Here is a 72,089-nt window from a genome sequence, read left to right as displayed (position 1 = left end):
GAAAATGTCATTAAAGACACTTGGAAGTACAAATTTTAAAAATAAATAAATTCTGATTCTCGCCAGGTAGGAAGTTTGGAGAAGAAAACATAAGTTTTTAAAAGAAGGGAATGGCAAAAATGTAAGTCCGTTCAACTATATAAACCATAAAGGTACGATGGTATTACACCGTCAGTAAGGATAAGGATGAGAAAGAAAATTAAAAGCTAAAACTAAAAGAACATCAAGTAATTAATTTTTGAGAAGTACAAACTCTTTAGTACCATAAGTACCATAAAATTAAAATTAAAAATTGCATCAGTTCTTACTCAAGGGACAATAAATTTGCAAAAGAAATTGTACCAGTAAAAGTTCGGAGGAAAAAAAGCAACTTAATAAATGGAAAAAACGACAAGTAAACAACTACAAAAGTTGTATGTTCAAACATGACGTCTCAGATAAGTTTGGGAAAAAGCTCAAACAAAAGAAAAATCCACGGAAATTCAAATGGTAAAAGTTCAAGTCGCAAAACGCGAGAAGTTCAAAACATCATTGCAAAAAAAGTGAGTTCAAAAAAAAGAAACACACAAAACATTTTCTTTAAAAAAATATTATTCAACTCAATGATATAAACCATGCAAGTTCGAGGACTATGATATCGTAAACCATTGAAAAGTTACGAGGAAAAGGCGTCCCAAAAAAAAGAGTAAAATTTAGTCTGTGAAAACACGCTCAGCACAAACACATACGGACATCAGTTCAAGAACTTTTTTCGGAACCATTCAAAATTACTTCGTGAAAAATATCTTTTCAATATAAACACACACAGAGATCAGTACGAGTACTCCGCTTTTCCTGACGGGAAAACAACACGAAGGGTCTCACCGTATTTCAAATTAGTCTTCACCAGTTACGAATTTGAGAAAACGTTCAACATGACTAAGTTTCACATTTTCGATAGCTTTGCGTAGACGTTGAACTAAAATCTTTGGCCTCTTTGAAAAGTTTCGCATTTGACAATTCTTTGTGAAATTTTGTTGCACACCTACCGCGAAAGTTTCCCAAAATATGAGCTGCCATTTTATAGCTCGTATGGTGCTCAGTCTCATGTCAAATACAGTAGTAAGTAACTACCGTTAGCCCCTGATCAAATACTACTATAGTCACTCCACCAGCAACAACATACTGCAGGATAATTAATTAGCGACGGAATCTCCTCAGCTCCTATTTGATGTTCCATTTTTGGTTCATGAATTTCGGAATAGTCCTTCCTGTAAATTGCACTTTAAGCACAGAAGATTCAGCTTCAGCTGCTCTTCAGATTCTGCCCTATGTTGCCAACTCTATGGTTCTTGCTAGCAACACTAGCCTGGAACCTCGTCTTGGCATCTTACATGAGATAAATGAACAAATTCAGGCATGCTGTGAGATCGCCAAGATTCTGGTGCAGGCTCTAGTGCATGCCAAACTGGATGACCTTTCCCGTATTGTGCAGAAAAGACAGAGCATATAGACTGATCTTCGAGAGACGACGAGGATGGGCACATGGGCAACATGGCTACAGTTGCCGGCGACTGAGGTGAACCTGGACGGACGGTGGTGGTGGTGGCCGGTCGTTGTCGATGTCCGCTGGCCGGCAGGTCACCTCCTCGTCGTCGGCCGCCCGCCATAAGAATATGGCTACTGGATGTTTTTAGTGCCATCTACCCAATCATCCATGAATTCAACAGATTGCCTGTCTATTCGGCCTGTAGGTAATGTCAGAGAGAGAAATCGCAGTGCAATTACAGTAAGGAAGTAGAGAATGATGAATCCAGCTGCAGCCTAGCAAAGTTACAGAATCATCTAGGCGTCAAAGAACCGCAGAAGTATAGAACTGCGAGGCATGGTGAGAGGAGGTCAAAGCCTGGTGTTGCTCGCTGCTGCAGTTCACCACCACAGACGCCGCTGGCCCCCCATGGATTCTTGTCAAGCTCCGCCACTGACCGCCCCCTCCCACTCCGGCGGGACCAGCCACCGCCCTCTGCCCTTCCCTTCCCAAGATGTAAGGCAAACGAAATCAGTGGAGTGGTCACTCAAAATCCTTTCGACCACATCACAGCTCGGGGCCTTGCCACTAGTACAAAGGGGAAGGAGGAGGAGGGGAGCGGAACACGGCGACTCCACGCCCCACCCCACGACCCGCCTCGCACCTTCTCCCTCCCGGCCGCCACGCGCGTCCCACCTCCCGGCTGCCGCGCGCCTCCCAGCCCCGGCCGCCGCGCGCCTCCCACCTCCCAGCCGCCGCGCGCCTCACCTCCCGTCCGCCGCCGCACCTCGACCTCCCGACCACCGCGCGCGTCCATCCCCGACTGTCGGCACGCCTCCACTCTCTACATGCCGCCATGGACCTCCATCCCCGGTGCGCCGGCGACCTCTCTCCACCACGCGCCGGCCCCCTCTTCCCCACTGCGCCACCGCCCCCCCTTTACCTCACCGGGTCGCACCGCGTCCCCCCTCCTCCGCCTCACCGCGCCGCCCGCGCCCCGGCGCCCATCGCCGCGGCTGGGGTAGGGCCTGGGTTGACAGGAGGGAGGCGGGCGGGTGGAGGGATCGGCCACAAGCATCTCGGTCGACGGCTGGAGTGGCCGGCTGAAAAAATGATCAGTTCAACGAAATGGCAGAATCAGTACAACCGTTCGGATTCATCAGTTCAATAATAGTATGATATATAAGGAAATCCGTCCTACCACCGGTGATAGTTACCCATACATCTTATATACTATCATATGGTATTATATATACTATTTTATCATTATAAATATGTTCATACATTATATATAACATATTTTAAAGTGAGTTATATGAAAAAATTGCAAGTTGACGCTTGATTTTATTATATTTGTAAAATACGTATATATTTGTAGAAAAAAGAGTGTACTCAAAAAAGATGCATAGTACCTAAAAGATAGTATATATACTACCTCAACATTTTTATATACTACATACTACGCGTACATACTCTTCGATTTGATATATACTACATACAATATACAAAACTGAAGTGCTGGTAACTACCACCGGTGGTAGATAAAATTTATCATATATATATATATATATATATATATATATATATATATATATATATATATATATATATTGCAAATTTCAACATATATGGATATTAGGCACCTTCCATATATGCTTATGGACGTAATTGGTAAGTGCCAATAAATGTATGATTTAGGTGCATTAATATCACGCGCTGGGATAAATGGAATTGATTCTCTTCATTTATTTCCTTGTACAAAGAATTGAACTCGTTTGAAGGTATATACATACAACCGTACTACTTTTTGTGGATACGATATATATGCACTTACTAATTTCTTGGGTATGTGTCTTTTTTGCGGGTACTTGAGAATTTGGAACGATGGTCGTTACTCAAATAATTCCGGATGTGCCACAGTCGAGTATATTTATTTTGGGTATATATATTACGTCTATATCATACTTTAATTATCATCCTGGGGTATATCATATTTATTTTAGGTATATTATATTTATATGTGTATACCATCTTGGGGTATATCATATTCATGGTGTATTATATTTATATTGGGTATATCATATAATTTGGGTATATAAATTTCGAAAATGATACCTAGGACAAATTTGGATTACATATATTCCAAATATGATATTGCGGGTATATCATTTTCTTTGGTACATCGTATTTATTATCATCTTGGGGTATTATATTTAATTTGAGTATATAAATTACGAGTATGATGCCTAGGACAAATTCTTACGACGTACATGTCAAATTTATTTTGAGGTATCCGCATACTCATAATATTTCTGGGTATATACATTGTGTCTCGTTAGTAGGTATTTGATACCTCGGGCATGTGTCAATGATTTGGAGTACGTACACCATTTAGGTATATACATAGCAGATCTACATACATTCTCATGATATGTCGAGGTATCTACATACTCATGATATTTCAAGGTATATTCATTACGTCATGTTAATAGGTATTTGAATATGCCGAGGTATATCCATAATTTTTTCTGGTATATTACCTCCGGTATGTGTATATTCTTATTACATATAATACCGTGGGTATATGTATAATTTTCATTAAGTATAATACTTCTGGTATGTCCATATTTTCATTAGATATAATAGCATGCGTATGTGTATATTAGCATGCGTATGTTCATATTTTCATTAGACATAATATTTGGAAATGAATTATTGTTAGGAAATCAACCTAATTATTTGTTGGAAAGCAATCATTGACCGTGAAGGATAGTACTGCATGCAAATGAAAATGGAAAGCTATTATTTCATGAATTATACGCCATGCACTAATAAAAATCACCTGCCATAATGGGCCTAGGTGCCCCAAACAATTTACCTATATATATATATAGAGAGAGAGAGAGAAAATCCATCCTACCACCCGGTGGTAGTTACCCCACATATCTCATATACTACCATGTGGTACTATATATACTATTTTATTATTTTAAATATGTTCATATACTATATCTAAGATATTTCAAAGCAAGTTACATGAAAATATTGTATATGAGCCCATAGTTTTTGTTATATTTGTAAAATACGTACATATTTGTACGTAAAAAAGAGCATACTCAAAACATGATACATACTACCTAAAAATTAGTATATATACTACCTAATCATTGTTATATATATATACTACATACTACACGTACATACTCTCGGTTTCAATAGATACTACATACAACATACAAAACGCAAGTGGTGGTAACTACCACTGCTTGTAGGAAACATTTGTCATATATATATATATATATATATATATATATATATATATATATATGTATATATATATATATGTCACCCCACTTCAAGCCGGTTGGAGGGATTCATGTGTATGCATGTGCGCTCAAACTTAGGTCTGAAATCTCACCATGATCTTCGTACGACTATACGGTAACACAAACCAAGAGAAGACGAATCCACCCTAGTAACCTCTCTCGTTGTCGATCAAAGTGATGGACGTCCACACGGGCCCATGAATATATAGGTCGTCGAAGATAACCAAGCGAGGGGGAGTGTCCAAACACAACGACTGCATGCATGTGCCCCAAACATATGTATGGATGTGTGTGATGCATGCATATGTTTGAATACCCAAAGCACAACATTTTGATGTGGTGCATGTGTCGAAAATCGCACAGTCCCCACACAGAGCGAGGTTCAAGACGCGTTGCATGCTCGACCCCCCCCCACTTCGATCTGGTGGGAGGGATTCATGCGTACACATGCACTTAAAGTATATTATGTGATCTCACGGCATTACCTGTACTGTATAAGACAAACCAATATTTAATCCCTCCTAATCATAAGTCAAATTAACCTCTATCGCCGTCGGTCAAAGTGATTGACCAAGCGGGCACATAGATGGATGAAGCATCTCGCAATAACCCCATGAGTGGGTGCTAGAGGACAACCGCCATCGCTTGCATGTGGGCCAAACATATGTATGGAGATGTGTGGTTGTGATGTTTGAATACCTAATATGCACAACTTTGATGTGGCACCTGCCTCGGAAACCTTAAGGTCCCCACACGGAGCGAGGTTCATGACGCGTAGTATATGCTCATCCCCTTTCCCTCTTCGACGCGTAATATATACTCCTACCACAACCCTAAAATAATCCTCCTTGTTCGTTAAATTTACCTCTCTTGTTCGGTTAAATTAGATGGACGACGACCTCACGGGCCCATGGAGGGATGCGTCGCAGGCGAGTGAGGGACAACCACTATCTGCACGTGGCCCAAAGAGGTGTTGGTGATGTTTGAATACCCAATATGCACTACTTCGATGTGGCACCTGCGTCGGAAACCGAAAAGTCCCCACACGAAACAAGATCATTCATGACGTGTGTGTAGTATGTGTTGGTGAAGGAAATATGCCCTACAGGCAATAATAAAGTATTATTTATTTCCTTGTATCATGATAAATGTTTATTATTCATGCTAGAATTGTATTAACCAGAAACATAATACATGTGTGAATATATAGACAAACAGAGTGTCACTAGTATGCCTCTACTTGACTAGCTCGTTAATCAAAGATGGTTATGTTTCCTAGCCATAGACATAAGTTGTCATTTGATTAACGAGATCACCTCATTAGGAGAATGACGTGATTGACTTGACCCATTCCGTTAGCTTAGCACTCGATCGTTTAGTATGTTGCTATTGCTTTCTTCATGACTTATACATGTTCCTATGACTATGAGATTATGCAACTCCCGTTTACCGGAGGAACACTTTGTGTGCTACCAAACGTCACAACGTAAATGGGTGATTATAAAGGTGCTCTACAGGTGTCTCCAAAGGTACTTGTTGGGTTGGCGTATTTCGAGATTAGGATTTGTCACTCCAATTGTCGGAGAGGTATCTCTGGGCCCACTCGGTAATGCACATCACTATAAGCCTTGCAAGCATTGTGACTAATGAGTTAGTTGCGGGATGATGTGTTACGGAACGAGTAAAGAGACTTGCCGGTAACGAGATTGAACTAGGTATCGAGATACCGACGATCAAATCTCGGGCAAGTAACATACCGGTGACAAAGGGAACAACGTATGTTGTTATGCGGTCTGACCGATAAAGATCTTCGTAGAATATGTGGGAGCCAATATGGGCATCCAGGTCCCGCTATTGGTTATTGACCGGAGACGTGTCTCGGTCATGTCTACATAGTTCTCGAACCCGTAGGGTCCGCACGCTTAACGTTACGATGACAGTTTTATTGAGTTTTGATGTACCGAAGGAGTTCGGAGTCCCGGATGAGATCGGGGATATGACGAGGAGTCTCGAAATGGTCGAGACGTAAAGATCGATATATTGGACGACTATATTCGGACTTCGGAAAGGTTCCGAGTGATTCGGGTATTTTTCGGAGTACCGGAGAGTTACGGGAATTCGTATTGGGCCTTAATGGGCCATACGGGAAAGGAGAGAAAGGCCTCAAAAGGTGGCCGCACCCCTCCCCATGGTCTGGTCCGAATTGGACTAGGGAAGGGGGCGCACCCTTCCTTCTTTCTCCTTCCCCCTTCCCTTCTCCTACTCCCACAAGGAAAGGAGGAGTCCTACTCCCGGTGGGAGTAGGACTCCCCCCTATGGCGCGCCTCTCCCCTTGGCCGGCTGCCTCCCCCTTGCTCCTTTATATACGGGGGCAGGGGGCACCCCAGAGACACAACAATTGATCCTTGAGATCTCTTAGCCGTGTGCGGTGCCCCCTCCACCATATTACACCTCGATAATACCGTTGCGGAGCTTAGGCGAAGCCCTGCGTCGGTGGAACATCATCATCGTCACCACGCCGTCGTGCTGACGAAACTCTCCCTCAACACTCGGCTGGATCGGAGTTCGAGGGACGTCATCGAGCTGAACGTGTGTAGAACTCGGAGGTGCCGTACGTTCGGTACTTGATCGGTCGGATCGTGAAGACGTACGACTACATCAACCGCGTTGTGATAACGCTTCCGCTGTCGGTCTACGAGGGTACGTGGACAACACTCTCCCCTCTCGTTGCTATGCATCACCATGATCTTGCGTGTGCGTAGGAATTTTTTTGAAATTACTACGTTCCCCAACAGTGGCATCCGAGCCTGGTTTTATGCGTTGATGCTATGCACGAGTAGAACACAAGTGAGTTGTGGGCGATATAAGTCATACTGCTTACCAGCATGTCATACTTTGGTTCAGCGGTATTGTGAGATGAAGCGGCCCGGACCGACATTACGCGTACGCTTACGCGAGACTGGTTTCACCGTTGCGAGCACTCGTTGCTTAAAGGTGACTGGCGGGTGTCTGTCTCTCTCACTTTAGTTGAACCGAGTGTGGCTACGCCCGGTCCTTGCGAAGGTTAAAACAGCACCAACTTGACAAACTATCGTTGTGGTTTTGATGCGTAGGTAAGAACGGTTCTTGCTAAGCCCGTAGCAGCCACGTAAAACTTGCAACAACAAAGTAGAGGACGTCTAACTTGTTTTTGCAGGGCATGTTGTGATGTGATATGGTCAAGACATGATGTGATATAATTTGTTGTATGAGATGATCATGTTTTGTAACCGAGTTATCGGCAACTGGCAGGAGCCATATGGTTGTCGTTTATTGTATGCAATGCAATCGCCATGTAATGCTTTACTTTATCACTAAGCGGTAGCGATAGTCGTAGAAGCATAAGATTGACGAGACGACAACGATGCTACGATGGAGATCAAGGTGTCGCGCCGGTGACGATGGTGATCATGACGGTGCTTCGGAGATGGAGATCACAAGCACGGTGCTTCGGAGATGGAGATCACAAGCACAAGATGATGATGGCCATATCATATCACTTATATTGATTGCATGTGATGTTAATCCTTTATGCATCTTATCTTGCTTTGTTTGACGGTAGCATTATAAGATGATCCTTCACTAAATTATCAAAGTATAAGTGTTCTCCCTGAGTATGCACCGTTGCGAAAGTTCTTCGTGCTGAGACACCACGTGATGATCGGGTGTGATAGGCTCTACGTTCAAATACAACGGGTGCAAAACAGTTGCACACGCGGAATACTCAGGTTAAACTTGACGAGCCTAGCATATAACAGATATGGCCTCGGAACACGGAGACCGAAAGGTCGAGCGTGAATCATATAGTAGATATGATCAACATAGTGATGTTCACCATTGAAACTACTCCATCTCACGTGATGATCGGACATGGTTTAGTTGATATGGATCACGTGATCACTTAGAGGATTAGAGGGATGTCTATCTAAGTGGGAGTTCTTAAGTAATATGATTAATTGAACTTAAATTTATCATGAACTTAGTCCTGATAGTATTTTGCAAATTATGTTGTAGATCAATAGCTCGCGTTGTTGCTTCCCTGTGTTTATTTTTGATATGTTCCTAGAGAAAAATTATGTTGAAAGATGTTAGTAGCAAAGATGCGGATTGGATCCGTGATCTGAGGATTATCCTCATTGCTGCACAGAAAAATTATGTCCTTGATGCACCGCTAGGTGACAGACCTATTGCAGGAGCAGATGCAGACGTTATGAACGTTTGGCTAGCTCAATATGATGACTACTTGATAGTTTAGTGCACCATGCTTAACGGCTTAGAATCGGGACTTCAAAGACGTTTTGAACGTCATGGACCATATGAGATGTTCCAGGAGTTGAAGTTAATATTTCAAGCAAATACCCGAGTTGAGAGATATGAAGTCTCCAACAAGTTCTATAGCTAAAAGATGGAGGAGAATCGCTCAACTAGTGAGCATGTGCTCAGATTGTCTGGGTACTACAATCGCTTGAATCAAGTGGGAGTTTATCTTCCAGATAAAATAGTGATTGACAGAATTCTCTAGTCACCATCACCAAGTTAGTAGAACTTCGTGATGAACTATAGTATGCAAGGGATGACGAAAGTAATTCCCGAGCTCTTCGTGATGCTGAAATCGACGAAGGTAGAAATCAAGAAAAACATCAAGTGTTGATGGTTGACGAGACCACTTCAAGTGTTGATGGTTGACGAGACCACTAGTTTCAAGAAAAGGGCAAAGGGAAGAAGGGGAACTTCAAAAAGAACGGCAAGCAAGTTGCTACTCAAGTGAAGAAGCCCAAGTCTGTACCTAAGCCTGAGACTAAGTGCTTCTACTGCAAAGGGACTGGTCACTGGAAGCGGAACTGCCCCAAGTATTTGGTGGATAAGAAGGATGGCAAAGTGAACAAAGGTATATTGGATATACATGTTATTGATGTGTACTTTACTAGTGTTTATAGCAACCCCTCAGTATTTGATACTGGTTCAGTTGCTAAAGAGTAGTAACTCGAAAACGGGAGTTGCAGAATAAACAGAGACTAGTAAAAGGCGAGGTGACGATGTGTGTTGGAAGTAGTTCCAAGATTGATATGATCATCATCGCACACTCCCTATACTTTCGGGATTAGTGTTGAAACTAAATAAGTGTTATTTGGTGTTTGCGTTGAGCATGAATATGATTTGATCATGTTTATTGCAATACATTTATTCATTTAAGTTAGAGAACAATTGTTGTTCTGTTTACATGAATAAAAACCTTTTATGGTCATACACACCAACAAAAATGGTTTGTTGGATCTCGATCGTAGTGATACACATATTCATAATATTGAAGCCAAAAGATGCAAAGTTAATAATGATAGTGAAACTTATTTGTGGCACTGCCGTTTAGGTCATGTTGGTGTAAAGCGCATGAAGAAACTCCATACTGATGGGATTTTGGAATCAATTGATTATGAATCACTTGATGCTTGCGAACCGTGCCTCATGGGCAAGATGACTAAAACGCCGTTCTCCGGAACTATGGAGAGAGCAACAGATTTGTTGGAAATCATACATACAGATGTGTGTGGTCTGATGAATATTGAGGCTCGTGGCGGATATCGTTATTTTCTCACCTTCACAGATGATTTGAGCAGATATGGGTATATCTACTTAATGAAACATAAGTCTGAAACATTTGAAAAGTTCAAAGAATTTCAGAGTGAAGTTGAAAATCATCGTAACAAGAAAATAAAGTTTCTACGATCTGATCGTGGAGGAGAATATTTGAGTTACGAGTTTGGCCTTCAGTTAAAACAATGCGGAATAGTTTCGCAACTCACGCCACCCGGAACACCACAGCGTAATGGTGTGTCCGAACGTCGTAATCGTGCTTTATTAGATATGGTGCGATATATGATGTATCTTACCGATCTACCACTATCGTTTTGGGGTTATGCATTAGAGACAGCTGCATTCACGTTAAATAGGGCACCATCAAAATCCGTTGAGACGACGCCTTATGAACTGAGGTTTAGCAAGAAACCAAAGTTGTCGTTTCTTAAAATTTTGGGGTTGCGATGCTTATGTGAAAAAGTTTCATCCTGATAAGCTCAAACCCAAATCGGAGAAATGTGTCTTCATAGGATACCCAAAGGAGACAGTTGGGTACACCTTCTATCACTGATCCGAAGGCAAGACATTCGTTGCTAAAATGGATCCTTTCTAGAGAAGGAGTTTCTCTCGAAAGAAGTGAGTGGGAGGAAAGTAGAACTTGATGAGGTAACTGTACCTGCTCCCTTATTGGAAAGTAGTTCATCACAGAAATCTGTTCCTGTGACTCCTGCACCAATTAGTGAGGAAGTTAATGATGATGATCATGGAACTTCAGATCAAGTTATTACTGAACCTCGTAGGTCAACCAGAGTAAGATCCGCACCAGAGTGGTACGGTAATCCTGTTCTGGAGGTCATGTTATTTGATCATGACGAACCTACGAACTATGAGGAAGCGATGATGAGCCCAGATTCCGGGAAATGGCTTGAAGCCATGAAATCTGAGATAAGATCCATGTATGAGAACAAAGTATGGACTTTGGTTGACTTGCCCGATGATCGGCGAGCCATTGAGATTAATGGATCTTCAAGAGGAAGACAGACGCTGATAGTAGTGTTACTATCTACAAAGCTAGAATTGTCGCAAAAGGTTTTCGACAAGTTCAAGGTGTTGACTACGATGAGAGAGTTTCTCACTCGTATCTATGCTTAAAGTCTGTCTGAATCATGTTAGCAATTGCCGCATTTTATGAAATCTGGCAAATGGATAAACAAAACTACATTCCTTAATGGATTTATTAAAGAAGAGTTGTATATGATGCAACCAGGAGGTTTTGTCAATCCTAAAAGTGCTAACAAAATATGCAAGCTCCAGCGATCCATCTATGGACTGGTGCAAGCATCTCGGAGTTGGAATATACACTTTGATAAGTTGATCAAAGGATATAGTTTATACAGACTTGCGGTGAAGCCTGTATTTACAAGAAAGTGAGTGGGAGCACTACAGCATTTCTGATAAGTATATGTGAATGACATATTGTTGATCGGAAATAATGTAGAATTATTCTGCAAAGCATAAAGGAGTGTTTGAAAGGAGTTTTTCAAAGAAAGACCTCGGTGAAGCTGCTTACATATTGAGCATCAAGATCTATAGAGATAGATCAAGACGCTTGATAAGTTTTTTCAATGAGTACATACCTTAACAAGATTTTGAAGTAGTTCAAAATAGAACAGTCAAAGAAAGAGTTCTTGCCTGTGTTACAAGGTGTGAAATTGAGTAAGACTCAAAGCCCGACCACGGCAGAAGATAGAAAGAGAATGAAAGTCATTCCCTATGCCTTGGCCATAGGTTCTATAAAGTATGCCATGCTGTGTACCAGATCTATTGTATACCCTACACTGATTTTGGCAAGGGAGTACAATAGTGATCTAGGAGTAGATCACTGGACAGCGGTCAAAATTATCCTTAGTGGAATAAGGATATGTTTCTCGATTATGGAAGTGACAAAAGGTTCGTCGTAAAGGGTTACGTCGATGCAAGTTTTGACACTAAATCTAGATGACTCTAAGTCTCGGTCTAGATACATATTGAAAGTGGGAGCAATTAGCTAGAGTAGCTCCGTGCAGAGCATTGTAGACATAGAAATTTGCAAAATACTTACGGATCTGAATGTGACAGACCCGTTGACTAAAATTATCTCACAATCAAAACATGATCACACCTTAGTACTCTTTGGGTGTTAATCACATAGCGATGTGAACTAGATTATTGACTCTAGTAAACCCTTTGAGTGTTGGTCACATAGAGATGTGAACTATGGGTGTTAATCACATGGTGATGTGAATTATTGATGTTAAATCACATGGCGATGTGAACTAGATTATTGACTCTAGTGCAAGTGGGAGACTGAAGGAAATATGCCCTAGAGGCAATAATAAAGTATTATTATTTCCTTATATCATGATAAATGTTTATTATTCATGCTAGAATTGTATTAACCGGAAACATAATACATGTGTGAATACATAGACAAACAGAGTGTCACTAGTATGCCTCTACTTGACTAGCTCGTTAATCAAAGATGGTTATGTTTCCTAGCCATAGACATAAGTTGTCATTTGATTAACGAGATCACCTCATTAGGAGAATGACGTGATTGACTTGACCCATTCCGTTAGCTTAGCACTCGATCGTTTAGTATGTTGCTATTGCTTTCTTCATGACTTATACATGTTCCTATGACTATGAGATTATGCAACTCCCGTTTACCGGAGGAACACTTTGTGTGCTACCAAACGTCACAACGTAAATGGGTGATTATAAAGGTGCTCTACAGGTGTCTCCAAAGGTACTTGTTGGGTTGGCGTATTTCGAGATTAGGATTTGTCACTCCAATTGTCGGAGAGGTATCTCTGGGCCCACTCGGTAATGCACATCACTATAAGCCTTGCAAGCATTGTGACTAATGAGTTAGTTGCGGGATGATGTGTTACGGAACGAGTAAAGAGACTTGCCGGTAACGAGATTGAACTAGGTATCGAGATACCGACGATCAAATCTCGGGCAAGTAACATACCGGTGACAAAGGGAACAACGTATGTTGTTATGCGGTCTGACCGATAAAGATCTTCGTAGAATATGTGGGAGCCAATATGGGCATCCAGGTCCCGCTATTGGTTATTGACCGGAGACGTGTCTCGGTCATGTCTACATAGTTCTCGAACCCGTAGGGTCCGCACGCTTAACGTTACGATGACAGTTTTATTGAGTTTTGATGTACCGAAGGAGTTCGGAGTCCCGGATGAGATCGGGGATATGACGAGGAGTCTCGAAATGGTCGAGACGTAAAGATCGATATATTGGACGACTATATTCGGACTTCGGAAAGGTTCCGAGTGATTCGGGTATTTTTCGGAGTACCGGAGAGTTACGGGAATTCGTATTGGGCCTTAATGGGCCATACGGGAAAGGAGAGAAAGGCCTCAAAAGGTGGCCGCACCCCTCCCCATGGTCTGGTCCGAATTGGACTAGGGAAGGGGGGCGCACCCTTCCTTCTTTCTCCTTCCCCCTTCCCTTCTCCTACTCCCACAAGGAAAGGAGGAGTCCTACTCCCGGTGGGAGTAGGACTCCCCCCTATGGCGCGCCTCTCCCCTTGGCCGGCTGCCTCCCCCTTGCTCCTTTATATACGGGGGCAGGGGGCACCCCAGAGACACAACAATTGATCCTTGAGATCTCTTAGCCGTGTGCGGTGCCCCCCTCCACCATATTACACCTCGATAATACCGTTGCGGAGCTTAGGCGAAGCCCTGCGTCGGTGGAACATCATCATCGTCACCACGCCGTCGTGCTGACGAAACTCTCCCTCAACACTCGGCTGGATCGGAGTTCGAGGGACGTCATCGAGCTGAACGTGTGTAGAACTCGGAGGTGCCGTACGTTCGGTACTTGATCGGTCGGATCGTGAAGACGTACGACTACATCAACCGCGTTGTGATAACGCTTCCGCTGTCGGTCTACGAGGGTACGTGGACAACACTCTCCCCTCTCGTTGCTATGCATCACCATGATCTTGCGTGTGCGTAGGAATTTTTTTGAAATTACTACGTTCCCCAACAGTGGCATCCGAGCCTGGTTTTATGCGTTGATGCTATGCACGAGTAGAACACAAGTGAGTTGTGGGCGATATAAGTCATACTGCTTACCAGCATGTCATACTTTGGTTCAGCGGTATTGTGAGATGAAGCGGCCCGGACCGACATTACGCGTACGCTTACGCGAGACTGGTTTCACCGTTGCGAGCACTCGTTGCTTAAAGGTGACTGGCGGGTGTCTGTCTCTCTCACTTTAGTTGAACCGAGTGTGGCTACGCCCGGTCCTTGCGAAGGTTAAAACAGCACCAACTTGACAAACTATCGTTGTGGTTTTGATGCGTAGGTAAGAACGGTTCTTGCTAAGCCCGTAGCAGCCACGTAAAACTTGCAACAACAAAGTAGAGGACGTCTAACTTGTTTTTGCAGGGCATGTTGTGATGTGATATGGTCAAGACATGATGTGATATAATTTGTTGTATGAGATGATCATGTTTTGTAACCGAGTTATCGGCAACTGGCAGGAGCCATATGGTTGTCGTTTTATTGTATGCAATGCAATCGCCATGTAATGCTTTACTTTATCACTAAGCGGTAGCGATAGTCGTAGAAGCATAAGATTGACGAGACGACAACGATGCTACGATGGAGATCAAGGTGTCGCGCCGGTGACGATGGTGATCATGACGGTGCTTCGGAGATGGAGATCACAAGCACAAGATGATGATGGCCATATCATATCACTTATATTGATTGCATGTGATGTTAATCCTTTATGCATCTTATCTTGCTTTGTTTGACGGTAGCATTATAAGATGATCCTTCACTAAATTATCAAAGTATAAGTGTTCTCCCTGAGTATGCACCGTTGCGAAAGTTCTTCGTGCTGAGACACCACGTGATGATCGGGTGTGATAGGCTCTACGTTCAAATACAACGGGTGCAAAACAGTTGCACACGCGGAATACTCAGGTTAAACTTGACGAGCCTAGCATATAACAGATATGGCCTCGGAACACGGAGACCGAAAGGTCGAGCGTGAATCATATAGTAGATATGATCAACATAGTGATGTTCACCATTGAAACTACTCCATCTCACGTGATGATCGGACATGGTTTAGTTGATATGGATCACGTGATCACTTAGAGGATTAGAGGGATGTCTATCTAAGTGGGAGTTCTTAAGTAATATGATTAATTGAACTTAAATTTATCATGAACTTAGTCCTGATAGTATTTTGCAAATTATGTTGTAGATCAATAGCTCGCGTTGTTGCTTCCCTGTGTTTATTTTTGATATGTTCCTAGAGAAAAATTATGTTGAAAGATGTTAGTAGCAAAGATGCGGATTGGATCCGTGATCTGAGGATTATCCTCATTGCTGCACAGAAAAATTATGTCCTTGATGCACCGCTAGGTGACAGACCTATTGCAGGAGCAGATGCAGACGTTATGAACGTTTGGCTAGCTCAATATGATGACTACTTGATAGTTTAGTGCACCATGCTTAACGGCTTAGAATCGGGACTTCAAAGACGTTTTGAACGTCATGGACCATATGAGATGTTCCAGGAGTTGAAGTTAATATTTCAAGCAAATACCCGAGTTGAGAGATATGAAGTCTCCAACAAGTTCTATAGCTAAAAGATGGAGGAGAATCGCTCAACTAGTGAGCATGTGCTCAGATTGTCTGGGTACTACAATCGCTTGAATCAAGTGGGAGTTAATCTTCCAGATAAAATAGTGATTGACAGAATTCTCTAGTCACCATCACCAAGTTAGTAGAACTTCGTGATGAACTATAGTATGCAAGGGATGACGAAAGTAATTCCCGAGCTCTTCGTGATGCTGAAATCGACGAAGGTAGAAATCAAGAAAAACATCAAGTGTTGATGGTTGACGAGACCACTAGTTTCAAGAAAAGGGCAAAGGGAAGAAGGGGAACTTCAAGAAGAACGGCAAGCAAGTTGCTGCTCAAGTGAAGAAGCCTAAGTCTGGTCCTAAGCCTGAGACTAAGTGCTTCTACTGCAAAGGGACTGGTCACTGGAAGCGGAACTACCCCAAGTATTTGGTGGATAAGAAGGATGGCAAAGTGAACAAAGGTATATTGGATATACATGTTATTGATGTGTACTTTACTAGTGTTTATAGCAACCCCTCAGTATTTGATACTGGTTCAGTTGCTAAAGAGTAGTAACCCAAAAACGGGAGTTGCAGAATAAACAGAGACTAGTAAAAGGCGAGGTGACGATGTGTGTTGGAAGTAGTTCCAAGATTGATATGATCATCATCGCACACTCCCTATACTTTCGGATTAGTGTTGAAACTAAATAAGTGTTATTTGGTGTTTGCGTTGAGCATGAATATGATTTGATCATGTTTATTGCAATACGGTTATTCATTTAAGTTAGAGAACAATTGTTGTTCTGTTTACATGAATAAAAACCTTCTATGGTCATACACACCAACGAAAATGGTTTGTTGGATCTCGATCGTAGTGATACACATATTCATAATATTGAAGCCAAAAGATGCAAAGTTAATAATGATAGTGCAACTTATTTGTGGCACTGCCGTTTAGGTCATATTGGTGTAAAGCGCATGAAGAAACTCCATACTGATGGGATTTTGGAATCAATTGATTATGAATCACTTGATGCTTGCGAACCATGCCTCATGGGCAAGATGACTAAAACGCCGTTCTCCGGAACTATGGAGAGAGCAACAGATTTGTTGGAAATCATACATACAGATGTATGTGGTCCGATGAATATTGAGGCTCGTGGCGGATATCATTATTTTCTCACCTTCACAGATGATTTGAGCAGATATGGGTATATCTACTTAATGAAACATAAGTCTGAAACATTTGAAAAGTTCAAAGAATTTCAGAGTGAAGTTGAAAATCATCGTAACAAGAAAATAAAGTTTCTACGATCAGATCGTGGAGGAGAATATTTGAGTTACGAGTTTGGTCTACATTTGAAACAATGCGGAATAGTTTCGCAACTCACGCCACCCGGAACACCACAGCGTAATGGTGTGTCCGAACGTCGTAATCGTGCTTTATTAGATATGGTGCGATATATGATGTCTCTTACCGATCTACCACTATCGTTTTGGGGTTATGCATTAGAGACAGCTGCATTCACGTTAAATAGGGCACCATCAAAATCCGTTGAGACGACGCCTTATGAACTGAGGTTTAGCAAGAAACCAAAGTTGTCGTTTCTTAAAATTTTGGGGTTGCGATGCTTATGTGAAAAAGTTTCATCCTGATAAGCTCAAACCCAAATCGGAGAAATGTGTCTTCATAGGATACCCAAAGGAGACAGTTGGGTACACCTTCTATCACAGATCCGAAGGCAAGACATTCGTTGCTAAAATGGATCCTTTCTAGAGAAGGAGTTTCTCTCGAAAGAAGTGAGTGGGAGGAAAGTAGAACTTGATGAGGTAACTGTACCTGCTCCCTTATTGGAAAGTAGTTCATCACAGAAATCTGTTCCTGTGACTCCTACACCAATTAGTGAGGAAGTTAATGATGATGATCATGGAACTTCAGATCAAGTTATTACTGAACCTCGTAGGTCAACCAGAGTAAGATCCGCACCAGAGTGGTACGGTAATCCTGTTCTGGAGGTCATGTTACTTGACCATGACGAACCTACGAACTATGAGGAAGCGATGATGAGCCCAGATTCCGGAAATGGCTTGAGGCCATGAAATCTGAGATAAGATCCATGTATGAAGAACAAAGTATGGACTTTGGTTGACTTGCCCGATGATCGGCGAGCCATTGAGATTAAATGGATCTTCAAGAGGAAGACAGACGCTGATAGTAGTGTTACTATCTACAAAGCTAGAATTGTCGCAAAAGGTTTTCGACAAGTTCAAGGTGTTGACTACGATGAGAGTTTCTCACTCGTATCTATGCTTAAGTCTGTCTGAATCATGTTAGCAATTGCCGCATTTTATGAAATCTGGCAAATGGATAAACAAAACTACATTCCTTAATGGATTTATTAAAGAAGAGTTGTATATGATGCAACCAGGAGGTTTTGTCAATCCTAAAAGTGCTAACAAAATATGCAAGCTCCAGCGATCCATCTATGGACTGGTGCAAGCATCTCGGAGTTGGAATATACACTTTGATAAGTTGATCAAAGGATATAGTTTATACAGACTTGCGGTGAAGCCTGTATTTACAAGAAAGTGAGTGGGAGCACTACAGCATTTCTGATAAGTATATGTGAATGACATATTGTTGATCGGAAATAATGTAGAATTATTCTGCAAAGCATAAAGGAGTGTTTGAAAGGGTTTTTTCAAAGAAAGACCTCGGTGAAGCTGCTTACATATTGAGCATCAAGATCTATAGAGATAGATCAAGACGCTTGATAAGTTTTTTCAATGAGTACATACCTTAACAAGATTTTGAAGTGGTTCAAAATGGAACAGTCAAAGAAAGAGTTCTTGCCTGTGTTACAAGGTGTGAAATTGAGTAAGACTCAAAGCCCGACCACGGCAGAAGATAGAAAGAGAATGAAAGTCATTCCCTATGCCTCGGCCATAGGTTCTATAAAGTATGCCATGCTGTGTACCAGATCTATTGTATACCCTACACTGATTTTGGCAAGGAGTACAATAGTGATCTAGGAGTAGATCACTGGACAGCGGTCAAAATTATCCTTAGTGGAATAAGGATATGTTTCTCGATTATGGAAGTGACAAAAGGTTCGTCGTAAAGGGTTACGTCGATGCAAGTTTTGACACTAAATCTAGATGACTCTAAGTCTCGGTCTAGATACATATTGAAAGTGGGAGCAATTAGCTAGAGTAGCTCCGTGCAGAGCATTGTAGACATAGAAATTTGCAAAATACTTACGGATCTGAATGTGACAGACCCGTTGACTAAAATTATCTCACAATCAAAACATGATCACACCTTAGTACTCTTTGGGTGTTAATCACATAGCGATGTGAACTAGATTATTGACTCTAGTAAACCCTTTGAGTGTTGGTCACATAGAGATGTGAACTATGGGTGTTAATCACATGGTGATGTGAATTATTGATGTTAAATCACATGGCGATGTGAACTAGATTATTGACTCTAGTGCAAGTGGGAGACTGAAGGAAATATGCCCTAGAGGCAATAATAAAGTATTATTTATTTCCTTGTATCATGATAAATGTTTATTATTCATGCTAGAATTGTATTAACCGGAAACATAATACATGTGTGAATACATAGACAAACAGAGTGTCACTAGTATGCCTCTACTTGACTAGCTCGTTAATCAAAGATGGTTATGTTTCCTAGCCATAGACATAAGTTGTCATTTGATTAACGAGATCACCTCATTAGGAGAATGACGTGATTGACTTGACCCATTCCGTTAGCTTAGCACTCGATCGTTTAGTATGTTGCTATTGCTTTCTTCATGACTTATACATGTTCCTATGACTATGAGATTATGCAACTCCCGTTTACCGGAGGAACACTTTGTGTGCTACCAAACGTCACAACGTAAATGGGTGATTATAAAGGTGCTCTACAGGTGTCTCCAAGGTACTTGTTGGGTTGGCGTATTTCGAGATTAGGATTTGTCACTCCAATTGTCGGAGAGGTATCTCTGGGCCCACTCGGTAATGCACATCACTATAAGCCTTGCAAGCATTGTGACTAATGAGTTAGTTGCGGGATGATGTGTTACGGAACGAGTAAAGAGACTTGCCGGTAACGAGATTGAACTAGGTATCGAGATACCGACGATCAAATCTCGGGCAAGTAACATACCGGTGACAAAGGGAACAACGTATGTTGTTATGCGGTCTGACCGATAAAGATCTTCGTAGAATATGTGGGAGCCAATATGGGCATCCAGGTCCCGCTATTGGTTATTGACCGGAGACGTGTCTCGGTCATGTCTACATAGTTCTCGAACCCGTAGGGTCCGCACGCTTAACGTTACGATGACAGTTTTATTGAGTTTTGATGTACCGAAGGAGTTCGGAGTCCCGGATGAGATCGGGGATATGACGAGGAGTCTCGAAATGGCCGAGATGTAAAGATCGATATATTGGACGACTATATTCGGACTTCGGAAAGGTTCCGAGTGATTCGGGTATTTTTCGGAGTACCGGAGAGTTACGGAAATTCGTATTGGGCCTTAATGGGCCATACGGGAAAGGAGAGAAAGGCCTCAAAAGGTGGCCGCACCCCTCCCCATGGTCTGGTCCGAATTGGACTAGGGAAGGGGGCGCACCCTTCCTTCTTTCTCCTTCCCCCTTCCCTTCTCCTACTCCCACAAGGAAAGGAGGAGTCCTACTCCCGGTGGGAGTAGGACTCCCCCCTATGGCGCGCCTCTCCCCTTGGCCGGCTGCCTCCCCCTTGCTCCTTTATATACGGGGGCAGAGGGGCACCCCAGAGACACAACAATTAATCCTTGAGATCTCTTAGCCGTGTGCGGTGCCCCCTCCACCATATTACACCTCGATAATACCGTAGTGGAGGTTAGGCGAAGCCCTGCGTCGGTGGAACATCATCATCATCACCACGCCGTCGTGCTGACGAAACTCTCCCTCAACACTCGGCTGGATCGGAGTTCGAGGGACGTTATCGAGCTGAACGTGTGTAGAACTCGGAGGTGCCGTACGTTCGGTACTTAATCGGTCGGATCGTGAAGACGTACGACTACATCAACCGCCTTGTGATAACGTTTCCGCTGTCGGTCTACGAGGGTACGTGGACAACACTCTCCCCTCTCGTTGCTATGCATCACCATGATCTTGCGTGTGCGTAGGAATTTTTTTGAAATTACTACGTTCCCCAACTGTTGGCCCCCTCCTTCCCTCTTGGACGCGTACTATATACTGCTACCGTAACACAAACCAAAAAGAAACCTCCTTGTTGGTCAAATTAACCTCTCTCGTTGAGTCAAAGTGATGGAGGACGACCTCTTGGGCCCACGGATGGAAGCATCACATGCGAGTGACTGTCCTATATGACACATAGTATATGTTTACCCCACCCTCTTCGACACGTACTATATATATACACACCTACCGTACGTAACACAAATCAAAAAATGACCATCCTTGTTGGTCAAATTAACCTCTCTCGCTGTAGGTCATAGTGATGGATGACGACCTCGCGGGCCCACAGAGAGCATCACACGTGAGTGAGTGTCCTAGGACAACCGCATGCATGTGGCCCAAAGATGCATGCCAAACTTTTTCTGCGGCGAACATGCGACCAAAGGAGTGTAGTGTTAAAAATTGAAAAAAAACAGAGATCATTTGTCCGTTTTTATACATTGATTGATTACCTAGGGATTTAATGTGCTAAAATAAAATTTGAGCTACATGAGACCCGTGATAGTGCACCAAAATGGATTGGAAAATCACGTGTATGTGTCCCTGGGTGCATGTTTAGTCCCCATGCAAGAAATTTCAAACATCGAGAATCTTGATTTTAAAATCCAGTAAATCCAAAACTAAGTTGAAATTCATGAAACTTATCGTGGTCTCATATGGACACCAATAGACTGTGATAGTATATTTCTTTGTCAAATTTGAGACAAGTTTTGATATAATCTTCTTACAGACAGGAAATTATTAATAATTAGCAACCAATTTTGCAAACGGACTCTTTATTCGAACCGTGTGCGTTAGACCAACAATGTACGTGTTGTGCTTCAGTTAAGCAATAAAGCGACATAATTAATAATCAAAAAGGAAAATCAATATAATACATGCCGCCACGCGTCGCGTGTGCCGTATGAGCATGCGTGAGTTGACGAGACGCATGCGAGCAGTCCGCCGTGCATGCAGACCGGGAGGCATGCGCGTGTTCGCTAGTCGCTATGCAGTGTCACCGTGGGCGTGCTAGGAGCTGTGTGAAATGACGGTAGGCATGCCAGCAGTCTGCTACGCAGGCTCACCGGGAGGCGAGCCAGCCCTTTGACCGTCGTCCACCTCGCTCCCAATGCACGATATTAATGGCACGCCCGATCCTCTGGTCATAATAGGCGGCCGCACCCTCCGTCCATAGTTGTGACCGCCACCTGGAGTGTATGAGGATGCCGCCGAAGCGCACCATCAGAGGGAGCGGCGACACCGAGGCTGGTGAAGCACCCGCGCAACGCATGAAGCTGGGCACAGAGGTTGCGGTCACTGCCGCCGAGGTCTCACGCGGGCATCAGTGCGACCTTGACTTCGTCGCCGCTGTCGTGCCTCCCCACCCAGAGCTAGAGGTCCATAGGTACTCCGTCAACGACTCTGACTCCGACGGAAAGCCAGTTAGCCCCCTCTTTTTTGGAATAGAAATCCTATGGTTATGTTCTCCCAGTCAATGAAATCATTGTAAGATTCGTTAGATCCATATAGTGTATTGATTGTTTGAATGGTATCTATCGTTAGTGATTACTTGTTTTCTATACAAATGATTTGTTTGCTAATAATCTGACTAGGGTTAGCGTTCGTGCTAATAATTCATAGCAAGATCTTGAGAATTGATTTGTATTGTCATACATATATTTGTGCCACTTTTTTCTTCCACATCTTTAGAACTGATTTTGAATGTCCTACATATATGTTTGTGCCAATTTTTTTCTTACAGATCTTGACATGATTTTCAGTGTCCTACATATATGTTTGTGCGAATTTCCCCCCAGATTGATACGTACACTGATGAAGCTCTGACTAGCGGCACCGCCGGTTGTAGATCCTGCACCCGGCAGCGCGGGCAGAAGCGGCCATGCCTTGGATTCGAGGAACCCGTAGAATCTCAGGCGGACAGCACTAGCGATCTCCAGGACACCATCCTTGGGGAGATCATCTCCCTTCTCCCCACCAAGAATGACTTCCACACACAAGTCCTCGCATTGGTGGTGCACTCTATGGCGTGTCACGCCTCTTAATCTTGACTGTCGTCAGCTATCTGTCGATGATGATTCTGAACTCTCTGAAGCCATCATCTCCTCCCACTAGGGCTTCGTTCAACGCCTCTGCATCCCAGCATGCTACCTGCTAGACATACCCTGCACAGTGGACGCCTGGCTGACATCCCGTCAATTCAAAAAATCCAGCAGCTTGAGTTCTACCATGACTATGAATGTAACATACCATGAACCGATGTATTTGTGCCCTCACCACCAATTTCCATCTCATGATTTTCCTCCTCTATCCACACCGCCACCTTTGCATGGTGCCATCTAGCAGACAACCTGGTACAAATTCTTCGACTCCCACTGCTAAAAAAACTTGCGCTTGTGGTGGTTGATCTGTCGAAGGCCGCACTGCACAACATCATCCACTAGTTGTCCTGCCCTGGAGCGCTTGTTGCTTGTTTTTGGTATAGAAATTTGTATCCGTTGTCTCAATATAAAGTCGTCTCACCTTGTAAGCATGGGATTTTTTTTAGGTTAGGAACTCATCATCAAAGATGCCCCTTCAATTCAAAGGTTGCTCCTTAATTCTTGTTTAGCACCTTTGCAAAAAAATTCTGGTCTATGCGCCTAAACTGGAGACCTTGGGTGCAATTCGTGATCGTTTAAATGGTTCAAGATGGTGTTTGGCTCCACACTTTTTCAGGTACTGTATATTATCCACATACACTTTTCTAATCTGCATTTTTCATTTGTGCGCTTAAGTGAACTATCATCTTGGAGTACACTTTTGGTATTAATATTATGTTCTATGCTAAATGAAGAGCTTGTCCATCCTATCAGTGGTGGTGGATTCTGTCAAGACCTTATATATCAGTATGTGGTGTTTTGATCTGAACACGATTATTGGCTTGCTGGAATGCTTTCCATGTCTGGAGAATTTGTATATAAAGGTGATGATTTCACGCACATTGAAAGCCCATATATAATGTACTATAATTAATAGTTCAGCTATCGCTCTTTCACCATACTCTTTTTTAGACATTAACTGTTTTCAGTCTTCATCTCTATTTAGGCACTAACACATGGAGAAAAAGGTATAACCAATCGATGGCTGAAGAAGCACCGGGATTTTTTAGATCTCATGACATTCGTTTGACGACAGTAACGCTGAAATGATATGCATCCAATCATGCAAACACTAGCTTTGTCACATTCTTCATATTGAATGTGAGGTCACTATTGTCCGTGAGGATTAAGTTTTGTAACAAAAATAATAATTCTCACGGCTGTAAGTGTTGAACAACATAAAAAAAGTTTCGGGTGGACAAAAGGGCTTTTGAACGTGCTCGGCTTCTATATACAACAACTTCCTCATGTACCAGCATAATTTATGGCCGGGGATCTTGATTTTTATAGATCAGGCCGATCCATTTGATTGTGACTGCCAATTTTTTTGGTGTAGTTAGATGTTATTGTCCTGTTTAATCTGAGTTTTTTCTAAACCTGATGAACAATTAATCCTCATGCTTTTGTGTTGTTTGTAAGCTGGAGTTAGATATTGTTTCCCTTTTCAACTCGGTTTTGACCCATATTTTCTTTCATAATGGGCTAGTGGCTTGCCATTTCTTTAATTAAGACATCAATATTATAAGCAATCACAATATAGGGAAAGAACATCACTCCCACGGGCTCCTTGATATCATTCTTCATTACAGAACCCGCAAGTGCTTAGCACCCGCCAGCACCCACAAACTTATTTTCAGCTAGCATACCAAATGTGGTGTAATTCTTGATAAGAAAAGTTGCATGATAGTGACAGATTTGGATTCTGACATTTGGGCCCATGAGGAAAAAGCCTATCCAAGGTGGTGTCGACTCGGCCGTAAACATTGAGAAACTTGATTTTAAATTATTGTAAATCCAAAACTCTCCGGAAAATCATGAAACTTGGCATGGTGTTATGACATGGCACCAACATGCTGTGATACCAAAAAAAATCCGATTTGGGACAAGTTTTGGTATAAACTTCGTACAAATCGGAGCTTCTCTCAAGAAGCCTCATGGGTTCGAGAAGGAACTTGTGACCTCTCTGTGCGTAATGACATATGTTGTCTCTTCCCACCTTGATTTATTTTACAGAGGCAATATGGAACTATAGGAGTGTCGTGCTAAAAATATGAAATTATTTAGGATTCGTTTTGCCCTTTTATACATTATTTCATTTTCTAGTCATTTTAAAACAAATAGCTGCAACGTTATTATCGCAAATGGGCGTATTATTCCCACCGTGGGCGTTCAACTAACCATTTACTACTGCAGGCGGCTATTTGATTAGACAGGACGACTGCGAGTAGTCTCCCGCGCGGCTCACCGTACCGGGAAGCGAGCCACGAGCGCTGCCAATTTGTTGCTGGTTTTGGTTTCGGCCGCCTCGGGAAGGTACATAGAACAGTCCTCCGTTCTCATCTACAAGCACCGCCGCCGAGGATCACCGCGTGCTGTGAGATGGAGGACGAGCCGACCAACTAGCGGGGGTGGGTCTAGCCAAGAACCGAAAGAGCCTCCGGCGAGCGTGGACTTCATCAGCAGCCTCCCCGACAAGATGTTGGTAACCATCATATCCTTCCTCCCATCAAATCTGGCGTACGGACCACTGTCCTCTCCAGGTGGTGGCGCCCCCTCTGGCACTCCACCCCCTGACCTCATCGACAACGATGAGCTCTGCAACGGGGAGCGCAAACGCTTGAATGGATTGTCCCACATCCTCGCCACGCACCCTGAGTTGGTCAAACGCCTTGCTATCAGCAAGTTCAATTCCAACTGCAAGGCCGAACCTAGGTTTCACTACTAGTTCATATCCCTAGCCATAGATCGGCTTGAGGAGCTCATCTTTGATGTTGGACGTCCGCGCTCGCTACCACCATACGCGCTCTACCTCGCGCCCACGCTGCGCCGCGCTACGTTCAGGTAGTGCCTTTTCCCCCGGATTGATGTCGCGCGCGCTCTTCATCTCCCTAAACTTAAGCACCTCGAGCTCATGGGCGTACGCATCTCGAAGGAGGATTTGGAGCGCCTGCTCGGCGGCTGTACATCGCTCGAGTACCTTCGTCTTCAGGCGATGGATGGGTTCAATAGCCTCCACATCACCTCGATGAATTTCCGTATGATTTATGTGCATTGCTGGTGCCGCCCAAGGCTATCAGTTGAGGTGTTTCACGATATGGTCATTGAGAATGCGCCTTTCCTCTAGATATTGTATGTACTTGATAAATTAGGTCCAACAAGAATGAGGGTCATTCACGCACCAAAATTGACTGTGTTGGGCTATTCATGTGCTGAATTCAACGAACTTGTTATTGGATCATTATCCGTTCCGGTACAACAGTCTTCTTATTATCCTTCTTATTATTGGACGACACATTTTATCTAATTTTTGTTCATCTATGTTCGCTTGTCATCCAGAAAATGATTCCCACAAGCTTGACCCCGTCTGTGCGCACAGTGAAGATCTTGGCACTACAATCTGTCGGCCCCGATCTAGATGAAGTTGTTAGATTCCTTAGATGCTTTCCGTGCACGGAGAAGCTATACATCGAGGTGAAGCTCCTTTCCTGTTAATTGTTAACCACAACAGAGTTATTTTCTCTTACTTTTACCCATGATTACAATGACAAATGTAGTATGATTTTTAAAGGAAATTTGGAGGATTTCAATACATATATTTTTTGAGATGTTAATAATGAACGATTGAAGGTGGCATGTCACTCTTTTCATGTACTTTAGAAATCCCGCAAATCAAAGAGGCCCAAATAAGTGTTCAAATCTGCAACTAGGCACTAATATGTTGTCTTCGTTTATAGATAGAAGCAGGCCCGAAAGTGAAAAATGTTGGGCAATATAACAATTCCATTGAATGCCTTGATCTTCATCTCACATAAATTACTTTTAATGAGTACGGAGGCACCACATCAGAAATTAAATTCGCTAGGTTCTTTGTTGAGAAAGTAGGGTTAATCAAGGTAATGAGGTTTGCCCTATATTCATGCGCAGAAGTGAATGGTTTGCTAAAGAGCGCATGGGTCTATGGCTGAATGGAAAAGGCTCCGCAGAAGCTAAATTTCAGTTTGTAACTTCATATGACAGATTATTCGGAAGTCATTGTATCAAGCCGCTATATGACTTCTCGGTGGCTAATCCTTTCGCAGAAATAATGCATGAAAAAGATTCTAAAAAAGATGAATTTGATTTGTCAGAATAGTTTGAACCTTGCAATCTTTGAATTGTGGCCTTGTAGTTCTGGAATTTGAACCTTGCAATATTTATGGTATTTGTTATATAACATAATGTGACGCCCCCGGTTTGACCGTACACTAATCATGCACGCAAATATGTATGATCAAGGTCAGGGACTCACGGGAAGATATCACAACACAACTCTACAACCTAAATAAGTCATACAAGCATCATAATACAAGCCAGGGGCCTCGAGGGCTCGAATACAAGTGCTCGATCACAGACGAGTCAGCGAAAGCAACAATATCTGAGTACAGACATAAGTTAAACAAGTTTGCCTTAAGAAGGCTAGCACAAACTGGGATACAGATCGAACGAGGCGCAGGCCTCCTGCCTGGGATCCTCCTAAATACTCCTGGTCGTCGTCAGCGGGCTGCACGTAGTAGTAGGCACCTCCAGTGTCGTAGGTGTCGTCGTCGACGGTGGCGTGTGGCTCTTGGACTCCAGCATCTGGTTGTGACAACCAGATAGAAAAGAAAAGGGGGAAAAGAGGGAGAGAAGCAACCGTGAGTACTCATCCAAAGTACTCGCAAGCAAGGAGCTACACTACATATGCATGGGTATATGTGTAAAGGGGCATATCAGTGGACTGAACTGCAGAATGCCAGAATAAAAGGGGGGATAGCTAGTCCTGTCGAAGACTACGCTTCTGGCCATCTCCATCTTGCAGCATGTAGAAGAGAGTAGATTGAAGTCCTCCAAGTAGCATCGCATAGCATAATCCTACCTGGCGATCCCCTCCTCGTCGCCCTGTTAGAGAGCGATCACCGGGTTGTATCTGGCACTTGGAAGGGTGTATTTTATTCAGTATCCAGTTCTAGTTGTCATAAGGTCAAGGTACAACTCCGGGTCGTCCTTTTACCGAGGGACACGGCTATTCGAATAGATAAACTTCCCTGCAGGGGTGCACCACATAACCCAACACGCTCGATCCCATTTGGCCGAACACACTTTCCTGGGTCATGCCCGGCCTCGTAAGATCAACGTGTCGCAGCCCCACCTAGGCACAACAGAGAGGTCAGCACGCCGGTCTAACCCTATGCGCGCAGGGGTCTGGGCCCATCGCCCTATGCACACCTGCACGTTGCGTACGCGGCCGGAAGCAGACCTAGCCTAGTGGCGTTCCAGTCCAATCCGGCGCGCGCCACTCAGTCGCTGACGTCAAGAAGGCTTCGACTGATACCACGACGCCGGGATACCCATAACTACTCCCGCGTAGATGGCTAGTGCGTATAGACCAAATGGCCAGACTCAGATCAAATACCAAGATCTCGTTAAGCGTGTTAAGTAACCGCGAACGCCGACCAGGGCCAGGCCCACCTCTCACCTAGGCAGTCTCAACCTGCCCTGTCGCTCCGCCACAAAGATCCACTCACGGGTACTCCTACGAGCCGACCCGACTTTAGTCATCTCATGTGTCATGTATATAGTATATAAGTATATACCCGTGATCACGCCCAGGTGATCACGGCCCGATAGTATAGCACAGCAGACGGACAAGAATGTAGGGCCACTGATGGAAATCTAGCATCCTATACTAAGCATGTAGGATTGCAGGTAAAGGTAACAACAGTAGTAGCAAGGATAGGCTATGCATCAGGATAGGATATCGAAAGCAGTAACATGCTACACTACCCTAATGCAAGCAGAATAGAGAAGAGTAGGCGATATCTGGTGATCAAGGGGGGGGGGCTTGCCTGGTTGCTCTGGCAAGTAGGAGGGGTCGTCGACTCCGTAGTCGAACTGGGCAGCAGCAGTGTCGGTCTCGTAGTCTACCGGAGAGAAGAGGGGGGAAGAAACAGTAAATACAATGCAAACATAAGCATGACGATGCGTGACATGAAAATGAGCGGTGCTAGGTGTGCCCTAACGCGACAGTAGGTGGTACCGGCGAAGGGGGGGAACATCCGGGAAGTATTCCCGATATTTCGCGTTTTCGGACAGACGGACCGGAGGGGGAAAGTTGCTAGTTCGATAGGTTAGGGGGTTGTGGTGGACGAACGGACTGCGTATTCGGATTCGTCTCGTCGTTCTGAGCAACTTTCATATAGAAAACATTTTCATCCGAGTTACGGTTTAAAAGATATGAATTTTCAAAGTTTATTTGAATTTCTGGAATTATTTAAATTAAGCAAAAATGAATTATGACGTCAGCATGAGGCAATGCTGACGTCAGCAGGTCAACAGGTCGGCTGACCAGTCAAACCAGACAGGTGGGTCCAGTGGGACCCACATGTCAGCCTCTGTTAGTCTAATATTAATTTAAACTAAACTAACAGTCTAATTAGAGGGGTGGGCCCCATATGTCAGTGAGTGATTAGTTAATCTAATTATTTTTATTTATAAAACATTTTCTTTTCTCTTTTTTTTTAATTTTGCGGCGGGGCCCGCATGTCAGTGGCTGGGCCTGCCCAGTCAGCAGTTGACTGGGTCAACCCAGTCAACTGGGACCCACGGGGCCCACTGGCAGTGGCCCTGGGGTGGCCCCAGGCCGGCCACGTCGGCGGCCGGCGCCGGAGCAACTCCGGCGACCAAAACAGCGGCGGCCCCTCGCCGGAGTTGGCCGGAATCGCGCTACGGGGCTCGGGGAGGAGCGGGGCTAGGCCCATTCGAAAGGGCTCGCAGCGCCGCATCCAGGGGTGGCCGGGGCTTCGCCGGACTTGGCCGGAATCGGCGCCGGCGAGCGGCGGAGGCGGCGGCGCGCACGGGTGCCCGACGGAAACGAGGCTACGGCGGGCTATCGAGCAAGCGGAGGGGCTGGGGGGCATCTACGCGAGGTGGGGAGTGCAACGGGCTTGAGCCCGTGACCAACAGGTCACCGGAGCCTCGCCGGCGGCGAGCTCCGCGGCGCGGCGTTCGGGCGCGCGTGGGGAAGCAGCTAGGGGGCGCGCGAGAGAGAAAAGACAGGGGAGGAGGGGGGAGAGGCTCACCGCGCGGCACACGGAGGCCAGTGAGAGGCTTAGGAGCAGCAGGTCGGCGCCGGGGAAGAAGGGGGTCGCCGGCGTCCGAAGTTGAAGACGAGCTCGGTGTGCTCGTTGTAGGGGCTCCGGTCTCCAACGGGCTGCACCAGACGAAGCAGCGGGCGACGGCGGTCCTTGGAGATAACGTGGGGCGGCGAGGTGGGCACGGTGGCCGTGTGAACGACGGTGAACGGCGGCGACCGCGTCGGGCGTGGGGAAGGAGAGAGCGGCGCGGATCTGGGGGGGGGGAAAGAGGCGCAGGGGCCGAGAGGTGAGCGGGGGTGAGTGGGAGAGAGGCCCGAGGAGGCGGGGGGGTGCTGGCGTCCTTATCCTACCCGTCGCCGGCGAGGGGGTGCGGCGGGGACTGTCCCTGTTCCGACCCCGGTCGGGGGAACAGGGAAGGGGGCGAGTGGGAGAGGTGGGCTGGGCCGGGGGTCGGCCCAGTCGGGCCAGGGGTCCAGTTGGGGGGGGGAAGGGCCTCCTCTTTTTTCTTTTTCTTTGTCTGTGTTCTTTTGCATTTTCCTTTTTTGTTTATTTTCTTTTCTGTTTTATTTCATTTAAAAGTATTTAGGTATTTTATAAAAATGTGTTTTCTCCACCATAATTACCAGTGTATTATTTGGCACCCACCGAACAATTTTGTTTAAATTTTTGAAAACATTTATTTTCCACTTTAATTTTAATTGAAGTTTGAATTAGGAGTTTGAAAAGAAATGTGATTCCAAATGTGATCATGCCCTGTTTAGCAACATGATTAGCTTAATCACAGAGAGTTACTGTAGCATGATCCTCAGGGTGTTACACATAATTGGATGCTTAATTTGGTTTTGCAATCATGTCATGTTATAAGTATGTATGTTGTTCTTCTGTAGAGTATAGATGTTGTGTATATAGAGCATATCACATCGCACACGCAGCATACTAGGAAACCCGTCGGTGATGAATTCATCAATCGCTGACAATTGCATACCAGCAAACGTTTGCCCACAACACACACGGCTTATTAGTAGCAATCGTCTATGTTATTATTAGTCTTCGCACACATTTCTGATTACAGACATGTTTGCCACACACATCTTGTTAAGTTGAACCGTTTTTGTTGTCTAGGCTCATCGCAAACAGTTCATCCGAGTGAATTTTATGCCGTATATCGCACACACCTTTATTTTGTTGACCGTTTCTGTTGTGTTGCCTAATCACAAACAGTTCACCCGAGTGAACTGTATGCCGTATATCGCACACGCTTTCATCTAGCTGGCCATTTCTGTTGTTATGCTCATCGCAAACAGTTCATATGGATCAAGCGTATGCCACATATCGCACACGAAACACTAATCTGAACCATGTTTGATGTCTCCATCATCACAAATAGTTTGTGCCATTTCTTACACCGCGGTTTGCGATTAATGCAACACACACAGTTTTCTCGAAGGGTCTTTAATTGGACTGTCACATTTGGACCATCCTGCAGTAGTGAATCTCTTCAGTGATGCTCAAATCACTTTGGCTCTGGTTGGGTTTTTCCTCACTTGGATTTCTCTCAAACTCGTCAGGAGAAGGGTTGCTCTCAAATGACAAGTGTCAAGTTCTCTCTAGAGCAGCCAACCAACAAGTGGTTGTAGGGGACGGCTATTTATAGCCAGGGCAACCCGACATGAAATGTCATAAATGCCCCTTCGAACATGACCGTTGTGAGGATAAGGTCCACTCGACAGCTGGCACACAGCGCAACAACGGTCAGAAAATCAAACTCTCAGTTTCGTCGGGGCACTCAATTTCCTCATGATAAGCAGACCGCACTGTCGAAATCCCAACTCCTCAACCTGACCAAATTCGTCAGCGTTCAGATGAACTGTGTCACTGTCGCTAGCAAATTCGTCAGCTGTTCCAGAGGTTTTCAAAGGCTTCACTCGAAGCGGCAAGTGTATGTATAGGTTTGAGCATCACATTGCAAATATGAAATATGTTTCACCTAGACCCCTTTAACAGTATGGTTTTTCCTATGACTCAAATAAGAAGAAACAACAAAAACAGAAGTCTTCAAGCTCCAAAGTCTTCACATCAATTTCTTTAAAATCCGTACCAATTTCTTCACTTGAAGAAATAAATTTTTAGGGGTCGTCTTCCGTCGGTTAAACCAAATCTTTAGGGACTATTACTCCTGTGTATGCTCACAAACACATTAGTCTTTTAACCTATTTGTCTTCAATACTCCAAAAGCACTAAGGGAGCACTTGATGCACTTACACAAGTGCCATCCATATCGAGGGTTCTTCTGTGTTTGTTTTCCTTCGTAGCCAAAGTATTTGTCGCCACTCTCCATCCAAAGATTATAACTTTCTCGGGCACCTGCGCTTTCCAGATGAGGTCCCAAATGTTGCGGTCATTTGGGTCCCTAGAAGAATTGGAAGTGGTTTGACTTTGCTGGAGCTGACTCTTAGTGGCCAACTTCTAGGTGCTCTTGATTGAAAAAACTCCATTGTTTTCATAGTGCCAAGCAATACGGTCCTCCGCCTCCGAAGTCAGGATATTGATCCTGCATATCTCGTCATCATCCAAAGGGTACAAAATTTGTTTAATTAGATTTTCGTTCCACTCCTATCCATCAGCCATCATGAGTTAGTTGACACAAAGAAGGCGGGGTCTCCTTTTGAACCTGTGAATTTGGAATAAGTACCCTGCTTTTCATCGCAAAAAAGGTCTTTTTTATATTTTGTTGTTGTTTTTTGTAGTCGGGAGTATATATACAACTGTTCTAAGATTATTTTGTTCTTTTTGTAGTGGGGATTGCACATAGATTATATAAGACGTGTGGATTGTACTGAGAAGCCTAATGACCTATTTCATCTTTTCAGACGCATTGAGAAGACCACATACATGCATGCACCTTAAAAAATTGGAACAAGCACATGGAAAATAAACAACGGAATTAAGAAATCATATGCGCATCAATGTCGACAGAGCTTATCCCCAAGACTGAAAGATAGCATATGGAACAAATGATTTAAACGATAGTTGTAAGCGAGAGGTATCCCATGCCCATTAATCCATGGGCATGGCGTGAGCCGTCGATTGCGGAAGGGTTTCATATGGATATATTCATTGTACGTTGTGGAGCTGGAGTATATGTACTTGTGCTTCATTAGTGAGCTCGGCTTTTTATGATGTCGAGGCTCATTTCACTGGGGTCGGTCGCTTGGATCTCGCACTGGATGCCGTCCATCTCCCTCCTGAACCTGTCCTTGGAGCTCGCATAAAGCATCTTGCTCCTTGTTCTTGCCGTGTCAGGAGACCTATATTATTGAAGCAAGGAAACACTCCATCATTTTAAGTGAAGACATCTATGTCTGTCCATAAATGTTATGCATATGGGGAAATTAATAATACTCCCCCGGTCCCATAATATAATATGAGGACCGAGCTTCGTGTAGGCCTTAATTTGAAAACTTTAAAAGTCAGAACTTTCAGTTTTCGGAAATTTCAGAAAAAAAATACACATATAACTAGAAATTTACATGCATGTAAATTTTCGGGACGAAATATGTTAAAATGAGAGCTACAAAAAATAAACAAATATGAGTTTTAGCATATGTATTGTTTCATGCTTACAGTCCTTGATTTTTTGTGTGGCCCGCAATTCAAGGTATTTCATTCTGAAATTTTACACACACATTACATCGTTGTATACATGTGTTTTTTTTGAAATATTTAGAAACTGAAAAGTTTAAATTTTGAAATTTTCAATATTAAGGGCTTTATGGAGTCGGTCTCCAAATTGCCCTACTCTTATTATAATTGATATATGAGTAAAATGGTACTGAAAATAGTTATGCATAAGGTAAATGGACGTTTACATTCGAGTATCCAGAAGTAATCTAGTCAAATATGATTATTATAATGCTTGTAACCGTGGCTTTGGGGAGCCTCTTTCTCCTTTTCTTCTCTAGTGAATGATACATACACTCGTGCGTATTCGAGAAAATATGATTATTATAATGCACCACAGTGTCTATAGGAGGATCAAAACAGTGCTTCCAAAGGTGTCGAATGAACACACACTACAAATCTATAACTTTTCGACCAAAATCAGGCAAAACCATTTCTCAGTTGGTGCCAACAAAGCTTCAATCAACATTCACATATAAACCTATATTTTTTTCTCAAAACTATAAACTTTGAAAGGCATTTATGTACGTGCTCGAACTACCGTTACCAGAGAATTCTGGAATGTGTAATAGTATCTCTAGCAGCCCTCGCTCTCCCCCACCACACCCCAAATATGATCGGTATATCTATCTATATAACTTTTTTTTTTGAAAAGGAGGAATACCTTCAGCCTCTGCATCGACCGATGCACACAACCATTATATTATATTATTCCACATAGCCAAACAGACCAAATACATCGATCAAACCAAAGCCACCATCCTGACCACTATTGCCGCTACACCTAGAAAACTGATGGCGTGCCCTCACCGCGTATCAACACATAACATCTATTCTGATGGCCTCATGAAGTTGCTCGCTAGCAAGCCGAGAGCACCAACCGGTCTAGCTAGACTCTCTGCGCGCACTGCATGCGCACGTTCTAAGATCAGCTGACCCTTCTTTGGTAGTTATCAATGCATTCATCTCGCTATGCCATACTACCATCGACGTCACCACGACGCCAGACAGTGCCACCATCCTGCATGCATCCATCCACATGGCCTCGTCATCGAAACTCTGTTGCGCCATGCCGCCGAGATCCGTCGTCGATGATGCGGTAGAAACCATGCTGCTCTGCCACATGTGCACTCGAGTCGGCACCTGCTCCAAAACGATGCCTCCAGCAAGGAGCGTGGCGCGAGACGACGCCATGGTCCGATCCGGGAACAGATCTAGGGTTTCCTCGGAGCAGTCCGAAAGAAGCGACACGACATGTTGTGATGATGCCTACAATAGGATAACGACGCTAAGAGACGCCGTCATTACCGTAGTCGAGGCTCGGTCTTCACCGATTGTCTTGTCACATATCCGAGGACAGATCCGCTGCCACCTCCTGGCTGGCCGCCACCACCAGGCAAGCGCACAGCATGGGCGACCGCCGCCTCTGCACCGCAATCCTGGCCGAACTCGACCTGGAAGCCTGACCCAGGGCCATAGATCGGGGAAGGGATCCCCAGATCCAGGCTACCGAGCCAAGGCCGCCGAGCTAGGACAACGCCCAGGCCACAACCGGCGTCACGCGCCATGATCCGGAGCATCGCCGGGCCCATCCCGCGGCGGTGGTCGTTGCCGCCCGTAGCTACAAGCTACCGCGCCGAGTGCCCGTGCCACCACTGGGCAAGGTGCCCCGCGGCTACCTTCCTCGGGGCCAGCCCTACCTTTGCCCGGGAGTCCTCTCCGGCGGCGACGAGACTCCGGCTATGTTTTTTTTCAAGACGCTAGGGAGGCGACGCGGGGCATCTCGGGGCCTCTCTCAAAACATTCCCCAAACACTCCCTTCACCTTCTATCAGCTCCCTCAAACCACACCCCTGCCCTATGATTTAATAACTCAATTAAGAATGCTAATGCTATGGTGTCGGCCACCATCTGAAAATATAAATAAATAACAACATGCATATTACTAATTTTAAGTAAGATAAAATCCAATAGAGATAATCTGTGTCAAATTAGCATAGATTAGCACACAATTGTGATTAGCAAAAATTATCACTAATTAGCATAAAATTGAACATACAAACCCCCGATCCCTTCTACTCCCTCTGTTTCAAAATAGATGACTCAACTTTGTACTAAAGTGGGTCATCTATTTTGGAACGAAGGGAGTACATGTTAGTGTGGATTAGCTCCAAGTTATCACTGCTTAGCATATAATTGTCGGTTTGGAAGGATTAATATCTAGCGAGCCTTTTAGCCACGCCCTTAAGAAAATTAAGGGGCCTTGATCGGGGGGGGGGGGGGGGGGGTGAGCGCTACATGAGGGGCACTCTATATAAGACACCGACAACCATCCATAAAAACTTTGTAGTGCCATTGATCCAAAGGCCTCTTGCAATATCAAAGGACCTCTTGATTGGTAATGACTAATATGTAATGAGATAGTGGTTGTAGAAATTTTTCAGCATTTTCTTGAAGGGGATTTTTTTTCAGCGATTCGTTTATCCTGCCTTTACTTACATATTGTTTTAGAATACAAGCATTCCTTTTTTACAATAATATATATATTTAGATGTGTTGTCTACAAATGGTTATATTTGGACTACCCATAAATACTTGGGTAATATTAATTGATTTTTTTTACCCGGAACTGTGAGAATTTCTTCTCACAGCATTTTTTAGAGATTTTCCAAAATAAAAAGGTTTTTACATAAAGAGGAAGAAGCAGAAAAAATCTATGCTACTAGAATTACAACAACAGTATATGCGATCAAGAAAACTTATGGCGAAATATCGTATAGTAGACATTGATGATATTCAAAACAACAAACTTATGAAGAAGCAATGATTGTAGTGCCGAATAAAGCTACACACACGGAGTTATTATGGGGTTGAGTCACTTGGCAATTTATGCTTGGCCATGGGAAAATCGCGGGGGGCGGGGGGGGGGGGGGGGGGACTCTGTAATGATGCGTGAGTCTAGCATTTTTGTTGTAGTGCCTCTTACAGGGTAAGTTGTTTTTCTTTTTTGCGGGTAAGTTGATGGACTGAGAAGTCCAAAAACAGAAGTTGATGGACTAAGGCTACGATGCAATGGGAGAAAACACATCACAATCATGAATAGGCATGTGGTATAAGTAGGCCCATACCAGGAGAAGAAGAAGATCTTGCTCTTCTGGCAGTTCTCGTCGGTTACGAAGTCGAGGTCATAGACAGCATAGCGACACTCGTCAGCTGGGAGGATGTTTGTGAATTCTTCGTAGCCGTAACTGGTCTCACCGAGCCTCTCCACCTTGATTTCCATCGACTTCTCGTCGATCTTGAACACGATGAACCTGAAGCTTCGTCTCGCCTTCAGGTCCGAGAACTTGATCTTGCAGTCGTCGTGCACAGCCAGACCAGATGCAGAGTTCGCCTACAATTTATCCGACCATGCACATTGATTGATCAAGAACTAGTTCATAGAGAGAGAGAGAGAAATAAAGAGAGAGAGAGATAGATAGATAGAGAGAGAAGAGGTAGATAGATAAAGAGGTAACCATTTTTGTGCGTCTTCAAAGCCCCCTACACAACGTGGGAAACCGGAAATGGAGCTTGGAGGGGAGAGAGGAGAAGGAGAGAGATGCTAGCTGCAGGGGGGAGGGAGAAGGTTTGCGCGAGAGGAATGTCATGGGGAGGAGCGAGAAACAAGGGAAGGTAGAGGGAAAAATAGGTTGAAAAGAAATTAGCACTCGGTTTGAGGCCATGCGCACCTCTTGGCCATGGGGGGTCGACCACTCGACAAGCAAGGCTATTCTTGACTTGGTCCCTCGTTTTTTACGTTTAGACCGTTTAGCTTGTACGAGAGTTATTCCCATCCAAAGCATGATTGCTCAATGCAAATCATGATATTGTTTCTTAATTCGAGGTTCAACGTTTAAGTAAATTCTTAGTGCTTTTTAGGTGTCTAGGCTCCTCTAAAATAATATTTTGTATTAAAGCTTGTGAAACTTACATTGTTCTCTTTCTTTAGGTGTCTATATAAGTGTTCTTGCATTGGACATGACCTTAGGCACCCAAGAGAATAAATGTTATGAAAAGAAGAAACATAAACATTGCCCCGCATTCCGCATTATAATCTCTCTGCAGAGATAGTCATACGGAAATTTATATTCATTCTTTTTTCCTATGATGTTGAAAAAGGTATAAATCAGATCTCTTCTTTCTTGCGGAGGTATCAGAGAAGAGCTTGACAAGAAAGATAGCTAGGTAATAGGCTTAGGAGGCGCAGCCACTATAGAAGGATCCATCGGCGTACACGATGGGGATGAAAGAGAGTGAGGGTGGAGTTATCGTTGCTAAAGATAACACTAATAAAATATGGCACTAATAGTAGACAAATTACTCCTATAAAGAATGTTGGAGTACCTGCCTCCTGGGGCACTGGGTGTCGTTCCGCGCCGATGTCCGCGTGCCGGCTTTACCCCCGCCTGATCGGGCCAGGGTGTTCCTCACCGCGCCGTCGACCTCAGAGGTCCATGACCCATGGGCCGCGGGCACGCTCGGGGCCAGCTTTTCTGTAATGTTTCTCGTTGCACGTGCATGTGTCGTGTCGTGCGTTGGTCGGAGTGGCCGTTGACGCGGCTTATTCGGTTGTTGGCTTGTGCTGGGTATCTCCCATCTGGTTGTTGGGAGTAAACAGCATAAAGCTACTACTTTACATGTTATGGTTCCAAAAAACTACTGCTTTTTAATTTTTCTCAGATAACTACTAAGTCAGGGGTCGGCTGTTTCAAAAAACCCAAATTGCCGAGTGCTTATCAATTGCTGGTGATTATGACAGGTCGGACCCACACCTAAACGAAGCATTAGTTTAACCGTTTGTTTGACCGTTAACTGACATGTGGGACCCACATGTCAGTGTCTCTTCTCATCTAGTCATCTCCTTCTTCTCCTCTCTGCCTCCCTTCTTCTCCTCCACTTTCCCTGCTTGCGAACAACGCCGGAGAACCGCCATGGCCGCCGGCCACACTGCTGGCCCAAACCGCCGTCCTATGCCACGTCCGGCCGCTGCCCTATGCTATGTCGAGCCCCCCTAAGCTGGTACTGCTGGTAGGAGCTCGCCGGCGCTCCTAGTGACAAGTAGTTCGCCGGCTTCACCGGCCTCCTCCGCAACGGGGTTCGCCGTGCGCGCTGCCTGGAGTCTCCGCGCAGTCGTGGGGCTCCGGCATGGGCCGCCGCGCCGTCGCGCACACCGCCTGGAGTCTCCTCGCTGCCGTGAGGCTCCGGCATGGGTCGCCGCGCCGCCGCCCGCCATGGGGCTCTGCTCGTGTCACCCCGCTGTCGCGCGCCATCGGGAGTCTCCAGGGGCTCGCCGCCCGCCATGGGGCCGCCAGGGCTCGCCGCCCGCCATGGGGAGCCGGCGTAGAGGCGGCCACTGGCCCGACGGCGTTGTGCACCACGGCTAAGCGGCGGGCGTAGAGAGGCGGGAGAGAAGGAGGTGAGGCGGAGGAGCGGCCGGGATTGAGCCCCGGTGAGCGCCGATGGCGGGCGGCTCACCGGCCGAAGGAGGCTGGGTCACGAGGTGGAGCTCGGGAGCGAGAGGAGGGCCACTGGCTTCCCGGATCTGAGAGCAGGGACCCGATTGCTTTTTAAAAAAAATGCAGGGACCGGATTGCTTTTTTAAATTTGTGTGCAGGCCCACCCCTAACAGTCAAACAAACGGTCAAACAATTAGAGCTCTTACGCATCGGGCCCACCTGTCATAATCGTGATCAATTGATAAGTACTCGGCGTTTTGGGTTTTTTGAAACAGTCGACCCCTGACTTGGTAGTTATCTGAGAAAAAAATTAAAAAGCGGTAGTTTTTTGAAACCCTAACCTGTAAAGTAATAGCTTCATGCTATTTACTAGGTTGTTGGCCTGCGTTGGGTCGGATTATGCTGGGTACCTCTCGTTCAGTTGCTAGCCTGCACTGGGTCATACCACTCATGCGATGTCGTCGGGTCGGTGGAGGGTCATTATTTTCCGGGGCCAGTTTGTCAACCACCTTTCGTGTGTTGTCGATGGCCTTGTGCGTTGCTCGAAGTGGCTGTCGCCACAGCTTATTCGGCTATTGGCTTGAGTTGGGTCGGATAATGTTGGGTGCCCCTCGTTCGGTTGTTGGCCCGCGCTGGGTAGTGCCTCTCTTGTGTTGTTGCTGGGTCTATCAAGGGCCGTTGCTTTACGGGTCTAGTTTGCCGGCTACTTTTGGTGTGCTGTCGGTGACCGGTTAGGAGGTCCTTAGGGATGCTACTTCTCGATCTTTTTTGGGCAGCGTCATGGTGCTCAGTTCATCCGATTTGGTGTTACCAGGTTTGGCACGGTTTAGCCGCTCTTGGTCTGTTGTTTGTGGCCAGTTAGGAGGTCATTGGGAGGTTGCTTCTTGATTTGTTCTCTTTTTAAGGGTGATGCTCGGTTCGTATGTGTGGTGTCACTTGAGCTGGCATGCGCTGATGTAATTGAAATATAATACTTGAGGTTGTTGATGATATAATTTTTACGGTTTATGACCTCATGACTTTCATCGTTTAGTTTTTAAGATTGTACTGTGAGTACGTTGTTACCGTCTAGGTATTCTCGCTGTAGGGCGCTCGCCGTATTGCAGCCCATAGGTCACACGTCCTGGGAGAATGAACCATTTCACCGTCTACATCTTGGAAGAGTTGCAACAACGGTTATACGTATTAAGTACATCATGTCCGAAGATAATGTGTGTGCTATTGTTTTCCCTTTTATCCTTTTACCATGCACGGATGCCGGTGCCGGTCATCCAAAGGTATCCTCTCAACATAGCGTCGCTGTTGGTTGAGCAGCGTTGATTGTGTCGGTGGTACGCATGTTCACTTTCTTTGTTTTTTAGAATACTTTCGTTTTCTGTTGATATGTGCTCTTTTATGCTTTGTGCTCTCTGTGTGCCGCATTCGCCATTCCCTGGTTTCGTCCGCACAATTAGTTTCTGGCCCCACAGGTTAGGCTCGTGTTTCCTGTCATTGTGTTGCCCCCGCCTCGCATTGCGCATCGTCCACGACTCCACCCCGGCGGAGCGTGAGGCGATGAGACCCGCGCGGCTCCCGGCAAAGCCGGCAGAGATCTTCAACTACACGGCCATAGAAGTGCGCTCCGCTAACCCCATCCGACGGGGTCACTAGGAGTGCCTCTTCAGGGCCATGCCCAACTCCGATCCTTCGCTCTTGGCTCCCGACGCGAAGGAAGCTGCCCTCGCTGACCCCTCTACGTCCAAGCTCGTAGCCAGAGCAAGGCAAGTGTACAGAAGGCATATTCTTGAAGTAACTCGGGAGGTTTTTGACCCTAAGTATCCAGGTCCTCCGGTCCCGGATGGAAGAATGCATAAGGGAAGATTTGAATCTATACTAGAGAGGTTAAGCAAAATTTTGGTTGATTGGAGTGAACAATACATGTCTTTTGGGAGTAAGGAGATTTTGATTAAGTTTGTGGCTCAGGCAATACCCACTTATGTGATGAGCGTATTTCGACTGCCAGCTTCCATTTGTGATGAAATGAATCACTTGATGCGACAGTACTGGTGGGGTGTTGAGAAGGGCAAAAGAAAAATGTCATGGCTGAGTTGGGATAAGATGATTTTGCCAAAGTCCAAGGGCGGCATGGGATTTAGAGACATGCGTGCCTTTAACCAAGCTTTGTTGGCCAAACAAGCTTAGCGTTTACCGGAGTTTCCAGATAGCTTATGTTCTCGACTACTTAGGGCGAAGTATTTCCCTAATGGAAATCTCATGGATACGGTGTTTACAGGTAATGCTTCCGCTGTTTGGAGAGGAATTAAACATGGGCTTGAGCTTGTAAAGAAAGGTTTCACATGGAGGATGGGGTGTGGCTCTCAAATCCGTACTTGGCGTGATCCATGGATTCCTCGGGGTACGTCTTTTCGGCCAGTCACACCCAAATGTAATTGTCGACGAAACCGAGTCTTGGATTTTTTGAACGGCAATGGGGTTTGGAACACATAGCTGGTCAGAGAACACTTTTGGCCTTTGGATGTTCAGGAAATTTTGAAAATCCGGACTTCTGCGCGAAGCCGAGAGGATTTCATTGCTCGGCAGCCGCAGAGGAATGGTAGATTTTCTGTTCGAAGTGCCTATCATCTAGCTATGCAGCATCACGAGGAGCTTCATGCTGGTGAGGCTTCTAGCGGTCAGCCTGATGAAAATAGGCCTATATGGAACCTGATTTGGCGGGCTGGAGTGCCGCAAAAAATGAAAATTCTTGCATGGAAGGCGGTCACTGGGGCACTGGCTACCCATAAGTGCATGCAGTATAGGCACTTACGTACTAGTGCTACTTGCCCACTTTGTGGATTAGAAGAGGACAGCTCTTTCCATGCACTAATTGCGTGTACAGAGGCAATGGCGTTGTGGAATGGCATGCGTTTTAGGTGTTAGAGTAGTCATTATGGTATACGACTTCTAGTTCAAGCCAGTTTTGTACCCCTACCTCAAGTCGGTTTGTACCCTTTTATATACTGTTGTATGCCGCACCAAATCATCAATAAGCAACAGTTTTATTCAGCTTTCATGGTATCAGATACCGGTCCCAGGGTTTAGGGTATGGCTCCGCCAACGTCACCGCCGCCGCCGCCGCCCGGCTACTTCGAGCGCCGGGCCGCACTCATCGCCAAGGCTGCCAACGCCGCGGCCGCTTCTTTCTCGGCCCTCACCATAGCTCCACAAAACTACCCTGCACCGATTCTCGCCGCACCAATATCTCTTGCTGACACAATCTTCGACGTCAGCCCCTACATCTACATCCCCATAGTTCTTGATCTCGCCGCCCACAACTACTATCATTGGAGACATCTCTTCGATCTCCACCTCGGCCGCTGCAACCTGCGCTCGCATGTCGCAGCCAACTGTCTTCCCCGCCCCGACGATCCGCAATGGTTGAAAGACGATCTCGCGATCGTCAAGTGGTTCTACACCCGCATCACCACCGAGATCTTCAATATGCTCGATCACGACGGCGCCACCGCTGCCAACATCTGGCACTCCCTCCGTCAGCTCTTCCAAAGCAACACCGACGCTCGGAAAAACGCTCTCCACACCGAGCTTCGCAATATGGTGCAAGGAGACGCCCCGGTGAACCTGTTCTGCCAGCGCGTTAAGACCATTGGTGATGAGCTCCGCGAACTCGGCGATACAGTTAGCGACTCACAGCTAATCAATATCGTCGTCGTCGGCCTCAGCGAAGACTTTGACAAGCAAGCCTCGTTCATACCGATGATATGGCCCCCTCCTACCTTCGCTAAAGTTCGTTCCTTGCTACAACTCATGGCGGAAACACAAGCTCGCAAGGACTCTCGCCCCAAGGTCTTTCATGCTGCGGCTCGTCCTCCTCTGTCGTCTACACCAGCGCCGCCTTCCAGGCCGGCTCCTGCCGCCGGGCCGTCCGCATCGTCATCTGTTGAACCGCCCCCAGGCTGGCGTCCTAATCCGAACTACCGCGGCAAAAACCCTATCTACAGGCCGCCGTCGACTCGTTCGGTTCCGCCTACGACATCCCCAACACCGAGTCCTGCACCACCCACCAGTGCTCCATCTGCGGTTGCACGGCGGCCTCCTCATGATCCTTGGACGGGGCTTGTTCAAGCATGGCCCATGCCCTGGTCCGCTCCGTCCACCCTCGGTGCTCCGCCGGCATACTCAGGTGCCTGGCAACCCGGCCTTCGGCCGCCTACAGGTGCTCCCGGGGTTCTCAACCCTCGACAGCCGGCCAATGCCTATCACGCCGCCCCGACGTATGCTCCTTATGGTCATTACAGCACCGACGGCGGCGCCTACTACACACCTCAGCCGGTCCTGCTCCCGACGCCACCCCCACCACAGCTGGCCAATGCCTACTACACTCCCCAGCCGGCCCTACTGCCTTCACCATCGTATCCGCCGGCACCGCTTCCGACGCCACCCTCACCTGCGACGCCGAGCTGGGATCAAGCTGCCTTTCTCCAGGCCATGAATAACTTTGCTGCACAAGGAAACTCAGGTACGGATTGGATCTTTGATTCAGGGGCCTCTAGTCATATGTCTGCATCTAGTAATTGGTTATCTTCTTGCACTAAATCTCCTTTCCCTTCCATTATCCTTGGAGATGGATCATCTATTCCTATATATTGTGTTGGTCAGGCTCAACTTCCCTCTTCCACCAAACCTCTTTTACTTCGCGATGTTCTAGTTGCACCCGCCCTCATTATAAATCTTATCTCTGTTCGCCAATTTACTTGCGACAATCTAGTTTCGGCTGAATTTGACCCTTTTGGTTTATCCGTGAAGGATTACCTGACCAAGGCCGAGATCGCTCGCTTCAATAGCTCCGGTGATCTTTATTCTCTTAATGGAGTTCCTGCCGCCACCCCTCCAACATCCATGCTGGCCTCCGTCGATCTCTGGCATCGTCGCTTGGGCCATCCCAACCCCGCCGTCTTAGCTTCTATGCTTAGTGAATTTACCATACCATGTCATAGGGACTCTCATAATTCTGTGTTTTGCGAGTCTTGTCAATTAGGCAAACATGTGCATCTTCCCTTTAGTTCCTCTAGTTCTTGTAGCACTTATCCCTTTGAATTAATACATTGTGATTTATGGACCTCTCCCATTGCAAGTATTTCGGGTTTTAAATACTACCTTGTTATCCTAGATGATTTCACCCACTTTGTCTGGACTTTTCCTCTACGCAACAAATCCGAGGTCCATTCTCTTTTCCTCAATTTTCAACGCTATGTGTGTTCACTTCTTCCTCCCAATTCGCTTTATCCAATGTGACAATGGTCGCGAGTTTGATAACATTAAAAATCGTACTTTCTTCTTACAACATGGCATCCTGCTTAGGTTCTCATGTCCCTACACCTCCCCTCAAAATGGTAAAGCAGAACGCTCTCTTCGCACCCTCAATGATATAGTTCGCACTCTCCTCATTCAATCATCTATGCCTCCCAAGTTTTGGGCTGAAGCCCTACACATGGCCACCTTTCTTCTAAATATTCGACCTTCTAAAACTAAACCCAACACTACTCCCTATTATCCCCTCTTTCTTTCCCACCCCGACTACTCCGCAGTTCGTGTTTTCGGCTGTCTCTGTTTTCCCAATGCCTACGCCACTTCTGCAAATAAATTGTCACCACGCTCTATCCCATGTGCTTTTCTCGGCTTCTCTGACGAGCACAAAGGCTATCGCTGTCTCGACCTTCACACCGGACACGTTCATGTCTCTCGTCATGTCACGTTTGCTGAGCACATTTTTCCTTTCTCACAACGCACTACTACACCATCCAACACCCCTAGCTCCGCAAACACCCCCTCTCCCTGTCCTTTCCAACTATATACTCCCCTACCTGCCGAACACAACTTATCACCACCACCATTAACACCCACCATAGCCAATCCCAACCATACACTCACCCCACCCGAGACGTCTCCAACTCCCCCGACCCCTGCTTCCTCCCCAACACCCCCGGCCCCTACTCCCACTCCACCACCCAGCCCTGCTCCCACTCCACCACCCAGCCCTACTCCTTCGTCCGACTCTTCCGTTGCGCCGGACTCACCAGTACCCACCTTACCCCCTCGTGCTATTCCTACAGCAGCCCCGATTAATGATCATCGCATGCGTACTAGGGCCAAATCAGGATTTCATCAACCCCAAGACCGCCTAAACCTTCATACCTCCGTATCTCTCACTTCTCTTCCAAAGAATTACAAAACTGCTCTACTTGATCCCAATTGGGCCGCTGCCATGCAAGAAGAATATAATGCTTTACTTCAAAACAACACCTGGCAACTTGTTCCTCGTCCTCCCAATACAAATATTGTTTGTGGCAAATGGATTTTTCGCCAAAAGTTCCACTCCGATGGGAGCCTCTCACGATATAAAGCCAGGTGGGTTTGTCGTGGCTTTTCTCAGCAACAAGGAATTGATTACGAAGAAACCTTCTCTCCTGTTGTTAAACCTGGCACCATTCGCACCGTTCTTAGTGTTGCTGTCTCCTCTTCATGGCCCATTCACCAACTTGATGTTAAAAATGCTTTCCTCCATGGTTCCCTTCAAGAAACTGTCTACTGCCAGCAACCTCTGGGTTTTGAAAATCCATCCTTTCCAACTCATGTATGTCTTCTTCAGAAATCTCTCTACGGTCTTAAACAGGCCCCACGAGCTTTGTTTCAACGCTTCTCCTCCTTCATTCAAACAATAGGCTTCACTCCATCTCTCTCCGACACCTCTCTTTTTGTGTATCATCAAACTTCTGACACTGCCTATTTACTTCTCTATGTAGATGATATCATTCTTACCGCCTCCTCTCAAAAGTTCTTAGATCATATTGTCTCTCTTCTTAGATCTGAATTTTCTATGACTGACCTAGGACTCCTTCATCATTTCTTAGGCATTGCTGTTGTTCGAGATTCCTCCAGCCTTTTTCTTTCCCAACGCCAGTATATTCTTGATCTTCTTAATCGTGCTGGTATGCTTGACTGTCAATCATCTCGCACTCCTGTCGATACTAGTTTTAAACTTTCGGCTACCGGTGAACCCTTTTCCGATCCTACTCTCTATCGTAGCCTAACAGGTGCTCTCCAATATCTCACCATTACTCGTCCTGAAATCTCTTTTGCTGTTCAACAAGCATGTCTCTATATGCATGATCCCCGGGTTCCTCACTATAATCATGTTAAACGCATTCTTCGGTATTTAAAAGGAACTCTCAATCATGGTCTCCACCTCAATAATTCTTCTCCAAACTCGCTTACCGCATACTCTGATGCAGACTGGGCTGGTTGTCCTGACACTTGAAGGTCCACTTCCGGTTTTTGTGTTTTTCTTGGTAACAATTTGATTTCTTGGTCTTCGAAAAGACAGGTTACAGTCTCACGTTCGTCGGCCGAGGCTGAGTATCGCGCTGTGGCACATGCCGTTGCAGATACCATATGGATTCGGCAGTTACTCTCCGAGCTACACAGGCCTATTGAGCAGGCCACTATTGTCTACTGTGACAACATATCAGCAGTCTACATGACCAGCAATCCAGTTCAACACCGACGCACAAAGCATATTGAGATTGATATTCATTTTGTTCGTGAAAAGGTTGCTCTTGGTCAGGTTCGGGTGCTTCATGTTCCCTCTACGGCTCAGTTTGCTGACATTTTCACCAAGGCACTGCCTACTAAGCCGTTTCAAGATATCTGTTTCAGTCTCAACATCGTCGAGCCTGCCGTTGATACCGCGGGGGGATGTTAGAGTAGTCATTATGGTATACGACTTCTAGTCCAATTCAGTTTTGTACCCCTACCCCAAGTCGGTTTGTACCCTCTTATATACTCTTGTATGCCGCACCAAATCATCAATAAGCAACAGTTTTATTCAGCTTTCACTAGGTGGCCTTTGCCGGGGAACGAGTACTTGCTGGACAATGGAGAAGAGTGGCTGCTGAACGTACTTGCAAATTGTTCGGACAAAGTGCGGGATATGATAATTATGTTAGTCTGGCGAGTGTGGCAAGTTCGTACAGATTTAACACATGGTAAGGATGCTGCTCCGGTGGAGGTCTCAGTAGAGTTTCTGGACAGTTATTTGAAATCAATTCAGCAGGCAAATAAGTATAGTACAAAAGAGATTGTGAAAGGAAAAATGGGGAAGGAGGAGTGGTTGACGGTACCAATTAAAAAAGCCAAAGCGTCGTACAAACCATGGCCGCCGCCGGTGCCGGGCAAGGTAGCTTTATTAGTGGATGGTTCCTTTTTGGCAGAAGACGGGCAGCAGGGCCAGGCATGATACTTCGGAACTGGGACGGGAGTGTTATTTTCTCGGCACACCGTCACTTATTTCATTGCAACGATGCTCTTGAGGCGGAGTTACATGCGATAATGGAGGGGATGGCACTGTCTGTCAAGCATACTACTCTTCCGGTGGTTGTTCAATTGGATTCGACAACGACACTGTCTGTTCTAACTTCTAATGAGTTGGACCGATCGGTATACCAGAATAGAGTAGCAGATTATCTGTCAAATCATGGTAGAACTGATCATAGTACGGCTTGTTGGCTTCGCAGAGGTCATCCATGTATAGCTGAACTTTTGTCGGCTGATTGTAACTCTACACTTTTGAAATAAAACTCCCATTTCACTCGAAAAAAAAGTGTACATAAGAGCAACTCCAATAGGGCGACCCATTTCGTCCGCCCGCGTCCGTTTGGGTCGGCGCGGACAAAAGTGGCGGCACAACGCGCCGACCCAAACTCAAATCGTGTCCGCCCGGCGTCCGACCCATTTCCGGCCCAAAATTGCGCCTGGAATGCGTCGGTGCGGACGCGAAGCGGACGCGCCGCGTGTCTCCTCGCCGTCCGCCGCGTCCCCACCTGGCGGCCGTCCAACTATGACGGTCAACATTATCTATGACGACCGCCCACCTTGGGCCCACGCGTCAGCGACGGCGGTCGTCCTTTTTTAAGCCGGGCGTGCGACGGGGCCGTCCTCATCCACTGCCACTTGCCCCATCCCCATCTGGCCATCCCTGCCCCCACGCCGACGACAACCCTAGCCACCGCCAGTATGGGCTTCTTCTCCGGCATCGGCAGTAGCCGCAAGGGCAAGGCCCCCGCCCGCCATTCCCCCTCCCTCCCCGCCCTTCCCGCGCCGCCGCGCGCTCCCCGGCAGAGGCAGCGCATCAATGTGCCGTTGCACCAGGCCGAGTGGCACTGGCACCACCGCGTGCCTCTGCCGTACCCCGACGCGACGCTGCCGCATGACTGGCATTTGGATCCGGAGAGGATCCCAGTGCTGGCGGCGTCGCGGATGGCGAAGGCCCATGCGAAGGAGGTGCGGCGCCGGCGGGCGTTGCTGACACCGGAGCAGCGCGTCGAAGCGCACTTGTGACGCCCGGATAATTAGGCTACAGTAATCCCATATTAATGATGCCATGTCACCATGGTTAATGTTGTTAATCTTGCGTTAGTTCGAAACCGGTTCAAGTCCAAATTAAAAATCAAACAAACAATAAAAGTTTTCAAACATTAAAACTAAAATGTTCTAACTGTGACGAATAAATTCATGAGTAATAATGTTGGAGAAACGAACATTTCTTATAATATTTAAATGCACTAAAACGACCAAAACAGAGGGCAAGATAATTAATTTAATGCCATTTTATAAAGTTATATTATTATAACTATTTTAATAGTGTGCCAAAATAATTGTGGCAGTGGACTAATTAGTGATATTAATTTAGGTGCTCAATTGGTATTTTATAAAACTAAAACAAAAGAAACTTCAAATGAAAACAGTAAAGAAATAAAATAAAAAAAACAGAAAACAAAACAATACAAAAAAAGGAAAAAGATGAGAACCCCCCCGGGCCAACCGGCCCAGCTCACAGGCTGGCCAGCCCAACTGGGCAAAGGCCCAACCGGCCAACCCCCCCACTCTACCATAACCCCCTACCCCGGTCGAACCCTAACCGCACACCCCCCCACTCCCCACTCCCCACGTCTCTCATCTCCCCTTCCCGATTCGATCTGGATCAGGGACGAGCCCACTTCCCCCCCACCTCGCGACGCCTGCGCCCCGACCCCGTCGCCGGACGCCCCCATCGCCTCGACGCCCGCGTCGACCCCCCTCCCCCGCGCCCCGTCGCTGGTGCTGCCCTTCGCCGGACCTCGACCGCCTCCTCGCCGGACCTCGCGTCCTCGTCCTCTTCCCCGCCGGCCGCCAGCAAGCCTCGGCGCCCCCTCCTCTCGGTTTGGAGCGGGAGCGTGGCGTCGCCGTCGCCACAGCAACCGACGCCACCGCCTGGAACTTCGCCTCGCCGTCCCCCTCCTCGACCCCCTCGCTGGAGCTGCTCCACCGGACTCCATCGTCGACGTCGCCTCCGTCAACGAGGCCTTCCCCGTCCTCCTCCTCACGCCCCGCTGCCTAGTCCCTACGGCCCCCGCGGTGAGGAACCCCGACCGTCCTTCCCCTGCTTTGACCCCGCACGAATGCGCCCGATTGTGCCTCCGCTCGCACGCATCTCGCTTCCTCCCCTTCACGCCGCTCGGGGCCGCGCCGAGCACCCCCTGCACGCGCCTGTGATGCGCACCCGCAGCCGCCCGCGCCCGCCGGACGGCGCCCCGCTTCTGCCCCCCACCCCTTGCGCCAGCGACGCCGCCGTGCCCGTGGCCACCTCCGGCGCTCCGGCGCCCACGCCCTGTTCCTGCCCCTTGCCCCGCCTTGCCGCGATGGCCTCACCCCTCCGCGCCTCGGCGACCGTCGCCCGCATGCCCGGGGTCTGCCCCGTCGGGCTCATGGCGCCGTCCGCCCAGCAACCCGTTGCGCCCGTTAAACCCCCCTGTGCCTATGACATGGGGGCCCCACGCCCCCAGAACGTTTAAAAAAAGATATAAAAAATAAAAATAAATAAAAATAATTAATTATTTAAAGAATTAATTAACTTAATTAATTTTGATTAATTAAACTAATCAAATAACTAAACTAAATAAACTGTTAGTTAATTAATTAATCAGTTAATGAGAGTGGGGCCCACCCTTAATTAATCCTGATTAGGTTAATTAATATGTTTAAATTAAAATGTGTCACTCACCAGTGGGACCCACTGGTCAGGCTGACCAGTAAACCCCTGTTGACTGCTGACGTTAGCATGACATCATGCTGATGTCATAAATCCAATTTCGAATTAAATTAAATAATTAATTAAATTCCAGAAATTAATAAATTCTTTTGAAAATCATATAAAATAAACCGTAGCTCAGATGAAAATACTTTCTACATGAAAGTTGCTCAGAACGACGAGACGAATCCGGATACGCAACCCGTTCGTCCGCCACGCATCCCTAGCATAGCAAACATGCAACTTTCCCTCTTTGTTTCATCTGTCCGAAAACGTGAAACACCGGGGATACTCTCCCGGATGTCTTCCCCCTTCACCGGTATCACTTATCCCTACGTTAGGTCACCCCTAGCACAACATATCGCCGTGTCTTGCTTTGTGTTAATTTGATTGCTTTGTTATTTATTGTGTTCCCCCTCCGTTACTTCTTTCCGGTAGACTCCGAGACCGCTGCTGATGTTCGTGTGTTCGACTACATCGAAGACGACCCCTCCTACTTGCCAGAGCAACCAGGCAAGCCCCCCACCCTTAATCACCAGATATCGCCTATTCCTTCTCTATACTTCTTGCATTAGAGTAGTGTAGCATGTTACTGCTTTTGGTTAATCCTATACTGATGCATAGCCTGTCATTGTTGCTACAGTTGTTACCCTTACCTGCTATCCTACTGCTTAGTATAGGATGCTGGTGTTCCATCAGTGGCCCTACACTCTTGTCCATCTGCCATGCTATACTACTGGGTCGTGATCACTTCGGGAAGTGATCACGGGTATATACTATGTACTTTATATACATGACACATGTGGTGACTAAAGTCGGGTCGGCTCGTTGAGTACCCGCAAGTGATTCTGGTGAGGGGGCTGAAAGGACAGGTGGCTCCATCCCGGTAGAGGTGGGCCTGGGTTCCTGACGGCCCCCGACTGTTACTTTATGGCGGAGCGACAGGGCAGGTTGAGACCACCTAGGAGAGAGGTGGGCCTGGCCCTGGTCGGCGTTCGCGGATACTTAACACGCTTAACGAGAGCTTGGTATTTGATCTGAGTCTGACCATTTGGTCTATACGCACTAACCAACTACGCGGGAACAGTTATGGGCACTCGACGTCGTGGTATCAACCGAAGCTCTTTTTGACGTCAGCAACTGAGTGGCGCGCGCCGCATTGGACCTTAAGCTCGCGCTTGTATTAAGGGGGCTAGGTCTGCTTCCGGCCGCGTACGCAACGTGCAGGTGTGCAATGGGCGATGGGCCCAGACCCCTGTGCGCATAGGGTTTAGACCGGCGTGCTGACCTCTCTGTTGAGCCTAGGTGGGGCTGCGACGTGTTGATCTTACGAGGCCGGGCATGACCCAGGAAAGTGTGTCCGGCCAAATGGGATCGAGCGTGTTGGGTTATGTGGTGCACCCCTGCAGGGAAGTTTATCTATTCGAATAGCCGTGTCCCTCGGTAAAAGGACGACCCAGAGTTGTACCTTGACCTTATGACAACTAGAACCGGATACTTAATAAAACACACCCTTCCAAGTGCCAGATACAACCCGGTGTTCGCTCTCTAACAGGGCGACGAGGAGGGGATCGCCGGGTTAGGATTATGCTATGCGATGCTACTTGGAGGACTTCAATCTACTCTCTTCTACATGCTGCAAGATGGAGATGGCCAGAAGCGTAGTCTTCGACAGGACTAGCTATCCCCCTCTTATTCTGGCATTCTGCAGTTCAGTCCACTGATATGCCCCTTTACACATATACCCATGCATATGTAGTGTAGCTCCTTGCTTGCGAGTACTTTGGATGAGTACTCACGGTTGCTTTCCTTCCTCTTTTCCCCCTTTCCTTTCTATCTGGTTGTCGCAACCAGATGCTGGAGCCCAGGAGCCAGACGCCACCGTCGACGACGACTCCTACTACACTGGAGGTGCCTGCTACTACGTGCAGGCCGCTGACGACGACCAGGAGTTAGTTAGGAGGATCCCAGGCAGGAGGCCTGCGCCTCGTTCGATCTGTATCCCAGTTTGTGCTAGCTTCTTAAGGCAATCTTGTTTAACTTATGCCTGTACTCAGATATTGTTGCTTCCGCTGACTCGTCTATAATCGAGCACTTGTATTCGAGCCCTCGAGGCCCCTGGCTTGTATTATGATGCTTGTATGACTTATTTATGTTGTAGAGTTGTGTTGTGATATCTTCCCGTGAGTCCCTGATCTTGATCGTACATATTTGCGTGCATGATTAGTGTACGGTCAAATCGGGGGCGTCACAAGTTGGTATCAGAGCCAACTGCCTGTGGGAATCCCCCTTTCCAACTCCTTGGCCGAAGTCGAGTCTAGTCATTGAAAAACTTTTACTAACATGGCTGTGTGGCTTACGGGCCCACGTCGCCATTGGGTGGTATTAGGATCTTTTACTCCTCGATCCTTACTCTAGGACTCTGATATCTCTTCTATTCGGGTTAAATGATTTTACTAAATCTAACATTAGGATCTCGTTATCACTTTCACCTGGAGAGCCCCTTATTACTGATGATCGTCTGCTGCACGTGAAGACCCGGAAGATACTCTCCGCTGATAACCCGAGAACTTGTGTTCATCGCTTTTGCAATTCCCTTTCATCGATGAACTCCTATGGATAACCACGTATACTCGCCATTCATACAATGTTTCCTAGTTGATCTTGTTATTACAAGATACCCCGAAATTATCTCTGTTGTTCCGAGAATCCTTGAGCTTACTGCCTTGTTGTTCCTTGTCACCTGAATACCCCTACGGATAATTCTCGCACTTACCGAGTATCCGCTCATCCCCAGTTGTTTCAAGTATTTCACAAAAGTGTTCAAAATACCATTCGATCTTCCGAAAATCCTCAGGAGCCTTTTTGCTCTTGAAATTCTTGCTTACTTGCATTATGATTAATATTAAGTCTCGTAATCTTATTGGCATCTCTTGTCATTATCATTTTGAGTCCGTAGATTCAATTTGTTGCGAATGCTCGCAATTCTCAATCAGATCCTAGAATTCATCCTTCCGGCTTAGACGTCATTTGAAACGTGAGCTGGTTCTCGCCAATCAAATTGTCGTCGATTGTGCCCCTATGTCTATTGAACTTATCCATCCTTGATCAGAGCGTCTGTTTCTGATCCTTCGCTTTGTAAATCATAATTCCTTTGCAATTGAGCTCTAAGTTACTTAGTTGTTTCTATAATCCAAGGTCTTTGCATTGATTTTTCCTCGGGTTGTGTGCCGATACTCACCTCAGATCCTTTATGGACCATCAGAACCTTGTTGGATTTTATCCGACAACGTCCTTCAGATTCAATCACTTTGGAAGTTCTTTCCCTGATACATAATGCCTTTGGTAAATCCTATTCCTTGATTTGGCCAACCATGCTCTGCTTTCGAGCTGGTGATATTTACTATTGAAGCTTGTGGTATATGTTTCCACGATGCCCCGATGGGTTGAACCTATGCCTTCCATAATATGTGTGAACTCGAAAGATTTCATGAGTCATACTCTTCTGGTATTTTGCCAGATAAAATTTTCAACACTGCAACTTCATCAAACGCGAGAAGTGAATGAAAGGTTATGCATTGAAGAGGTGGGAGTCGACCTTGAACTTTGCGTTCATGCCCATGGACACGATGTAGCTCTTATCATTAAAGCTTCTCTTAAATTAATTATTCCCTTGGTATAAGTTCATCTTATATCTGGGATCTGGCCTTTTGCAATCGTGGTTCCGACCATGTTCTCCTTTAAATACCATTTCTCGTACAAATTTAAGCACTTGTCTTCTGTAAGAGCAATACCCCAGTCCAACCTCTACTTTGGTTTGTCGTCGAGTATTACCCCCTGGTATCTCGAGATTATCACGGAACTGCATAACTTCCTATGAGTTCTCCATCAAGTATTACATTCTCATTGATTCCAATTTTTCACGGGCTCTGAGTTCTTAAACACTCAAGGACATCGATAACTGAATCGAGTCCGCATCACGATTAAACAACTCTTAGTAATCTCCTTTGCTTACGAGTTCGTACTCGATCACGTCATCCCTAGCCTGCTCGGCTATGTCATTATCGTGCCAATTTTAACTGTGCTACCTGGTCCTTCCCCGCGCACAAATTGCGACGGTGAGCTAATCTTACAATCGATCTTCCTCGTCATATCACTTCTCCTTGAACAGCAAACTTGATTTCGAGTTTGTGTCCTACTCGTGGTTCCAATAACCTTTCGCTTTCATCATTCCCCTAACTTGATGTCATCGCCGATAGATTACATCTTCATGAAATCTCTCGACAAATGTGTCGTGATCAGCACCAACATTTTGAGCTCTTCCAGGATATGAGTCGAAATTCAGGATGAGAAATACCATCCTTACCCCTCGATGATTTGTGTTATCATCGGCAACGTTATTGCCCCCCCTCCAATTCAGACTTGATCATGTTATGGAGCTCTTTCCTATCTAGCTTATGTTATGTTCGACATTTAAGTATTACTGTCCTTCATGTCAAGGATGTTGTGAGGATTGCCCCACCTCTTAAGAATTCCAGATATAGTATTACTTCTCGCCATCTCCATTCATTTCCAGGTTCACGTGTTGATTCTAACCGGGATACCAACAGGTGAACTGTGTTGTTCGGCTTCTAAAACTTCTAGCAACCCTATTGCTTTGAAGTCAATGGCCGATAGTTTCATTCTAAGTCTTTTGGTTATCAAGTCACCATTCTAACATTGATCATGCTACCTAAACCCATATTTCGGGTGTACTTTTCAACCATTGTTTAATTGTGTATGTTTTCCTCGAGCATACATCATTATACCATTTGATCTGACAAATGTTATCTCCTTGTTCACATAATTGTGGAAATCCATCTTTTGTTAATCTCGATGAATTGCCGCTGATTCCATCAGCCACCTCCTCATCCTCTCGTTGGTTTACTGATGAACTCTTGTTTCGGAACTCGCTTCCATAGTTCATTTCTTGAGGATCTTACATTGTCATCTCGTCAATTTGTGTTGCACCTTTTCTTCTCAGGCATCCTGAGTCTGAGGTATCATGACACCAATCGGATCTGAATCTCGGTCAGATATGATGGTTGGGACAACTATCTAGGAGTTATGATGTTGGTCCTTTGATGACCCGGTAATATGATGTCATGCCTAGCACCCTGGCTGGAGGACCTATCATTATGATTTCTTTTGCAAGGATAACCTTTCTTCCTAGAGGAAATTGTAGGTCTTATTTTATAAGTTGCTCCTGATGAATCCGTTGTGTATCCAAGTCCGACCTTTGCTTGAACACCTTGTCAATGCTATCTCGAAGCATGTCTGTGGAACTCCGATTTTCAATAAAAGCATTTGCAGCTCAATGCTAAATGTTTCTTGCTCAATTATCCAAACACCGTTGTATGGGTAATGTCATGAAATTACTCTCCCCTTACCTAAAGGGTTTTCTACGTTATATCCCGTCATGGATATCATGCTTTGCTTGCCCTTGGGAAGGATATACCCCTGAAATATGTGTTTAAACACATTTTCCTTTCCATTGTTTTCTTAATTTGATAAACACCTTTTCCTTTCCATTGTTTTTTCTAACCTTTCTGGTGATCATTATGATCTAAGCAGTATTAATCCCCTGCTTATGTTAACACCTGAGTGTGCAATTCTGTCCGTAAGACCCTGTTACTTTTGTTGATGACATTCCGGTAACCACCGATGGACGAGAACCTTGCCTATTGGTCCGCCTCGTTCAACGAGCAGGAAAATGGTTCTCTTCGTTCCCCGCCCTTGGTACCGACGCTGTTGCCGACATAACCGACAGGTTATGGTCTGACCTGCATGGTTATCATAACCGTGCAAGATGACACCACTCTTTCTGTCTTTAACCCACATGGTGGGCCCATAATCCACAAGTTCCACTGGATCGAAACCTAACTCTCCTGTACACCCTGTTGCCAAAGATATTCCTCGCACTGGACTTGATATGTAATTCGCAAGCCACCTTCCTAGTGATCTACTCTGGTATCAGACGCAATACTTATTCTCGTGCCGTGAAACCCTTTCACCTCCTAATTGGGCATCGAACGATTGCCTATCCGCTTGATACTTCTTACTATACCTTCTTGCTTGGCTCTCGATGTGTTTCATTTGACCAACTCGAGAGATACCCCAGTGTTCATTCATGGGATAACCCCCGATGGTTAACCCTTATAGAATTCTATCATTGTCGAACTGCCCCTTACCTATTCGTAAGTACGAGACAGACCCCGAAGAAAGGATGCGACTTCGTCAAGATAACCTGAAGTAGAGAAATGAAGACATCAACGACAGGGGTCAACTTCTTCGCGAAGAGCAAGCCAAGATGAGAAGAACCGCTAGATTCGTAACCAAAACCTTTCCCCCTTTCACTACCTCTTAAATCTCGGGACGAGATTTCTTGTAGTGGAGGAGAATTGTGACGCCCGGATAATTAGGCTACAGTAATCCCATATTAATGATGCCATGTCACCATGGTTACTGTTGTTAATCTTGCGTTAGTTCGAAACCGGTTCAAGTCCAAATTAAAAATCAAACAAACAATAAAAGTTTTCAAACATTAAAACTAAAATGTTCTAACTGTGACGAATAAATTCATGAGTAATAATGTTGGAGAAACGAACATTTCTTATAATATTTAAATGCACTAAAACAACCAAAACAGAGGGCAAGATAATTAATTTAATGCCATTTTATAAAGTTATATTATTATAACTATTTTAATAGTGTGCCAAAATAATTGTGGAAGTGGACTAATTAGTGATATTAATTTAGGTGCTCAATTGGTATTTTATAAAACTAAAACAAAAGAAACTTCAAATGAAAACAGTAAAGAAATAAAATAAAAAAAACAGAAAACAAAACAATACAAAAAAGGAAAAATATGAGAACCCCCCGGGCCAAAGGCCCAACCGGCCAACCCCCCCACTCTCCCATAACCCCCACCCCGGTCGAACCCTAACCACACACCCCCCACTCCCCACGTCTCTCATCTCCCCTTCCTGATCCGATCTGGATCAGGGACGAGCCCACTTCCCCCCACCTCGCGACGCCTGCGCCCCGACCCCGTCGCCGGACGCCCCCATCGCCTCGACGCCCGCGTCGACCCCCTCCCCCGCGCCCCGTCGCTGGTGCTGCCCTTCGCCGGACCTCGACCGCCTCCCCGCCAGACCTCGCGTCCTCGTCCTCTTCCCCGCCGGCCGCCAGGAAGCCTCGGCGCCCCCTCCTCTCGGTCTGGAGCGGGAGCGTGCCGTCGCCGTCGCCACAGGAACCGACGCCACCGCCTGGAACGTCGCCTCGCCGTCCCCCTCCTCGACCCCCTCGCTAGAGCTGCTCCACCGGACTCCATCATCGACGTCGTCTCCGTCAACGAGGCCTTCCCCGTCCTCCTCCTCACGCCCCGCTGCCTAGTCCCTACGGCCCCTGCGGTGAGGAACCCCGGCCGTCCTTCCCCTGCTCTGACCCCGCACGAATGCGCCCGATCGTGCCTCCGCTCGCACGCATCTCGCTTCCTCCCCTTCACACCGCTCGGGGCCGCGCCGAGCACCCCCTGCATGCGCCTGTGATGCGCACCCGCAGCCGCCCGCGGCGCCCCGCTTCTGCCCCCCACCCCTTGCACCAGCGACGCGGCCGTGCCCGCGGCCACCTCCGGCGCTCCGGCGCCCGCGCCCTGTTCCTGCCCATTGCCCCGCCCTGCCGCGATGGCCTCACCCCTCCGCGCCTCGGCGACCGTCGCCCGCATGCCCGGGGTCTGCCCCGTCGGGCTCATGGCGCCGTCCGCCCTGCAACCCGTTGCGCCCGTTAAACCCCCCTGTGCCTATGACATGGGGGCCCCACGCCCCAGAACGTTTAAAAAAAGATATAAATAAATAAAAATAAATAATAATAATAATTAATTATTTAAAGAATTAATTAACTTAATTAATTTTGATTAATTAAACTAATCAAATAACTAAACTAATTAAACTGTTAGTTAATTAATTAATCAGTTAATGATAGTGGGGCCCACCCTTAATTAATCATGATTAGGTTAATTAATATGTTTAAATTAAAATGTGTCACTGACAAGTGGGACCCACTGGTCAGGCTGACCAGTCAACCCCTGTTGACTGCTCACGTCAGCATGACATCATGCTGATGTCATAAATCCAATTTCGAATTAAATTAAATAATTAATTAAATTCCAGAAATTAATAAATTCTTTTGAAAATCATATAAAATAAACTGTAGCTCAGATGAAAATACTTTCTACATGAAAGTTGCTCAGAACGACGAGACGAATCCGAATACGCAGCCCGTTCGTCCGCCACGCATCCCTAGCATAGCGAACATGCAACTTTCCCCCTTTGTTTCATCTGTCCGAAAACGTGAAACACCGGGGATACTCTCCCGGATGTCTTCCCCCTTCACTGGTATCACCTATCCCTATGTTAGGTCACCCCTAGCACAACGTATCGCCGCGTCTTGCTTTGTGTTACATTTGATTGCTCTGTTATTTATTGTGTTCCTCTTCCGTTACTTCTTTCCGGTAGACTCCGAGACCGCTGCTGATGTTCGTGTGTTCGACTACATCGAAGACGACCCCTCCTACTTGCCAGAGCAACCAGGTAAGCCCCCCCTTGATCACCAGATATCGCCTATTCCTTCTCTATACTGCTTGCATTAGAGTAGTGTAGCATGTTACTGCTTTCGGTTAATCCTATACTGATGCATAGCCTGTCATTGTTGCTACAGTTGTTACCCTTACCTGCTATCCTACTGCTTAGTATAGGATGCTAGTGTTCCATCAGTGGCCCTACACTCTTGTCCGTCTGCCATGCTATACTACTGGGCCGTGATCACTTCGGGAGGTGATCACGGGTGTATACTATGTACTTTATATACATGACACATGTAGTGACTAAAGTCGGGTCGGCTCGTTGAGTACCTGCAAGTGATTCTGGTGAGGGGGCTGAAAGGACAGGTGGCTCCATCCCGGTAGAGGTGGGCCTGCGTTCCTGATGGCCCTCGACTGTTACTTTATGGCGGGGCGACAGGGCAGGTTGAGACCACCTAGGAGAGAGGTAGGCCTGGCCTGGTCGGCGTTCACGGATACTTAACACGCTTAACGAGATCTTGGTATTTGATCTGAGTCTGGCCATTTGGTCTATACGCACTAACCAACTACGTGGGAACAGTTATGGGCACTCGACGTCGTGGTATCAGCCGAAGCTCTTTTTGACGTCAGCAACTGAGTGGCGCGCGCCGCATTGGACCGTAAGCTCGCGCTTGTATTAAGGGGGCTAGGTCTGCTTCCGGCCGCGTACGCAACGTGCAGGTGTGCAATGGGCGATGGGCCCAGACCCCTGCGCGCATAGGGTTTAGACCGGCGTGCTGACCTCTCTGTTGAGCCTAGGTGGGGCTGCGACGTGTTGATCTTACGAGGCCGGGCATGACCCAGGAAAGTGTGTCCGGCCAAATGGGATCGAGCGTGTTGGGTTATGTGGTGCACCCCTGCAGGGAAGTTTATCTATTCGAATAGCCGTGTCCCTCGGTAAAAGGACGACCCGGAGTTGTACCTTGACCTTATGACAACTAGAACTGGATACTTAATAAAACACACCCTTGCAAGTGCCAGATACAACCCGGTGTTCGCTCTCTAACAGGGCGACGAGGAGGGGATCGCCGGGTTAGGATTATGCTATGCGATGCTACTTGGAGGACTTCAATCTACTCTCTTCTACATGCTGCAAGATGGAGATGGCCAGAAGCGTAGTCTTCGACAGGACTAGCTATCCCCCTCTTATTCTGGCATTCTGCAGTTCAGTCCACTGATATGCCCCTTTACACATATACCCATGCATATGTAGTGTAGCTCCTTGCTTGCGAGTACTTTGGATGAGTACTCACGGTTGCTTTCCTTCCTCTTTTCCCCCTTTCCTTTCTATCTGGTTGTCGCAACCAGATGCTGGAGCCCAGGATCCAGACGCCACCGTCGACGACGACTCCTACTACACTGGAGGTACCTGCTACTACGTGCAGGCCGCTGACGACGACCAGGAGTTAGTTAGGAGGATCCCAGGCAGGAGGCCTGCGCCTCGTTTGATCTGTATCCCAGTTTGTGCTAGCCTTCTTAAGGCAAACTTGTTTAACTTATGTCTGTACTAAGATATTGTTGCTTCCGCTGACTCGTCTATGATCGAGCACTTGTATTCGAGCCCTCGAGGCCCCTGGCTTGTATTATGATGCTTGTATGACTTATTTATGTTGTAGAGTTGTGTTGTGATATCTTCCCGTGAGTCCCTGATCTTGATCGTACACATTTGCGAGCATGATTAGTGTACGGTCAAATCGGGGGCGTCACAGCACTACGCCGTCAACTCGACCAACTGGGCTTGATGGTTCGCCTTCGAGCACGAGGAGGCAAGGCTACGCGCTGTCCGCGGCATCGACCACAGCCTACCGCCGCCCGCACTCGTCGTCCTCGACGAGGACCAGGAGGCCGAGGCCGCCTACCAGGCGGCCATTAAGGAGAGCGAGGAGGAGGAGCGGTGGAGGGAGGGGGATGAGGCGGCTTTTGAGGCTGCCATGGCGGAGGCCATGGCCCTCTCCACGACGGGCGACTGCGTCGTGCCGCCGGTGACACCGCCGTCCCCGCCCAAAGCCGAGCCGGAGGACCGGCCTACCTCGAGCGCTACTCCTGGAGCGGAGTAGTGCGCGAGTGGGTCAGTGCTCCGCCGATCTGGCTCGGGGCGACGACGAAGCAGGAGGCGGCCTACCTCGACCACTGGCGCCGCGTTCGGCTGGCCGAGGAGCGTCGGGAGGGCGATCGCCTGCAGATGCTCGAGCGCGAGGCCGAAGAGGAGGCGCGCCAGGCCCAGGCAACGGCGGCGCAGCCCGACATCGCCGCCCTCTGGAACACGGCGTTCCCCTGGGCCGGCCCTGCGCCGACGCTGATCGACCTCACCGGCCCCAACGCAGACGATGCCGCCGCCGAGGACGCCTAGGGCAGCGCGTCGTCTAGTTTATAGTGTTTAATTAATGTAATGTGGACTTTCGCCGGCCTTCGTGGCCGGCTTTTACGTTTAATTAAATGCACGTATTTATTTTTTAAATGCTTGCAAGACTTTTTCTTAGCGTGCCAACAAAATGGGTCGGACCAGCGGTGGGCGCTCGCTCCGACCCAAACACAGCGCCGGACGTTTGTGTCCGCCTGGCCGACCCAAACGGACAAAAAACAGACAAAAGCGTCGTCCGTTTGGGTCGGCTCGTTGGAGTTGCTCTAAGGCATGACAATGCTAACCTGTTGGGGGGATTTCATAACCGGGCAACTGTACGTGAGAGAAGCGGTCAGCGCGGGCGGTACTGCCGAAAGGCTGTCAACGTCCAAGTCTAGGGGCTCGGGGAAGGTGACCTTGCCCTTCTCCAGGTGACCCGGGTAGGGAACCAACGAGGCTTGTCGTTGCGGGAAGACCATTCTCAGATGACTAGATCGGGATCGCGTCTCGACGCGAGGGTGCCGGTCCCAACATTTTGGTCAAGCAGGTAATGTTAAGTTAGTAGGAATCCAGATTTAGCATATGCATTCATACAGGACAACACCGAGCGATCCATTAAATAGAGATTTCATAATCTGCATGAGTCAATATACACCAGGAAAAAACATAAGAACAATACACTTCCTACCAAAACATATGTGTCCTCTAAATTCAGAATCGACATGGACATACAAAGTAATTGTCGACGAACAACACTTGGGACGAAGCAAATCATTCTAAGCCTACAATTGATAAGGTGGCTGGGAACACATGCTTGCAAAGCAACTCTGTACAGGCCAGCCGCCGAGTCATCCATGTAAATAGGGATCCCACAATCTGCAACGATAGTTGATGCGTCAATATATAATAGGAAATATTTCATAAAGAAGAGCAATGGTATTACTAATAATGGCAGGGGGCAAGCATTATTGGCATCTTGACAGTCGCTTAATACGTCAATCTTTTGATCGCCATCTTCAACCTCGTTACATTCTGGACATCTTCTCTCTTAAATCACTTGAATGGTCTTCAAATAGCATTGCCCACGACGATATGCCTCACTACAGCAAGCCACGCCGACACATACACCACAAGAAGGAGCAGCATCACATCCTCGTCCGTCTCTGCGGTGTGGTGTGGTGGCGGCTGTGCGTGTCCTGCGGATCACCTAGGATAATAACATTAGAAAAGGTAGATGTGGTTTTGGTCACACCTTCCTTGCAATTATCCTAGGGTGCAGATTCTTTGTGTTAACTTTCAAAGCTTGCTGGATAACAATTGGTACATCCATGCAACTGGTACAGTTTTGTAAACATGTGTATATCAAATAGCAGGAAAATAATATTGGCAGACTGATTTTCTCCTATACCAAGCACATCATGCAGAACTGAATCTATGACACGCTGGTGAAAAACAATGCTGCAATTAGCGATAAGACATGGGACTTTAAGACAAAAAATTAATGACCAATTACATGAGTGGTGTCAGGTTTCAAAGATTTTGTAGATATCAAGATTACTAAAGTACAGTGATTAAAAGGGGAACATGACTACTGAACATTATTTTTTGCCAAATTATTATCTTTGAAGAAGTCTCACAAAAAAATGAAATAGATAAGTTGTGAAGATCACTGTGCATTTTCACTAAATCTTGAACTATATTCAGTTCATAAATTTAAGAGCATTCTGTCAATGGCTTGAACAAAGAAAGATGATAAGAGCCGGAGATTAACTACATTGGAGGTTTCAACAACATATACGTAGCAGCAACTCTTATAGATCCTTCCTAACATATGCAGTAGGAATATTTTGGTAGGGAATCGAAGATAAATAAAATTTAGCTAGTTCGTAACCATTCATGTGGGGTTACATTATGTATTCAACGACCCTGAGAATAGTGCAAGGAATTTAAGGGTATGGAGTCATACTTGTCTGCAGTTATAAAAGAAGAGTTGCTTGTGTACTGCGTGAGTTCAGGAGCGAAGAACTTGATTAGTTTCAAGGAGGTCAACAGTCGCACTACCAGTTCATTACATTTTAGTCGTTCGACACCATAATCGATGGTAGCGTCCTCTATTAGTTTGATTCGAACTATCATTGGTATACCTCCTCCTTCCGGGCATAAACATCCACAGATAAATTCATCTATAGGGTCAAGAATAGATGTTGGATTGATGCGTATTCAGAACTTGGAACCAAGAAATAAAATCCACAGTTGCGGAGTAATGCATTATGGGCAGAAATAGAGAAGTAGCTATAATTATTAAAAACGCCAAGAGCCTTCACTAAATGATTCTGCATGGTACTGGTACAAAAAATGATCCCAAAAAAGATAAAACATAGCCAAGCCATTCTAATACAAACATCAGACCATTATTCCATATGATGGACATTATGCAACTGACAAAGACAGTTATACTTAGATGCAATAATTAGATGGATGATTCAGTTGTAGGAACAATTAGAGAGAAGCAGTATAGCATCATGGAGATTCAGTTGTAGGAACAAATCTGATGGGAGGGATAAACCTACATCGTCGTTCCTATCTTAGCATCTTACAGCTACAATCAGCAGTGCATGCATAGGACATTTTCCATGGATTTGAAGAAGTATTTTTGAAATGGTAAACTACAGAGTACTCGCTACTATGCAAAGGGCAAAGGGAAATAAACAGTGTTCTAACCAGCTAATTTCTTCGTTCGAAGTGCCCTTCTTCCTTGAATTCCACGCAGGTTGCATCTCACCAGTCCATTAGAAATGAAGGAAAACATTACAAGGAAAACTGCTGAGAAAAGTGGTCCTCATAGAAGTATTAAGTACAATTCTCATTAGTGTTCAGTTTATAATAGAGATAGTGTTACCATTTCGTAAGGAATCATGCGTCAATAAAAAGAGTAGTGTGAGAAACTTACAAATAGGACCAAGACCAACATCAACCTTTCCCTCCACCATCACTAGTGTAGAACAGGCCTTTATCACCGGTTCGTAAGGGCCTTTAGTGCCGGTTCTGCAACCGGCACTATGGAGTGGAGACTAAAGGCCCCCCTTTAGTACCGGTTCAGCACGAACCGGCGCTAAAGTGCCACGTGGCACGAGCCAGGCCCGGGGCTGGTAGACCATTAGTACCGGTTGGTAGCACCAACCGGTACTAAATGTTTGGGGGGTTTTGGTTTTTATTTTTATTTTTCCATTAATTTTGTGTTTTCCATTTAATTCTTTTTTGTTTGCTGGTATTTTACGATACTACATATTGTACACGTTATGCATATATATAAATAGATTTTCTCGTAGAACTGGTCATATATATATAATCGAATGTCTCACAACCACCATTAATTATTCACACATACACATGTATATATATATATACAATTTCTCCTACATGTTGCCTTGGTGTCTTCGGAGCACGATGACAAGTGGTTCATGGGGGCGGTAGCAGGTAATAGTATTCTTCTTTGGGATCTATGACCTGGTCGAGCAAAAATCCCGCTATTTCCTCTTGAAGTGCTCGTATGCGCTCCTCTGATAGGAGCTTGTCCCGCACCTCTTTGAACTGTTAAGAAGGAGATCAATATGCATGTGTATTAGTTGTGTGACTAGATATCGACAATCATGTAAGATTTGTGAATAGTGTTCTGGCAAACGTACCCAGTCCTGTCTATCAGATCTTCTCCTTTCGTACGCCATCATGCGAATGTTCTCGCAAACGTAGTATGCACACACTTCAGTCCCCGGCGCCTGCTTCAGGGCCTTTACGACAATAGAATTTAATCAGATAATAATTAATTAAGCATGTTAATTAATTAATGGTATTGAAACAAGAATTAAAGAGATGGTAGCTAGCTAGCTAGTACTACTTAATTACTTACCTTGGGTCGATACCAACATAGCTTTTGTCGCCATTTTCCTGGAGTCACCTTGATGTACTTTGCCCAAGCCCTGCCCGCCGGTAAAGAAAATTAATAAAGGGGTTATTAAAAATAGTTCATATCAGGAAATGACGAACTAAATAGGCCGAGATATAGTTAATAATGATTGAAATAACCTGTCGACTATCCCCTTCACGATGCTGTAGTCACTATTTTTTTAAATAGTGAGTCCAGTACTTCAACTTTTCCTTCGTCAACTTTAATGTCTAACAAGATCCAGTGGAAGCTGCATGTGCATACGTTTGCATGTATAAATTAAGCGGGCATGTGCATAACACTAATCAACTATAACCCTGAACCCTATACACTTATTAACATCTAGCTAGTAAGCAAAAACAGAATTTGTAGTACAAGACAGTGTGACTCACTCGAAGTTGTAAGGAAGTAGTATATCTTCATTGCTATTGAGGCGCTTCAAGAACTCTAGCATGCATTTCTCTACATCTTGTCTACACCATTTCAATTTCCATGTGTATTCATTAACGGTATTTGGGTCAATGAACCCAATGCCATAGTGTCTAGCTTTTTTCATTTCATACATCTTCATCCTGCATAATACCACAGAAAAGAATATATAGTGAGGATATATAATTACAGGTAATTAATGATCAATCAATGAGCACTAGAGCTAGCTTGAGACTTAAATTACAGAAAGAAATCACTTACAGACAATAGCAACTGCCGATAGATTTGTCGAGTGCATCTTGATTGAATAACTGAAATAGTTCTGAATACTCAATGGCCAGAGCTTTCTTATGGAAGTAATGATCTTCCTCGACTTGCACCATGAGGGACTCTCGATTGGAAATCTTGGTAATTTTCATGTACCAATCATGCAATTCATACATTCTCGTTGGGAGGTTCTTGACCTCCTCGGGCTCGACCAAAGGTTGGCCCCGGACATATTTCCGTTTTATTTCCTCCTCTCTAAGCGGAGGCATGGGCTTGATCTCGAGGAGTTGTCCAACAGTGATCTTGAGCATTTCAGCCTGCATTATATGCTCCTCGGTTATTACCACATCGCCCAGCTCGGGAATGTAAACGGTTTGCCCACAATAATATTGGGCGCGCGTACTCTCATGTGTTGTTGGCACAACAAGCGGGGGGGTCGATTGCGCCGCCTGTTCTCCCAGCTGGGGAGCGGTTTTCCCGCTTTTTTTGACAGCTGCTTGTTGGCTCGAGCTCGAGCTCGCTTCTTTCTGTAGTCGTGCTCGATGTGCCTTCTTGATTTGGCGCTCATAGTCTGAGTCAACAGGCTTGGGAGCTGGTGGTCTAGCCATACGAATGAAGTGGTCAATATTTTCCTCAGGCACTTTCTCCCTCGGCGGCGTTGCCGGTTTCGGTCAAAAATGAGCGTCCACTTCGGCCCGCACTATTGCATCGTTTTGCTCCTCGGTCATGTCGTAAGGCCTCTGAGGAAGAGGAGCAAGGCTACTTGGACCATATTTATATCGCTTGTCTCCGCCTGTACTTTCTGTACTACATCGACTCGTACTGCTATGCACCATAGCTACGGCGTGTCTCTTCTGCGATTGCTTAGGCGGCGGAGACGACTGACGTGGCTTAGTTGGAGCAGGAGGAGTGGTCTGACGCTGTGCCAGACTTGAAGCAGGAGGTGTGGCCTGACACGGTGTCGGACTTGAAGCAGGAGGTGTGGCCTGACGCTGTGCCGGACTTGAAGCAGGAGGTGTGGCCTGACACGGTGGCGGACTTGGAGGAGCGGGAGTCTGCTAACACAGTGGCGGACTTCGAGGAGGAGTCGGCAGACGCGGTGTCGGTGGACTTCGAAAGATGATGCAATCCTTTTTCCATAGGATGAAACAATGTATGGCCTCTCCCAGTGTTTGCTCGTCGTCACCTCCAGGAATGTCAAGCTCTAGCCCCGAATATGGGCCCACCACCTCATCAACCAAGACACGAGCATAGCCCTCTGGAATCGGGGCGCAATGGAAGGTTGCTCTGGGGGTAATTGTAAAAGCAACGGCGTTCGCCACCTTCATGGATATGTTCTTCATTTTGTAGTGTAGCTCACAGTTAGTGTTCTCTATGATGTCATCCACAGGGTATGTATCCAGCAGTGCGTCGGCCGGGGCGGAACCAACGCTGCTTCTCGGCATGGATGGGACGGTGCTATCCAATGCTGGATGATCATCCGCTTGCTGCTGCCGCTGCTGAGACCCCCTTTCCTGGCTAAGTGAGTCGATCTGCTGCTGCTGGAATTTGAGTGCCAAGTCCGCGTGCCTTGCTTCTAGGCCTTGAAGGCGTTCTGCGTCCTGCTTCCTCTGCTCCTGCTCCAGCTTCCTCTTCTTCTCCTCCTCCATCTTCTTTCTTGCACGGGTCCTGTAGTCGTCGTTCCATTCCGAAAAGCCCTCATACCAGGGAATAACGCCCTTGCCTCGTGTTCTTCCCGGGTGTTCAGGATTTCCCAGGGTGCACGTAAGCTCGTCGTTCTCTCTGTTGGGCGTGAACACCCCCTTTCGAGCATCTTCTATTGCGTCAAGTAACTTTTGTTCTGCTCCGTTTAGACTTGCCTTCTTCGAAACCAGGCCTGTCTTCGGGTCCAACGCCCCCCATGCACATAGAACCAAGTTCTGCACCTGGGGGGCCAGCTCCTAGTAACCGGAGTGACCCCTGCATCCTCCATCTCTTGCTCAGACTTATCCCACTTAGGCATTGCCACCGCGTAGCCACCTGGACCCAGCCTATGGAACTGCGTCTTTTTTGCGGCATTGGCCTTGTTTTTTCTCGACCGTTCCTTAGATAATTTTGATTCCTTGAATTTCACGAAAGCGGGCCAGTGTTCTCGTTGCTTCTCCAGTGTTCCCTTGAATTCTGGAGTCTCCCTTTCTGCAGCGGGGTAGTTGGCCCATACAATTTTCTCGTGGGTGTTGAATGCAATTGCCATCTTCTTAAGAGCAGCATCCTTGACTTTCTGCACATCTGCATCAGTGAAATAATCTGGTAGGGTGAAATGTTCCATCAGAGATTCCCAAAGCTTTTGTTTTGCTCTGTCGTCGACCCAAGTAACATCTGGGCGTTTAGTTTTTGGCTCTTTCCATTCTTGAATGGAGATCGGGAGTTGGTCCTTCACAAAAACTCCGCACTGACGAACGAACTTGCTCGCAATGTTCTTAGGCATGAGGGGTTCGCCACTAGCTTTGATGGAATCGATGTTTTACTTTACACCCTCCTTCATCTTTTTGCTCGGGCCACGCTTTGTCCTGCTGTCTGTAGAAGCAGATTTGCTCGATCCGGAGGGCTGAAAGAAGAAAGATCGATTCGTTAATATATCTTCAAATAAAAAAACATGTGATGATCACTAGATGCCTGCTTATATAAATATAGCTCGCCGGTAGTCTTTGTTATTTCAAGATCAATATTGTATTCGTCATCATAATCATTGTCTGCGTCATCATAATCATAATCATAGTCATGACTTCATCAGCTCGGTCGTCGAGATCGAATATCTTATCATCACCCTCCCCGGTATTGTTCAGATATTGGGAGCCGTCATTTGCTTCATTCAGATCATCTGGCCCGCTAGGGCTGCGTATGATCTCGAACAGGGCCTCTTCTCCCTCTCTGCCGGTATTGTCCGCCATAGCTTTTATTTAACTAATACAGAAGAAATATAAAACAATTAAGTATTCAAATTACAATGCATGGATGCAATCAATAAGGAAAAACTGAATCATATAGTACATAATATGCATCGTCTCGAATAATATATAATCTCGAATACATCGTCTTGAATAATATATAATCTCGAATACATCGTCTCGAATAATATATAATCTCGAATACATCGTCTCGAATAATATATAATCTCGAATACATCACTGGCTAGGTAGCTAATAAAGATCGAATACTATAGAAGAATTTAGGCCACTCGCGATTCCTGGGGCGCGGGCGGTGGACACCCAAAGAAAAGGAACTATCACAGGATCATATCTCCGGTCATCAGCCCAAAGAACCTGCCAGGTATTGGAGAACCTGACGTCCATAGCAGCCATGTAGCGATGGACGTGCTCGTCCTCCTCCCTGACACGACGACGCACCACCTCCGGCGGGGCCGGCTCCCTCTACACCGAATGTGGCACACGCGAACGCCACCAAAGGAGATCAGGATCGACGACGGGGCCCGAGGCCGGGTTCCTCACCAAGCGGCGCGCCCCTCCAGGTAGCACCTCCTAGTGCCAGCCCGGCGGAGCCCAATCCCGGACATGGGTCAGCCGGACGTCGTCGCGAACGGGTCGACGGCGAGGTTGCGGGCCGGGCATCATCGAGAACAAATACTATATGCCCGCAAAAAGTAACATTTTTTAAATGATTGGATTGTGATAACTAAAATTCTATATGCAAATTCTAACAATTTGACATTAATCTAATTCATCTAACTAAAACTAATTCTAAAATTTCTAACATATATATATATATATATATAACTAACATTTCTATAACAATTCTAATATTTCTATAACCAAAAAACAGAAAAATTGCTAACATTTCTATAAATATTTCTATAACTTAAAAACAGAAAAATTTATAACATTTCTATTTAACTAACATTTCTATAACATTTCTAATATTTCTATAACTAAAAAACAGAAAAATTTCTAACATTTCTAATAATATTTTTATAACTAAAAAACAAAAAAAATTCGAACATTTCTATAAATATTTCTATAACTAAAAACATAAAAATTACTAACAATTTTACAACTAATTAACAATGTGTGTGTGTGTGTGTGGACATGGCGGCCGGGGCAGGCGCTCACCGGCGAGGCGAGGCGACGGGGGGCGGCGACGGGCGGCGATGACGCGGATGGCGACGACGGGGACGGGGCGGCGACGACGGGGACGGGGACGGGGCGGTGACGACGGGACGGGGACGGCCGGGGCGGCGACGACGGGGACGGGGACGGCCGGGGCGGCGACGACGGGGACGGGGCGGCGACGACGGGGACGGGGCGGCGACGGGGGCGTCGACGAGGGGTGGCGACGGGGGCAGCGACGGGGGGCGCGCGGCGGGCGACGGGGCAGAGGAGAAGAAGCAGATGAAAACTGACGAAATTTCTAAGTGCTGCTTATATAGGATGGGCCTTTAGTACCGGTTGGAGCCACTAACCGGTACTAAAGGTCAAATTTGGCCAGCCCAAGCGGCGGGAAGCGCACCCCTTTAGTACCGGGTGGTGGCACCAACCGGTACTAAAGACCCCTCTTTAGTACCGGTTGGAGCCACCACCCGGTACTAAAGGGTGTGCGCTGCCAGGCGAGCGCAGAAGTTTAGTCCCACCTCGCTAGTTGAGGAGCGTCGGGACCAGTTTATAAGCCCCGACGCGGGCACTGCATTGAGCTCCTCTCAATAGCAGGCCTTCTGGGCCCAGCTCTCCTACTCTGCCTGTGGGCCTACTGGGCTTGCGGGCCTGCATCCTAGCCCAACTACAGGTTGGGTTTCTAGTCGTATGCAGGCCGCTCTGGCCCAGTAGGTGGGCTTTTTTATTTTCTTATTTTTTTGCTTTATTTATTTTTGAGTAGTTTTTTTGCTGTATTTAGAGTTTCTTTGGGAATATTTTTGCTTTAGGTACAAAAATTTACAAACTTTCTGTTAGTGCCGGTAGTTTACAAATTTGAATAGTTTACATTTTGAATTATTTGAAATTTGTGTGAATCACTAGTTTGTGAATAACTTAACTTTGAAAATAGATTTTCAGTGATTCTTTTTTCTTATGTTTAATATTAGTGTGTTTTATCATTATATTCAATTTGGTAATGCTTCGGTTATTTAAAAAATGAAATCCCTTTGTAACGGATGAGTTTTCGTCCGAAACCCTGATACTTCGAAAGAGATTGTCCATTGTATACACGAAGTGCATCCAGTTTTTGCGGTAACCCTCTCTACTTTTTTGCACATTCTATGTGGGTGAAATTATGATACCATGCCAACTTTCAACCTTTTCTGAGTTTATTTGAAATGCTTTTCAATTTTAGGGTCATTTAGCTGAAAAAATCAGTAAATGGATGAAAGAATTTGTTTGCACATAAAATTTCTTCGCGTTTCAAATGCCAAAACACATAACTACCCTAACTATTACAGAGATTTCCTCCTGGGTGTGAAACACAGAAGAAATTGCTGATAGTGAAGCCTATCACATCCCAGATCTTTGGGTGTGAAACTTTTTCTTCGCGTATGTCCCTTTGCGCCGTAGCCATG

At 46.1% G+C, this 72,089-nt stretch overlaps 1 protein-coding gene across 1 annotated transcript; it reads right to left on the bottom strand.

Annotated features, from left to right (window-relative positions):
• Window positions 1-33,533: 33,533 nt before the first annotated feature.
• Window positions 33,534-37,966, bottom strand: LOC123049200 (actin-depolymerizing factor 9). The gene is made up of 3 exons (XM_044472165.1): window positions 37,807-37,966; window positions 37,417-37,682; window positions 33,534-33,916 (listed from the first exon to the last, which is right to left on the bottom strand). The coding sequence occupies exons 1-3, from the start codon at window positions 37,807-37,809 to the stop codon at window positions 33,766-33,768; spliced, it is 420 nt and encodes a 139-aa protein (XP_044328100.1). The 5' UTR covers window positions 37,810-37,966; the 3' UTR covers window positions 33,534-33,765.
• Window positions 37,967-72,089: the final 34,123 nt, after the last annotated feature.

This window comes from Triticum aestivum, chromosome 2D (genome assembly GCF_018294505.1).
Source record: "Triticum aestivum cultivar Chinese Spring chromosome 2D, IWGSC CS RefSeq v2.1, whole genome shotgun sequence".
Taxonomy (NCBI): domain Eukaryota; kingdom Viridiplantae; phylum Streptophyta; class Magnoliopsida; order Poales; family Poaceae; genus Triticum; species Triticum aestivum.
This window is presented reverse-complemented; position numbering and strand designations above follow the sequence as displayed.

Coding starts and splice junctions, on each gene's coding strand:
- LOC123049200 (XM_044472165.1), bottom strand. Junction 33,917..37,416: donor AAGATCTTCTTCTTCTCCTG/GTATGGGCCTAC, acceptor TCAATAATATAG/GTCTCCTGACACGGCAAGAA.